The 72,089-nt window shown below is 43.7% G+C and overlaps 2 long non-coding RNA genes across 3 annotated transcripts; both read left to right on the top strand.

Annotated features, from left to right (window-relative positions):
• The first annotated feature begins 25,846 nt into the window (after positions 1 to 25,846).
• Positions 25,847 to 31,660, top strand: LOC132661110 (uncharacterized). Its single transcript, XR_013550065.2, has 3 exons — positions 25,847 to 28,879; positions 29,747 to 29,806; positions 31,508 to 31,660. It is a non-coding gene; the product is annotated as an uncharacterized LOC132661110 (long non-coding RNA).
• Positions 31,661 to 33,372: 1,712 nt separating this feature from the next.
• LOC132662332 (uncharacterized) lies at positions 33,373 to 38,604 on the top strand. Of its 2 annotated transcripts, XR_009602573.2 has the most exons (4): positions 33,373 to 33,445; positions 34,195 to 34,289; positions 35,865 to 36,011; positions 38,330 to 38,604. It is a non-coding gene; the product is annotated as an uncharacterized LOC132662332 (long non-coding RNA). The 2 variants fall into 2 exon arrangements; XR_009602574.2 differs by lacking the exon at positions 35,865 to 36,011.
• The last annotated feature ends 33,485 nt before the right edge of the window (positions 38,605 to 72,089 follow it).

The raw sequence follows: 72,089 nt of genomic DNA, 5'->3' as shown, positions 1-72,089 counted from the left end.
GGCATACCTCTCCTTCCACACACTGGAGTGCCTTTATGAGTCCTGATTATCCAGCAAGTCCAACTTCATCTTCATTCCCTTCCAGAAGCCTTTCTCTGTCTGCTTCAGCTCACTGTGGCCTCTGCGTCTTCTGGTCCCCAAGGACCTACTCTTGGAACTGTCTACTTGGCACTTTGTATGTGGCTCCCAGAGTTGGATATGTATCCATGTGAGTGAAACTTGTTTTCCCAACTACTTGTCTGTGTACTCATGAGTATTGCAGTGTGAGTGATGCTAAGTACTCCAGGAATTCTGTCTAACTAGGACTGATTCACTCCCACGGCCTTGTGCTTGCTGCCTGGTGGTCAGTGGGGATTATGGACTAGGAATGCACTGGTCTATGTGGGACACTGACCACAAGCTTGATATTGGCTCTGCCTTTTTCTCTCACTAGCCCCCCAAAAGCAATCTATTTATGGTAGGATCAGAACGAGCAGAGTCCAGCAGGCTTGTCTGATCCTCACCTTCCTGAATCAAGGAAGAAGAAAGCTCCATGACTAGTCCATGTTATGAGGGAAATATGAACAGTTAATTCAGGCAGGGCTGACAGCCATCCTTGGCTGTACAGGGGTGAGGCACTGCAGAAGCATATGTGTAACCCAGTTTGGATTTAGTCCCTGGGCTTCCAAAGACAATGACAGCCTGATCTGAAGTGTGGGTTATTGAGAGGTGGCCAGTTCTGCTGTGTGCTCTCAGCCCATGCAAGCATGCAGCTTGCTTTCTATGCCATTACGTAATTAAGTTGGTACTACAGAAAAACTTTCATATTAGTAAAAGGCCTCAATTAATTGCTTTCATTTTAGCTGTGTACTACATATCCAAGAGGAAATAAGAAAGAGGTAATGTGGGTTTTGAAGCCAAGAGGAGAGATGCCCTCATAAAAAGTGACAAATGCCATTCTCATCCAGTTGGGTCTACTCAATTACACAAGTACAGGGGGTGGCAGCCACCACTAGTCCCAGACTCTGGCTGTCTACCATGGCTCCTGGTGAGCTAGGGCAGCAGATGTGGGGATCCAGCTTCTTGCTGATGGGTGGCATGTGACTGATGGCCTCTGATGGTCTGACCCAGTTCTGTGACAAGGTGTAGCAATATTGGATTGCCTTATTTTTTTAATTTTACAGATAGAGAACATGCAATGGGGGAGAGGGGCAGAGGGATTGAGAGACAAAGATAAAGAGAGAGGGAGAATCTTAAGCAGGCTCCACACTCAGAGTAGAGCCCCACACAGGGCTTGATGCCACGACCCTGGGATCATGACCTGAACCAAAGTCAAGAATCAGATCCTCAACAAAGTAAGCCATCCAGGCACCCTAAATGGGTTGATTTATGGTACTTCTATTGGAAAAAAATTCTGAGTCATCACACACCTGCCTCCTGGGCCTTGTGGATGAGGCCTGCTATTTACTGCAGGTGGCTGCCAAGGCCAAGGACATGCATGGTGTCTTGTGATGTCACCACATGTATGAGATGATAAGGTGAGGAATGATCTAATGATATTTCATACTTGCCTGAATTAGTGCCTGTCTCACCATGTTTTATTATTTGGTTTTGTATCAACTTCTCCCACTAGATGTCTGTTCTATAAGGGCAGAGACCTTCCTTCATCTCTGTTTCCTGCCTGGAGCACAGAGCCCAGGGCCCCTTCCACCAGATGGGTTGGTCTGTAGATTATGATGTGGACAATACCTATTGGAGCTGTGTGATGTAGTGGCACTGATAGTAGGTGCTTAACAGATTATTTTGAATGAATAATGGAATTCCACAGATGTTTACTGAGTGTCCATTGAATTTGGGGGAAAATCGAATGCACTGGGATTATGGTTAGACCAAAAAAGACAAAACCTCCCTCATGGAGTTTATTAATGAGGGCAGGTGGACTATACACAAGTAAAAAAAGGGAAAAATATCCTGGAAGATGATAAGGGTAAAGAAGAGCAATAAACAGGAAGATAGCAAATGCCAGAGCATTAGCAGGGAGGGGGAGGGAGTGGCAATGTTAGAGTGGTCAGGAAAATTTTCACTGAGAAGGTGATATTGAGGCGAAGACTTGAAAGAGAAGGAACTATGGTATGCATGTGTGAGAGAAGGGTGTTTCAGGCAGAAGCCCTGAGATGAACATAGACCTGGCATGCTTGAGGAATCCCAAGGAGGCTCATGTGGCTGGAACCAAGTGTTCAAAGGAGAGTAATAAATGTTGACATCAAAGAGGTAACTGGGGTGGGGGGGGGGGCAGCACCTGGTGGTTCAATCGGTTAAGGTCTCACTCTTGATTATGGCTCAGGTCATGATCTTGTGGTTGTCAGCACAGAGCTTGCTTGGGATTCCCTCTCTGTCTCAAAATAAATAACTAAACATTAAAAAAAAGAGAGAGAGGTAACTGGGGACCTGAGTGTGCAGTCCTTGTCAGGGCATTAGCTTTTCTTTTTTTTTTTCTTTTTTTAAAAACTTTTCTCTTGTTTTAATTTTATTTTAGAGAGAGAGAGCATGGGAGAGGGAGAGGGGAGAGAGACAGAGGAAGAGAGAGAGAAAGAGAGAGAGAATCTTAAGCAAACTCCATGTTCAGTGTGGAGCCAGATATGGAGCTTGGTCCGACCACCCGAGGATAATGACTTGAGCTGAAATCAGGAGTAGGATGCTCAACCTATTGAGCCAACCGGGTGCCACAGTTTTTCATTAACAGGAGGGCACTGGATAGTTTTGAGCTTCCTGAGCCATGTAATGGGAGGCAATAATGACCCCCAAAGTTGCCCACATTTTTTTTTGTTTATTTATTTGAAAGAGAGAGAGAGAGAGAGAGAAAGAGAGAGAGAGAGAAAGCATGCATGGGGGGTGCAGAAAGAGAGAGAGAGAGGGAGAGAGAGAATCCTAAGCAGGCTCGTCAGCTCAGAGCCTGATGCAGGGCTTGAACTCACGAATTGTGAGATCATTACCTGAACCGAAATCAAGAGTCGGCTGCTTAACTGACTGAGCCACCCACATGTCCCAAAGATGTCCATATTCTGGTTCCTGGGCTCTGAGAATGTGTGCAGATGACCAAACTAAGGATCCTGAGATAGGGAGATAATCTCAGATTACCTGAATGTGCTAGTATAATCATAGGGATTCTTGTAAGCAAGTCAGAGAGAGAGGAAAGATGATGACCAAAGCAGGGTCAGAGAGTCACAGAGAGATTTGAAGATGCTATACTGCTGGCTTTGAAGATGGAGAATGGGGCCACACATCAAGAAATGAAGGTGACTCCAGAAGCTGGAAAAGGCAAGGAAACATATTCTCTGATAGTACCTCCGGAAGGGAACACAGCTCCACTGACCTCCTGAATGTTTATTATAAGGTAATAAATGTGTGTGGCTTTAAGCCACTAAATTTGGGATGATTTGGTATGGCAGCAGCAGGAAGCAAATACAGAGGTCAGGAATGGTGTTCCATAACTTGTGGGCAATCCTTTGAATGATTTATGTGTGTGATACCATTGGAAATAACAGAGCTAGAGGTTGGGAAGTCTGGCCTCCTCACCACTTAGAGGTGAATGATGGAGAGAGTGAGGTCACCAGGTGAACTGCAAATGATAAAAGACATCGAGTTCAGGTGAGCAAACCAGGGCCAGGAGTCTCCTGGGAGAGGACAGGTAAACAAAGTAGACCTGACTGGAATATCTGGTGGGAATCACCTCTCACCTCTGTGAAAGCAGAAGTATCTGTGGAATAGTGGATAATCCCACACCAGGAACAGCACCTTCATAAGGATTTTGCCCAGACCAATCATTTGAGGTCTTTGCACTTCCTGGACCAGCACTGGTCACAATACAGAAGGCAATCCAAGAGCTGGGCAGGTATTAACTGCTGGAGGCAAGACACAGGATGGACAAACCTCTAATGGGGCATTCATTCTGTGCTGACTTTAGAGGATGGAGGGCTTTTCCCCTGGGGAAAGTGGAAGGAGGGAGGCAGTTCCTCAGGCTTTCTCTAGCCTTTGGGCATTACCATTCTTATCAGGGCTCAGAGGAGGGCCAACAGCTGGAAAGTAGTGGCCACTGCTCAAATTCAAAGACTGGACTGATCAACTTGAAGAACTGGTTCTCCTCATCACCTCCTCCACCCATGCACAAGACCTGGACTTCAACTCTATCTCCAATGACTTCTTTAATGCAGGCGGTATGTTCTTTCCCACCATCCAGCAGAGTTTCATCCTCCTAAAAGGGTTTTAAATCTTCCCTCCTTATAGAAACTTTCCAAAAATGGTAAAGTGAGCATCAATAGCTTCCCTGGCCCCATGGTCTGGGAATTCTGATGGGTATGTATTCATAGCTCTCCCCTTTCAGTACATTTTTCTAATGTGGTTTTAATATGAAATGTGCCACTATAAAGTTACTTTGGTTCATGGTGGGCTGACTCCCTATGCCCTACTAAATTTTTTTCAAATAAGTTAAATTTATAGGTGTCTTAAACAGAGAGTGTGGCATGAACATATTCTTAGAAAGCATACCCATCCATCCATCTATCTATCCATCCAGCCATCCAGCCATCCAGTCATCCAGCCAGCCAGCCAGCCAATACTTACTGAGTCCCTACATATGCCTAGATCTGTTCTCAGCACCAGGAATACATCCATGAACAATGCAAGTATAGCTCCTGTCAGAGGGGTTGCATCCCAGTGATTCTGACCTAGTGTTATGAATCAACATTTAATTAAATCTTTCGGATATAGATTACTTCAGAAATGGAAAATGTCAAGGCTGGAAGGGACCTTAAAGATCATCTAGTTGGGATGCCTGGATGGCTCAGTTGAGTGTTCCAACTCTTGATTTCCGCTCAGGTCATGATCCCAGGGTTGTGGGATCGAGCCCTGAATTGGGCTTCATGCTGAGTATGGAGCCTGATTAAAATTCTCTCTTTCTCTCTCTGCTCTCTCTACTTGCTCTCTCTTTTTAAAATATAAAAATAAATAAATAAATAAATAAATAAATAGCATCTAGTAAAACCCTATCATTTTACAAATGAGGAATCTGAGGCCAGAAAGAGAATGTAGGTGGCCAGAGGTCCCTAAGCTGGTCAGTGGCCCAAACATACCTGAACCCAAGTCTCTGGCCAGTATTTCCCACTACATGGTGCAGTAAAACCCACCCTACGATTTTCCAGGCTTAGACTTGTTGTCTGTGAGTGGATGATTTATAAGGCCAACGTGGCACATTGTAGTCACAGTTGGAATAGGGAATACAGTGACATTTCAGGTGATTGAAATAAGAAGGAGCACTTTAAAAATGGAAAGGCTTCACGTCTGTGTGATGCATGGTAATGTCTCAGGGAGGGATGCTTCTAGGACATCCCTAGAAAGATTTGGCCCTGCAGATGCTCACCTGGATTGGATTTGGACCCCAAATTTAGGCTCCCAGGTTGGGTGAACAACCCCCTACTCCCTGCATTTCACCCTGCCAGGGGGGACTCATACTTCCTGGAATTGCACCTTGTCCCTTACAGCCTCCTTCTGGGTCCTCCGTGCTGTTCCCTCCTGGGGTCTCTTCCTCAGACACGACCTTTGCTCATGCTGGCCTGGACCACTGCATATAGATATATACATATCTATATATCTATATATCTATATATCTATATATCTATATATCTATATATCTATATATCTATATATCTATATATCTACATAATCTATATCTATATCATCTATATCTATATCTATATGCCATCTTCTATTCATTTCTTCTTGATTTGTTTCCACAATGCTTCCTGACCTTTCTTCTTTTTCATGTCATGGTATACACAGGAAATAATATTTGAATGGTGCACTGGAGCAACCTGGAGGGCATTTGGTGGTGTCTATATGGCACATGGTGAAAATATCCATTACATTCTTTTTTTATGTTAAAGCTGATGAGAAATGATAAAATATACAATTCTAAGGAAGATATTTAATAATTTTTATAAGAGTTCTAGAAATTCATAACAAAATTTAAATGAAAACTTGAACTGGTTTCCATGAACATAACTTTTTTTATATATCAGTTTTGATGCTTAAAATAGCTACAAGGCAATTTATGTCTCAGACTTAGTGATAATTTGTTCAGATTCTTGATAGGCACCATTGACTGGAAACTTTGTTCACACAAGTAGGCAATAAAAGTTTTAAAACCATTTTTTTACAACCACTCAAAAATTTACAACATCTAAAATTATATTTAAAGGCTCAAACAGTTCTTCCTTTTCTTTCACTGACAAAAGTAATGTTGGAATTTATTATAATAATTTAAATGGATTTCTTATTGGCCTTTTTCATATCAAGTATTTCAAAATAATGAATGTGCATACACTTTTAGAGCAGCCAGTTTGGACACCACTGAAGGACATATCGGCCACAAATGTTATGTGGACATATACATATGGGCCCTTTGCCTACAGATGCACTGGCCAGAAACCATCACCACAATTGGCTACACCTTGGCTGCAGATGGTGTCCTTGGGTGACAGGAGCACAGATTCTCCTGTGGGCCCTTTTGTCAACCAGAAGCAGGGGCTGCTGGAGTAGATGTGCTTGTGACCTAGAACCTCTTCAGCCACACTCAGAGCATCACACTGAATGGCATGTGCCCCATGTCCTATGAGTTCTGGAACCACGCTTTTGAGAATCTCCTCTGGGCTTCCTGGGACTGCAAGGGCCAACCTGGCACTCTGCCCTCATGGCTGGTGCTCACAGACTCATGGCACATAGATCTGCCTTGGTCCCCCTGGTTGGGAAGCTCTGTTCAGCATATTGCTTTCAGAGGCATTTCTACATCCTCTCCGCATTACTTAACCTTCTAGTGCTTTCTCCATCTGTCTCATTTTTTTTAAATTTTTTTAATGTTTATTTATTTCTGAGACAGAGAGAGACAGAGCATGAGTGAGGGAGGGGCAGAGAGAGAGGGAGACACAGAGCCAGAAGCAGGCTCCAGGCTCTGAGCTGTCAGCACAGACCCCGACGCAGGGCTCGAACTCACAAACCATGAGATCATGACCTGAGCTGAAGTCGATCTCTCAACCAACTGAGCCACCCAGGCGCCCCTCCATCTGTCTCATTTTGAGCAGATGACATTTTCCTTTTCTACTGAGAAAGTTGAGATTACTCCATGGAAACTCCCATTTCCCTTCTTTTGTATTTCAAATTCTCCATTCCTCATTTCCCTTTCTTGCCTCCTATTTTAATTTGCAAATATTTGCACACTACCCACTTTATGCTGGACACACTGTTAGGTGATGGGGATGCATAGTGTGGATGAAGAAGAACAAGACACATCTCTTCCACTTGGAGACTGCTGGGTCTGGCAGGAGGTGAGCAAGGACTTGGCTGACCCTCCCCAGATAGACCCTCTCTCTCCTGCATCTTCCACATCTTTCTCCTCCTTGCTGAATGGCTTTTTAAAAATTTCTTCTTCTTCTTCTTCTTCTTCTTCTTCTTCTTCTTCTTCTTCTTCTTTTCTTCTTCTTTTTCTTCTTCTTCTTCTTCTTCTTCTTCTTCTTCTTCTTCTCTTCTTTTTCTTCTTCTTCTTCTTCTTCTTCTTCTTCTTCTTCTTCTTCCTTCTTCTTCTTCTTCTTCTTCTTCTTCTTCTTCTTCTTCTTCTCTTCTTTTTCTTCTTCTTCTTCTTCTTCTTCTTCTTCTTCTTCTTCTCCTTCTCCTTCTTTTCTTCTTCTTCTTCTTCTTCTTCTTCTTCTTCTTCTCTTCTTCTTCTTCTTTTTCTTCTTCTTCTTCTTCTTCTTCTTCTTCTTCTTCTCTCCTTCTCCTTCTTCTTTTCTTCTTCTCCTTCTCCTTCTTCTTCTTTTCTTCTTCTTCTTCTTTTCTTCTTCTTCCTCTTCTTCTCATCATCATTGTTATCATTTTTTTTTTAAATTTACATCCAAGGTAGTTAGCATATAGTGCAACAATGATTTCAGGAGTAGATTCCTTAATGCCCCTTACCTGTTTAGCCCATCCCCCATCACATAACCCCTCCAGTAACCCTCTTTTTGTTCTCCATATGTAAGAGTCTCTTATGTTTTGTCCCCCTCCCTATTTTTATATTATTTTTGCCTCCCTTCCCTTGGGTTTATCTGTTTGGTGTCATAAAGTCCTCATATGAGTGAAATCATATGATATTTCTCTTTCTCTGACTAATTTCGCTTAGCATAATACCCTCTAGTTCCATCCACATAGTTGCAAATGGCAAGATTTCATTCTTTTTGATTGCTGAGTAATACTCCATTGTGTGTGTGTGTGTGTGTGTGTGTGTGTGTATATATATATATATATATATATATATATATATATATATATACCACATCTTCTTTATCCATCCATCGATAGACATTTGGACTCTTTCCATACTTTGGTTATTGTGATAGTGCTGCTATAAACATTGGGGTGCATGTGCCCCTTTGAAACAGCATACCTGTGTCCCTTGGATAAATACCTAATAGTTCAATTGCTGGGTCATAGGGTAGTTCTATTTTTAATTTTTTGGGGAACCTCGATGCTGTTTTCCAGAGTGGCTGCACCGGTTTGCATTCCCACCAACAGTGCAAAAGAGATCCTGTTTCTCCACATCCCCACCAACAACTGTTGTTGCCTGAGTTGTTAATGTTAGCCATTCTGACCGGTGTAAGGTGGTATCTCATTGTGGTTTTGATTTGTATTTCCCTGATGATGAGTGATACTGAGCATTTTTTCATGTGTCGGGTGGCCATCTGGATGTCTTCTTTGGAGAAGTGTGTTTGTGTCTTTTGCCCATTTCTTCAGTGGATTATTTGTTTTTTTGGGTGTTGAGTTTGGTAAGTTCTTTATAGATTTTGGATACTCACCATTTGATATGCAGTTTGCAAATATCTTCTCCCATCCCATCAGTGCCTTTTGGTTTTGCTGATTGATTCCTTCACTGTGCAGAAGCTTTTTATTTTGATAAGGTCCCAATGGTTCATTTTTTGCTTTTGTTTCCCTTGCCTCTGGAGACATGCTGAGTAAGAAGTTTCTGTGGCCAAGGTCAAAGAGGTTTTTGCCTGCTTTCTCCTCGAGGATTTTGATGACTTCCTGTATTACATTTAGGTCTTTCATCCATTTTGAGTTTATTTTTGTGTATGGTGTAGGAAAGTGATCTGGGTTCATTTTATACATGTCACTGTCCAGTTTTCTCAGCATCGCTTGCTGAAGAGATTGTCTTTATTCCATTGGATATTCTTTCTTGCTCTGTCAAAGATTAGTTGGCCATATGTTTGTGGGTCCATTTCTGGGTTCTCTATTCTGTTCCATTGATCTGAGTGTATGTTCTTGTGCCAGTACCATACTGTCTTGATGATTACAGCTTTGGAATACAGCTTGAAGTCTGGGATTGTGATGCCTCCTGCTTTGGTTTTCTTTTTCAATATTGCTTTGGCTATTTGGGGGTCTTTTATAGTTCCATACAAATTTTAGGATTGTTTGTTCTAGCTCTGTGAAGAATGCTGGTGTTATTTTGATAGAGATTGCATTGAATATGTAGATTGCTTTGGGTAGCATTGACATTTTAACAATAATTGTTCTTCCTATGCAGGAGCATGGAATATGTTTCCTTTTTTGTGTGTCTTCTTCAATTTCTTTCATAAGCTTTCTATAATTTTCAGTGTATAGATTTTTCACCTCTTTGGTTAGATTTATCCCTAGGTATTTTATGTTTTTTGGTGAAATTGAAAATGGGATCGATTCCTTGATTTCTCTTTCTGTCGCTTCATTGTTGGTGTATAGGAATGCAACCAATTTCTGTGCATTGATTTTATATCCTGCAACTTTGCTGAATTCATGGATGAGTTCTAGAAGTTTTTTGGTGGAATCGTTTGTGTTTCCCATATAGAGTATCATGTCACCTGCAAAGAGTGAAAGTTTGACCTCCTCTTGGCTGATTTGGATGCCTTTTATTTCTTTGTGTTGTCTGATTGCTGAGGCTAAGACTTCCAATACTATGTTGAATAACGATGGCTAGAGTGGACATCCTTGTCTCGTTCTGCACCTTGGAGGGGAAGCTCTCTGTTTTTCCTGTTGAGGATGAGATTAGCATTGGGTCTTTCACACATGGATTTTATGATTTCGAGGTAAGATCCTTCTATCTATACTTTCTTGAGGGTTTTTATCAAGAAATGATGATGTATTTTGTGAAATGCTTTCTCTGCATCTATTGAGAGGATCATGTGGTTATTTTCCTTTCTTTTATTGAAGTGATGAATCACATTGATTGTTTTGTGGGTATTGAACAAGTCCTGCATCCCAGGTATAAATCCCACTTCATTGTGGTGAGTAATTTTTTTCATGTATTGTTGGATCCAGTTGGCTAATATCTTGTTGAGGATTTTTGCATCCATGTTCATCAGGGATATTGTTCTATAGTCCTCCTTTTTAGTGGGATTTCTGTCTGGTTTTGGAATCAAGGTAATGCTGGCTTCATAGAAGCAGTGTGGAAGTTTTTCCTTCCATTTCTATTTTTTTTGGAAAATAAAGAAGCTGTTTTTTTGGAACAGCTTCTGCTGAAGCTTCAGCAGAATAGGTGTTAACTCTTCCTTAAATGCTTGGTTGAATTCCCCTGGAATGCCATCTGGCCCTGGACTCTTGTTTTTTTGGCAGATATTTGATTACTAATTCAATTTCTTTACTGGTTATGATCTGTTCACATTTGCTATTTCTTCCTGTTTCAGTTTTGGTAGTTTATGTTTCTAAGAATTTGTCCATTTCTTCCAGATTGCCCATTTTATTGGTGTATTGGCTCGTGATATTCTCTTATTATTGTTTTTATTTCTTCTGTGTTGGTTGTGATCTCTCCTCTTTCATTCTTGATTTTATTTATTTGGGTCCTTTCTTTTTTCTTTTTGATCAAACTGGCTAGTGGTTTATCAATTTTGTTAATTATTTCAAAGAACCAGCTTCTGGTTTCATTGATCATTCTACTTTTTTTTTTTTTTTTTTTTTTTTTTGCTTTTGATAGCATTGATTTCTGCTCTAATCTTTTTTTCTAAGAATAAGAAAAATATATAACTATATTTAAAACACTTAAATTAACAAGAAAGTACTTTTCTGTCCTAACAAAATATGATATATTCAGTTTAAACAAGAGTTAGTATCCACACTCCCAGGCCCCTCTTCTCTACAAAATCTCTGCTACACACCCTTACACCTGGTTGCTATTCCCTCTCACTCACTTCCCAGTTTATCTGATTTTGGTGCTCTCTCTGGCCCTCCCATCTCTCCAGTCTTCAACTTTGCACCCTCTGGTGTCTGTTTTTTTAAAGGTCACCAAAGACTGAAATGCTGATCAGTGGCATTTCCTCTACCTTCTCCTCCTTCAGCCTCTCTGCATGGTCAGACAATGATGGTTGCCTTTTATTCTGGCAGCCCTTCTCCCTGTCTCTGTGATATCACATCTTTCTGTCACCTTCCACTTCCCAGGGGTTCCTTTTCACCACTACCGGAGAGACCTGTCTGGAGAATGAAAAGTGGTAGGAGTATGGGATTGAGGCATGAGTAGAAACGCCAGAGAACCAAGTCTTCTATGTATTTAGATTCAAAGACTTCTATTTCATTACTGTTAAATCTTTGGATTTTCCCTTTTGGTTATTATCTCTTGATATTATGGGTAAGGAACATCCTTAGTAGAAGAAAGTGCTTTGTATTTTTTAAAGAAACACTAGGGAACTAGTTAGTGACCAGACCTTGTTTTCCAGATCAGTTATTTGAATGAAATGCAAAATTCCAGAGGAGCCAGACTGCCTGGGCTGTCCCTCTAGCCTCCTAGACAGAGAAGCCACACCAATCTGTCAGGCACCCAAAAGCCCCAGCATCTCTCTTGTAAGGTCTATTTACTACATTGTCAGGACCAGCACAATCCTTTCCTCTCCTGCCCTATATATGAAGATTTCCCCCAAAAGTCTATTCAGAGTCTGTCTCCTGATCTCTCTTTTGTATCTGACGACTCACCTATTCTAATGGCTTGAGCCTTCTCTTTTCTGCTGGAGTCCAAATTCATAACACTCTAGTCATTGTCTTGTCTAAGTTTTCCCCCAAATCAAGGCCTGAGAAAAGGGTCTAAATGCAGACCGTTTGTTGAGACAGCAATAGTAAGATACCAGAGTTAGAGGCTGCAGTAGGTGAAACAGGCTAGGAGGAGAGCTTTTCCAAAGACTCATTGCTGAGCTGGCCATCACTTCTGTGTCAGCAGCTGGACCAGCATCATTGTCACGCTGAGTTGTTCTAGATCTCTTGATGGAAAGTGGAGACTGGAGTTCTGTTATTCTGAGGTTCAGATTTTTCCAGCACACCTGAATTATATGATGATTAATCTCATCAGAAAGAGTAGCTCCTGTACAACCACAGGACCAAATACTAATCTCCTCAAGGATAGAAGTTCTTCACTTGATCTCTGCCTAGCTTTGTCCAAAATACCTGGGAACCTAATACATGCTGTTGAATGAGGCTGACAATGATAGTAAAATTTCCCAAGCCCTGATCCATAGGTCAAGGTCCTCGAAGGCCTTATCTCAGTCATCAGATATGACTTCCACAGGAAAAAAATTATGGTAATTCACATCTTTCAATGACAATACCCATGGTGATGGTAATTAATGTCTTTACAATAGTTGTTAATATAGACAATGTTCTTTAGTTCTCCAAATCATCATGGGGATAAGGCAGAGGGTACATGTAATTATCCTGATTTTAAAGATGAGGAAGTTGAAGCTCTGAGAAACTAATGCGACCTGCCCCAGGTCTTATTTCCAGTAGTAAATCCATATCTAGATTTGACTTCTTCTCTCTCTTACTCTGGATCATCTAGGAGTAAGCAGGAGGAGGAAAGGTGGGAGGGGGAGGTCGCTCTCGCTAAGGGCCAGTAGGAAACCCAAGTGGGATGAGACCACGGGCACAAATTTAGGGTGTTCATTATGGAAAGACAGAAGCTGTGACATTTACAGAGAAGACGCCTTTGATAACCAGCTGGTCAAACTGTGGCACTAACAGGTAAGCTTTGGGTATGTGCATTGGTAGAAACAGAGGAAAGGAGAGGCTGTGCCAGCACAGTGCAGACTGTGCAGAGTATCCTGCCCAACACAGGGCCATATGGGAGCTTCTGATAAATATAATAAGTATTTTACTTAGAGGGAAGGCTGATGGCCAACACCAAACCCACAGTGTGTCTTGCTAGCTGCTGCATGTGACCTTGTAGAATCAACTCATGTATTTCTTATTATGGGGTGATGGGCTTGAGCATTCTCAACAGATGTTTTTGCTGTCTTCCTTAGGTCCTGAGTAAATAAGCCCTCTAGAAATTATTTTTACATAGATAGACTTTATCGGATAATGTGTTATGGCCGGGGGAAAAACATAATCAGGATTAAAGTAAGGCTTTGTCTTTGTCAGAACTGCATTTGAAGACGGGGAAAGGAGTATGCTCAGCAACCTGATGCTGGGGACCATCACACACACATGGCCATTACAGGCTTTTGTTCATATAAAAGTTTAATCTGAAACCTCTCTAAGAATTCCCCTGGGGTCATTCAGATTGGAGAGCGATGACCTTGTGATATCCAGCAGGTGAGAGGAAGATAAACTGTATCATCAGTGAACAAAGTTCTAAGAGGCCATTTTTTGAAAGGTACATTTGTCCAGTAACATATTTAAGATCAATAAGGATTTCATACTGTTTATCCAGGGGAATAAAACATTAATGATCCTTTTGTTCTTTGAACATTGATTTCCTTTCTCTACTACTGACCTGAAGTACTCTCTTATTGGAGGTGGGGGCTGATCTCCTCATCAAAAACTCCTAGCTCAGAGAGGGAAAATCAGAGAAGCAGTCCCCAGAGCTTTATGAATGTGATATTAACTTCGCTTGTTTTCAGGCCAGGTGTGGCAGATGGTATTCTTTCCCATGTGCCTCATTTCACCCTGTAATAACTCTGGGGGAGCAATAATGTGCAAGCCTGGCCCAAATCACACAAGTGGAAATACCAGTGTAGTGTTGGGGGTGTTTGTATCCTCAGACTCGGCCCTTCCCTTGTAAGATCCCACTCTTCTTGAGTTCTGTTTCCTCCATCAATTCAGTGGGATCATCAGAAGTCTCTACAAGGAGGGCCCTCAAAGTGCTGGCAGAACACTACCATCTCTTCCAAGAGGCTTTGTGAGAGCAAGTGCTGTTCCTTTTGTTAGACAGACCTGAGCTATTGCTTGCTTTCTTCACCAATGCACTGTAAACTGGGGCAAATTGCTTAATTTCCCTGATCCTTGGTTATGTCATAAGACAGGGATGGTGGCAATGCCAACTTGATACAGTTGTTGTGTGGACTAGATACAGCAAGGTGTGGGCTTATGGGCCAGTGACTCTGCCACACTGCAAGAGCACTGTAATTACTTGATGCGAATGTGTTCATTGATTTTAAAGGCACATTTGCCCCCAGTTTTCAACACCTCTGCCATAGGAATACATCACAACTTCTCATGGTGGCTTCAGCTAGGTGAATTATGACACCGTGTTTGTTGCCTGCATATGTACAAAGGTCTGAAGCTCCAGCCTCCAAACCTGCAGACTGCTGTCACTGGCCTAGAAAACCACCCAGGGGACAATATAGGTGGACTTTTCTAATGCACAGGGACAAAATTGTTGTGGGGCATAGTGAATCAGGAATGTTTAGCAATCTTCCTAAAATAAGAGTCAAAGTTGGTTAGTCTACATAATTTCAAAACCTGCTTAAGAGCTCCCAAAGCTTTTTTAGTTCTTATATAGTTTCCTTTAAAAATGTTGCATCAGCTAAGCTTGTGATGGCACAGATGGTATCATGTGGAAAAACCTGAACATTACCAGCTTTGAATCAAAACTGATTCAGAAGAGTTAGATTCTGAATGGGAAACAGTTTTAAGAATATTTTACTCAATATATTTGCTGTTTTTCTTTCTACAAATGTAAAAGAGCAATACATAATAAAAGACACAGCCAAAATAAGCCCAAACAACTCTTTGAACAAATATAAAGTAAAAATTATGTTGTAAGAATGCATTGTGTCCAGATTTAATTGGTAGTCCCTTCTTTCTTAATAAATAGTACATAAAGCACACCTACATGGCTCAGTCAGTTAAGCATCTGACTTCAGTTTGGGTCATGACCTCATGGCTTGTGAGTTTGAGCCCTGTGTCGGGCTCTGTGCTGACAGCTCAGAGCCTGGAGCCTACTTCAGATTGTGTGTCTCCCTCTCTCTCTCTGCCCCTCCCCTGCCCACGCTCTGTCTCTCTCTGCCTCTCAAAAATAAATAAACATTAAAAATTAGAAAAATAAATAGTACATAAAAATACAATTGTTAATGTGTTACATTTAGTGAAATATAGCAGTATGTAAATCACAAATATTTGTGGTTCCTTTAAGTAATTCTCATATGGCATGGTGATGTAATTGTGTTTCCTTTCCTTTGGATGAGTTGGTTTGATTTGACAATGATTCTTTGTTATGGTTAATTTTTTGTGTCTACTTGGTTAGGATGTGGTGTCCAGTTGTTTAAATGTTAGTATAGATGTTGCTGTGGAAGTATTTTGTAGACAATAGTTTACCATAATAAAGTAAAATAGATTATCTTCCATAATGTGGGAGTTGGGGAGGCCTGATGAAATCAGTTGAAGGCCTAAAGACCAAAAACTGAGTTTTCCTGAGGAAGAAGTAATTTTGCTTCCAGACTGTCATATCAATCTCACCTGAATTTCCAACCTGCTGGCCTGCCCTATTGATTTTGGACTTGCTGTGCCCTAAATTCATATGAGCCAATTCCTTAAAAGAAAAACTTACTCTCCCCTATTGGTTCTCTTTCTATGGAGAATCCAGACTAATATAATCTTTGAACGTATTTTAGGTGGAGTTGAACAGTATGACCAATGTGAAACAGAGGAGGCAGGCAGCCTTTTGGAGTTATACATAGAGAGAAACTTTCTTAATGCAGACTATTTTTGCATCTGCTTACTGGGTGGCAGATTGACTCTACTTAGTGACTTTCATTGTAAACCCCACACCTTCTCACCACCATGTACAGACCCTTATATCTATCCCACATAATTTCCATTTCACTGCCTGTCCCATTGCTTCAGGCCATAGGCATCCTTTATGACTCAGTGGGCCATCATGTGATGCTACCCTTACATCTGCTGTGATTGTAGGACCTAAAAGGACTGGAGGCTGTGACTTCTGTCAGTGCAGCTGTGGTGGTGCTAATGACCTTCTCACCATTAGGCATGGAGTGGCCATCTCATTTCAGCTCAGTGTCTCCAAAGTCAGTTGCTCTGGGCTCAGGATGCACATGGGCAGAAGTGAATGAGCTGTATTAATACTTTCCCCAGCATAATCCATCATCCCCTCAACAATGCATTCCTGACAGTTAATTAGAATCCACACAGTGGAATAATGAACATCGTGTTTAGAATTACAATCTATTGCTAAACAACAGATCAGACAGCCTGTTGTCTCCTGTCACCCTGGATGTCTTAAGTGTTCAGTTTCCTATGCCTGCTTAGCATGCTTTAGCCAATAATTCTGGTGAATGGTTTCAGATGGCTTAATCGCATCTAGGGGGTGGGACCTGTACCTGTCCATGGGCAGGAGTCCAAGGAGGGAGAGAAGGAAAGCTGCCAGTGCCTAAGGCAGCAAAGGATTCATTCTCTTGGGCCTTGTCTCCTGAGCCTGATGATAGGGGTACAGGAAGTAGGAGGAATCTGAGCAACAAAGTGTGAGTTAGAAGGGGACTCAGGGACATCCAGTTCAATCCTTTCCTTATTCAGAGGCTTCCAAGGGATGCAGATATGGCCTTCTAACTCCAACCTGCTATGCTTTCTTTTGCTCCCTGACCCAGATCAGAGAGGTTGCTGCTTTGGGGACTCAGGCAGCTCTCAACAATTTCTTGGCTGGCTAAGGGGGGATGCTTGTATCCTCATTAGTGCAGCCAGCTGTTTGGCAAATTGAGTCTTCCAGTCCAGTTGCCCAGTCTCTGGCCCCACAAAGAGGCAGCTACCCCTTGAGAAGTGTACCTAGCTCAGCCTGATGACATTTGACCTTTGTTCTGTTGTCACCTTGTGGGTGACTCCTCCCACCCCAGAGACCAAGAGGAGTCTGTTTGTGGGGCAGCAGCCCTGAGGGCCCAGCCCTGGGAGAGTCATTGTCATTCAATAACATGGTGTCAGTGGCCTCTAAAAGAAGTGTTCTGCCATAATCTTTTTTGGGGGTACCCTGAGGCCCTCACAGTGATTCCCAGGGAGCTCCTGAGGTTAGAACCCCACAGTGTTGGATGATTCTGGCTCTAGGTATGGAACTAGGACTGTACACTTAGAGCTCTCTGAGATTCAGCTTCCTCGCCTATACAATGAGCAAAAAACAAGTATTTATTTCTTAAATTCTAAAAAAGCTGAACAATGTAATAAGGTAAAGTACTCAATAAATATGTGGTATGTGTGTGTGTGTGTGTGTGTGAGAGAGAGAGAGAGAGAGAGAGAGAGAGAGAGAGAGAGAGAGAGAGAAAGTTCACTTTTGTGATCACTCACATTTATTCTTGGTCCCCCCAACATGGGCAGGAAGCCACATCCTTAGGAGAGGTGGCATGTTTCCTTCATGTCTTGGGGGGCAGGTGGACATATTTTTAGATCACTTCTGACTTAACAGAGTACTTTGCTGGCCTAAAGGCATGAAGTGTTAGAATCAGTTTAAGAATAGGTTAGAGACAACCAGAATTCACTTTATTCTAGCCATTCAGACTTGGGGGTATGATAGTGTGCTGGTAAGTGTTTATCACCTCAAGAAAAAAAAAAAAAAGCTTTGGAGCCTAGTGTGTGCTGGTTTCAGTGGAGTAAATACTCCTGCCATGACTGATTTTGAGCTTGCAGTGAAGTCACTTGTCTTGGAATTGGAAGAGATGAGCACAATTGGTCTGGGTGGGCTCCAGCACTGCTAAGGAATATAATATACATTATAAGTGGGGGTTAGGCTCCTTGGTGGCTGAGTCCCCTCTTATTAGCCAACTGTCATCCCACTGCAAGCTGTGCAGCTATGCGAAGGTGAGGATACTTGTTCTCTCAGCTATTTCCTAAGTACCTTGCTCCAGGGCTGGAACCGGCAGTGGCACTGGTTGGTTCACTGGGCCCATGGCACAGCCCCAGGATCTCTGAGATTCTGCTCATCTTAGCTTTCCTGGTATGCCCTGTTGGGTGGCATTTACCACCTTTGTAAGTGCATTCCCCACCCTCCCACCCTTTTCTGGTCTATAGCCAGGAGGGCTGTAGGCGTTTTATGAATGCCTATTCAATGACAGGCGTTTTCAATCACGAGTCACACGTGGGCACAGGCGAGGAAATTTAAAGAACTTTGAAGCTTCCTTTCGCCCAAGCCCTGGAAAAGCCTGTATGGGCCTTTGTCTTTCCTGTCAGCACTGTGGGCTCTCTCTCAGGGGCTTGCTTGTTCCTCTTCTTTATTTAGCAGTGATGGACAACCCAGTCCCTCTGTCCTCATGGAAAGCTGGGTATGAAGTGATTCTACCCCACCTCATCCTCCACTGCTAGGGGGTGGATTCAGGGCTCCTTCCAAATCTTCTAGACCAAGGCTTGACCCAGAGAATTCTGTCCACTAGGCCTGTCTCCTGACTCAGAGGCAGGAGGGAGACACACATGAATGACTCACAGTTGCCATGCCTTGCTATGGCTTTATGAATAAATTGGGTGCCTTGCAGTAAGATCACTGTATCTCCGATGCAAAACCCCACAAGATGATAAATATAGATTCCTTTGTTATAATCATAGCAACATCTTGATCTTCCTCTGGTAATTAAAATGTAACCAAACTGCCATTTAATTTCATTCTAGGCCATTTCTAAATTGTGTTGTGTAAAGACATCTTGATATAGGAAATACTCCCTGAAGCCCAGATCCCATTGTGAGGGACTCTGTTCTGAAAACTAAGGCTCCTGCTGGAGAACGAGCTCAGATTTGGCCATGTAGGGTGCCTGTGCGCATTGGCACCCCTGCCTCCTCGTCTTTGCCTCTCTCTGCAGAGACAGTTCTTGTTCTACACTTCGGAACCTTCTTCAATCATCCCATCTACTGATGAAGAAGCTCAGATTGCATCTTAGAGAGGAGGAGCCCCTTGCCAGATCCCCTTAATTAATGCTTGGAAAAGAACTATTTCAGAAAAGTTCCACACACCTTTGAGGGGCAATGTGCTTTGCCCTTGATGGCTGCTCTTATGAAGATGGCTTTCACTGGAGGGGCAGCTGTCCTGTCTGCAGAGCTCCCCTAAGCACCACAGACCTTACCTAGGCCAGAGGGAGAAAGGCAGGAAGCCTTGTGTTAGCAGCAGTGTTGTGGGGCATGATGTGGGAGAGACAAAGAAGGCAAGGCATGGGAAGAGGGCAAAAGAGAGACCAAGGGGGAACCAGGGATCTAGTCCAGCCAAATTCGTGGGGCTGGCCCCTGTGAGCTTGCTGTAGCTCCTGTGGCAGCCAAGCAGCATGAGTCATCTGGTTTTCCTGTAGCAGTTTGTCCAAAGGCTTCAAAGCCCATCTGCAGGGTGGCTCTCTGGCCAGCACTGTGCCTGCAATGGAATTGGGAAGGGGCCCTATTACCAGGTATATAAGGCTGAGCCAACATAATCAGTGGAGAACACCCAGGAACACCTCTCCATCATTTTGGCCCTGGGAGGAGAAAGAAACATGGACATGATCTATAGATTGGGGAAAATACATTGGCTTGGGAGACAAAGGGGATTGGGGCAGAGATAGGGGTGGGCTTCTTATCAGTTTCTGTTGTTCACTTTCAGATGAAAGAGTTTGATTTAGGTTATACAAGGTCCTTACAAATCTGTGATCCTTGGAGATTCCAAAATAGGGAGCAAGGAAAGAGGGTGCTGAGTAAACAGGAAATACATCAATCGAAGTTGTCCTCAGTTTCAGAGGAAAAGCTGTATCCTCGCTGTGGTGTGTGTGTGTACGTGTGTGTGTGTGTGTGTGTGGGTGTATGCACGTGGGTGTGTGTGTGCATGCACACACATGCACACACATATATGGTGTAAGCTTTCTAATTGTTGGGATGAACAGAGCAGGGGAGGAGAGTCTGGTTGCCAGGACTAGGAAATCTGGAGGTCCCCATTCTAGAATTGCTACCTACAGTCCAGGACTGAAGGGAGGGTCTTGGGAAAAATGCTGAGCATATTAATTATGAAGCAGCAGAAGCTTCCTTTCTTTCAAACTGCCTACTCTCAGGACCCACTAACAAGACATGGAAGCTCATAGCAAGAGCAAGCCAGAATGAAGAAGTGCGAGGGAATGACCTCAGAGAGATGGATACACAGCAGAGATGGCCAGTTGAGGTCAGCTTGGCAGGAGAAAGTTGAGTCCCTGGACTGTGCTTTCTGCAAGCCTGAGGACTCTGTGAGGAACTATATCTTCCCTTCATGTGACAAGCACATAGCACCCCCCACCCCCGCTAGGTGTTGCTCAGTACAAGCTGGCTGAGTGCATAGAGATCAAGCCACAGGTCAGACAAGTTTGAAACCCAAACTGTCCCCCCATACATGTTCCTCTTTATCTTCGTGCAAGGCCCTTCTTGATCCCCATTCCTCAAGGGCTCATTATACCACTGTGCCCCCATACCCTATCAAGCTCCAGTGCTGATGGATTTTACCTCCTCAATGTTCCTGTGAGCCCACACTGTTTTCTCCAGCCCTGGTGTCACCACACTGGTTCCACCATCAGTTCCCATTTGTTGCAGTAGCCTCCTCACTGACACCTTGAGCCCTTGTTAAATTTGTGAATCTATGCCCATCATCCCTCTGCTGTAATACTTCAGTGGCTTCCCACTCACTGCCTGCAGGATAAAGTCCCACACAACCTTCTAGGCCTTCATGATCTGAACTCCACTTACTGCTCTAATGTCATTCCCCGGACTCCTGCTGCCCAGGCCTCCAGACAAATGAAACTCCTGGTACTTCCCCTAAAGCACTGCACTCTCTCTTCCTTAGACATTTCCATCTCCTGTTCCCTCTGTCTGTAATCCTCTTATCTCCTCGCTTGGGCCAACTCCTTGCCTCCAAGCTTGGCTTAGACATGAGCTTCCACAGATACCACCAGTGTCCCAGCAGGGTGCTCCCGAAGACCATCTAAGTATCTGCATTCAAGCCCCTGCTACACAGTTCTCAGATGGCCTGTTAATGCACCTATCTCTTCAGAGGCCTGGGAGCCTCTTGAGGTCAGAACCATGGTTGGTCCTGGTGTCTTACACAGAGCCTGGCCCAGAGTCGATCCTCAAATACTATACTGTATTTTCTTGAATCTAAGGAAATTCTTTAATGTAAGACATGCCATCTGATTGCATGGTAGGAGGACATGGAGGTACCACATTAAACATATGCCCAATTATTTTTGACTAATGAAATAATATGCATTTATCGAAGCCACATTTCTTCTTCAGGAAGGACTGGGATTTATGTTGGTGTCTGCCTTCATTACATTCGAAATGGGAATATTCTTCACCACAGGAACTGCATTGACAGTTCTTCAGAGCCTAATGATGGCCACTGTGTTACTCTGGGTGTGCTTGATGCAGACCTCTGGAGCACTTTAGGATTGCCAATGTAATTTCAAGAATATTGAAAAATACCATGATTTCTTCTGCATTTGCTATTTGATTGAACTCAGTTTTTCTTTTCTTTTTTTTTTTCTTCTATATTGACTTATGTATTGCTGGAAGTGAGACAGCCTGTCTCAAAAATGAGTCTAACACTTTTGATAGATGCTGTTCTGCTGCTGAGTGATAGTCCCTCAAGACGTGTTCTGTGGTCCCATCCCCTCCCAGATTTGAGAATCTGCAGTCTATGCTGGATGCTAGGCACTTCAGGTGCCTATCATTGCATTGCAGGTAAATGAATGGATATCTCCAGGATGCACAATTATTTTTCCCTCCAATGCTTTGTCATGAAGGTTGTCTTTCTGAAGACATTTTTGGTGAAAATTAATGATTCACATAAAAGAGAAAACTCTCCTTATGTGATACTACCAAAGGAAATAACCAATTGCAACTTCTATTGGGTGGATGGATACTTTGTATTCTTCTTACACTTCCCACACACAGGCAAAACCTCCTTTGTTCAGACTTACTTCTCTGCTTATCCTCTGGCAAGTTTCTCTGGATCTTGGTTATAAGAAGACACATTTGATTTCATAAGTTTATTACTGAAACTCAATCTGATATAACCTGAGAGGGGAGGGTCATGGTAAATGAAGCTGAGATGACCCTGCCTCTTTTTACTAAAGTTTGGCAGTGTCTACAAGACACGTGGTTATTTAATTGTTTCTAGGAGTGTTGTGCTTCCTCTCATGTCCACATCCCCGAATAAACAGGGGACTCCCCAGGGTTGGGGTGGTGACTTCTCCCTACACTCTAGCTCTTAGCTGTGTTCACAGAGGTTTCTGAGAAGAGCAGGTATCCTCACCCCAGACTCAGAGGATGAATACCTAAGGAAAGGCTTCTGCTGTCTTTATTATGAAGAAAGGCACTGCAGGTTCTGGGTTTCCTAGCCTGATGCTGCATCAGTTTCCATAGGTAAAGAAATAGCTCCAAGCCTTCAGCTTAATCCTTTTGCCTCATACCAGGAATTTTCTTTATGTCTTTGATGAGTTAAAGCTCTACTCATCCTGTCTATCCCATTTATTTATATGTTCCCTCATTTTTTCGGTAGCCATGTATACAGGCTAGCGGGGATTTAGAAGATAACACTAGCAGAAAGGAAGGGTGGGGGATCCAGGACCCTTATGGCAGTATGCTTGGGGGAAGGGTAGTCTTCCTTGAGACTGTGAAGCTCCTGAATCATCTCCTATAAACCTCTTATCCCCCAGCAGGGTCATGGGTGGTTTTAGTAATTCCTCCTCTTGTTTCTCTTCTTTAGGTTTCTAGCCTATTTTCCAGGTGTCCCTGGACATGGAGGAGGCCTCAGTGAACGGTAAGATCCAGGAAAAGACTGTGACTTCAGGGAATAACAGTCAACAATTTTTCAGGCCTGAGAAACCAAAACCAAAACTGCTGCTTCGGTAAGACTGTAAACCTGGGTTTTCTATGGCTGTTTTCCCCTTAAGACCTCTGTAGCTGTGCCTTCATACCATCCTCGCTGCCAGAAAACACAGAGAGGGAGGTAAAGTATAATGACTTCAGTGATTATCCACTTTGAATAATTATTTCCATTATTAGTCAGTAGATCACAATTGCTGCTCACATTAACACTCTGACATTCACTGTAATCCCCTTTTCACAGACATGGGCAAAGTAGGTAAATTCATTCATTCATCTATTTATGTATTTATTCATCCATTCAAGAAGCAGTCAGAGGCATTCAAGAAGCTCAGAGATATGTATGCTCAGAGATATCTCTGAGCTACATTGTATAAGCAATGACCTCTGAGAGTACCTAATGCAATGGGTAAAGTATAATATAGTAATATAAAAACATAAAATATGTAACTGTGAAATGTAAAAATAACATAAGAAGGATAGAGGTAAAATTGCTGTGGGATCACATGTGAGAATGACAATATAATCTGACAGGAACTGCAAGTATTATTTACCAGGAACAGCAAGTGGTTGGCTGTGATTGGTACACAGGAGGCATAGAGGGATGGATGGGGCAATGAGGCTAAATGTTCTTTTGGAAACGGAGAGAGGGAAAAGGTTTTGAAATGCCAGGCTAGGGAAATTATACTTTGATAGCAATGGGGATCGTTCGAAGACATTTGAGTCATGACCCTCTGTGTCTGGAATGGGAGAAACAGGGAATTGATAGTAGGGCCCATGTGTGAGGTGAGTATTGTGTGACCCCCCTCAGGGGTCAGCAGGTGATGCAGTCCACATTGAAACCCAAATCCTTGGTTCTTCACTGACAATGAGCTGCCTTCTTCTTGAAAATATCCCATATTATGAGTGGAGAATGGAAGCATGGAGAAGGAGGGGACTCCATGCCAGTCACCTTGGGGTCAACACCAGTGAGGGGTGGCCAGCCTACTGTTGGGCAAACAACTTGTTCACTATTTTGTTCTGAGTGCCCAGCCCAGTGCTTACAAGCAGCAAAATATGCAGAAGAGAGGAGCAGGGGTCTTCCCCGGGGCCTCCTTCCTCAGGAGGCTGTGTTGCTAGGGATGTGACAGTTCAGCCAAGTGTTCTCCCCCTCTCCCCCTTAGAACACACTTTCATGGAGAGTCTGGAGCATGGAAGCTAAAGCAAAGGACTTTTCTTCTTCTCCTGGCCCCTCCTCACAGCCTGGTCCAGGACACTAAGCACCCAAAGTCCAACAGGGTCAGCCCAGGTCCCTTGAGCAGGGAGAAAGCAGATAGTAGTCTGTGGAGTGAGGGGTCCTCAGTAGGTGCTTAGCTGTGGAGCAGTTGCCCTGCAGGGAGCTGCTTTTGTCATCTCTGTCAAATCTGAATTCTAAGAGGTGACAGCTTTGACTTCAGATCTCCTTCTTTAATTTAGTCTTTGTCACTCCATTGATGGTAATTTACACATTCAATAACTATTGCTAGTGTGGATTGAGGCATGGGTGATGGGATGGGAGCGGAGGCTGTAGATGCCAAAATCTTGCAGGAGAGCCATCTCCCTACAGCTGGGGCCTTAAGCTGGGGTTCTGGATGCCCTGCTGTCTGAGGCTCAGGGTGGAGAGCCCCAGGGTTCCTTTTTCATTTACCAAACATTTGAGCTCCAAGTCAGATAAGGAGGTTGAGGATATAACAACGCATAATAAACGGCCCTTGTTTTCTAAGAGCTTCTAGTCTAATGAGAAAAATAACTAGACTTTGAGATCTCACATGAGGTCGTGTAGAGTGCCTCTGTGATTTGGGATCAGGGATCCAAATAACGATCTTTGATTCATCTATATCCAATTTAATTCAAGCCCTGGTGCTGAGTACCTGTTTCTGAGAAAAACACCGTTGGAGTGGTGGGCTGGATGTGGGAAAGCAGAGACTGCAAGGACTATGATGCTATATATCAACAGGACTAGCTGCTCTTTCATCTTCTCTCCCTCTCTCCTTCTCCTTCTCTCTCCCTCTCTGTCTCTTTCTCTCTCCTTCCCTCCCTGCCTCCACTTCCTTCTCTCTCCCTTTCTTCCTCTCTATCCCTTTCTCCCTCCTTGCCTGCCTCCTTCCCCTTCCCTCCCTCCGTCTCCCTCTCTCCTTCCCTTTCCCTCTTTCCCCCCTCCCTCCACCCCTTTCCCTCTCCCTCTCCCTCTCCTCCCTGTCTCTCCTTCTCCCTCTTTCCCTCTTTTGGCTCTCTTTTTTTCTCTCTTCTGCTTTCGCCTCTCATCCTTTTTCATTCACTCATACAGTAAATATTGGTGGTGCTCTCACTACACTCCAGACTCCCTGATTCAGATCCGGGGAAGAATGCTGAGCTCAAACAGATTCTGTCCTTGTCCTCATGGAATTCACCCAAGTGTGTGGGAGACACAACCATTAATCAAATAAGCACCCAAGTGTGTAATTAGGAACTGTGCTGAGAGGGGTGCAGGGAGCTGTAAGAATGACTCGTGGGCTGATCTCATTGATGGACCCCAGGGTGCTGTGCACATGTCCCAGAAACTGTTGTGCACTCAAGACCTTTTATTCTTTATTGTTGGTATACTAATGTTACACTGCATATACATATATGTTATAACACTATATATATATAATGTAATATACATTATATCATATATATGTATATTTTAAATTGCAATCCATAGAGTATGATTTCTGGCCATAAGAATGAGTTTGTTTTGAAAGCTGAACACTGACAGAATGTAAATTCACTATCAAAGATTTTACATGTTAAAAGAGACTAGGAAAATACTAGAAGAAAACATAAATGAATGTGTAATCTTTGGGTGGATAAGGCTTTCAAAGATATGAAGAAAGATTGACAATTCTGGTCACACAAAATTTTAGAGCTTTAGGAAACCACGGACCAACATAAATGACAAGCATAAAACCATACGGCTCCAGCCTCACAGGTGGTGGGCTGCTGGTGAAGCTCTGCTGTCATGGGAAGTGCAACTGGACTATAGGCAGAGTAATGCATGTAGGGTATAGCACATAGAGTACCACACATAGAGTACTGCACGTAGAGTGCTGCACACAGAGTACCACATGTCATGTGTCACACACGGAGTAACACACATAGAGTACCGCACACAGAATACCGCAGGCAGAGTACAACACAGAGTACTGCATGCAAAGTATTGCATGTAGAGTACAGCACATAGAGTACCGCACACAGAGTACCACATGTAGAGTATCACACACAGAATACTGCACATAGAGTAGGCAGGTAGAGTACTGCATGCAGAGTAAGGCATACAGAGTATGGCATGCAGAGTATCGCAGGTAGAGTACTACACCCAGAGTCCTATATGTGGAGTACTGTACAAAGAATACTGCACACAGAGTACAGCACACAGAGTACTGAATGCAGGGTACCGCACGTACAGTGCCTCACACAGACTACCACATGTAGAGTACTGCATGCAGAGTACCACTTGCAGAGTACTGCACACAGAGTACTGCACAGCTTCCACATCAGTTGGTAAAAAGCTGCTTCCCTGAATCTCTGAGTGGCATGTGCCCTGTCCCCACCTCCCTTTGGATCAGCCCCCCCTCCAACATTCAGGAATTTGCAGATGAATGCCTCTAGGATCCTGCTCCAAAGTTCCAGCTGATTTTCATCCTAATTTTTTGATGCCCATGCTACACAATTGTCAAAATATTTTGAATTTTACCCCATTCTTAACATAATATTACTGAATGATTATTATGTGATAGGCACTGTCTTATCTATGTTAGGCTCTGTAACTCATATAATCCTCACAACAGCTTTGGAAAGGGTATGTTATTGCTATGCCAGTTTGCAGATACACAGAGATGTTGAAAGGGCAACTCCTGGCTAGGTGCCTAGGGTTACAAAGATTGAAAAAGGTGTAGTGAGGTAGAACCTGGGAAGTCTGGCTTTGGAGCTGATACTTCTTTTTTTAATAAGCCTGAATGATCTAAGACACTAAGTCAATAAGGCAAAAATAAAGAACAGCTTAAATTACAGAATTATTTCATGAATACAATGAAAGTACAGAGACATTGTCCCTATTTTTTTTGTTTTTAATATTACATGTTTATTATTGAAGTACAGTTGACAAGTGTTATGTTAGTTTCAGTTACACAACATAGTGAATTTACAGCTCTACACATTATGCAGTGTGGAGCCAAGACTCTTAGCCTTGGAGCATCACTGCCATTTTCCAAACCAGCAAGAACAAGGAGGACAAACCCATAGAAGAATGGGTGAAGGATTTGAACAGATAATTTGCACACACAGACACAAAAGAGATGTACGTGTACAATAAACCTATGGCAAGATTTTCACCTTCATTAAAAATTAGATAAATGTAGGGGTGTCTGGGTGGCTCAGTCGGTTAAGCAGCCAACTTCATCTCAGGTCATGATCTAAGGTTTCATGGGTTCGAGCCACACATCAGGCTCTGTGCTGACATCTCAGACCCTGGAGTCTGCTTCAGATTCTGTCTCCCTCTCTCTCTGCCCCTCCCCTGCTCACTCTCTGTCTCTATCAAAAACTGAATAAATGTTAAAAAAATTAAAAAAAAATAGATAAATGCAAATAGTAATAATAATGATATATTCTTCTACTGTAATATTGGAAAAAAATAAAGTTGGACAAAACCCAGTGTTAGAGATGTTGTGAGGACATGGACAACTTTGTTAGTAGGGGTTGTGATATTTGGGGGACAGTTTGGTAATACGCATCCAATATGAAATGTGTTTCCCCTTTGAAACAAGTCTACATTCAGGTTACCACAGCACAGAAAGATATGTAGTCAAGGACATCCATAAATGTATTGTCTATTATCACAAAACAATGAAAACAACCAGAATGCCCGCCACGCGTGAGTTAGTAGAACAAATAATGGCAAATTCTTATAGTAGAACGTTCTCAGTCTTGGAAATGGTGATTAAGCTGAAAATGCCTGAATGACATTTTGCATTAAATACAATCACAAAACAGTGTGCATAATATGAGACCACTTGTAGAAAATTATATGCATATGAGTATATGTATATGCATGGGGATAATCTGGAAGACATGGCACTAAAGATTAAATGGTAGGTATCTCCAGGTGTGGGAAATCTTTTTCTCTCCTTCTTTGGGGAGCAAATTTCACATTGTTTGAATTTTTGATTAAAACAGTAAATATATTTAGTTAAAAGGACTATCAGTGATGGGGTGCCTGGGTAACTCAGTCAGCTGAGTCCGACTCTTGGTTTCGGCTCAGGTCATGGTCTCACAACTGGTGGATTTGGCCTCTGCACTGGCAGTGTGGATTCTCTCTCTCTCCCTCTCTCCCTGAACTTCCCTCCTCTCTCAAAACAAATAAAGAAAACATTAAAAAAAACACAAAGAGCTATCAGTAAGATATTGGCTATAGCTTCTAGCTGAGACTTCTGGAAGGCATTGTGCTTCTTTTAGAAAAGTGTTTTTCAAACTGCAGGTTAAAATCCATTACTGGTTCTAAAATCAGTGTATAGGTTATAGACAGCATTTAAAAACAAAAAAACAAACATACAAAGTTGAGTGTTATTTTGTGAACTAATAAAAATTTACTGTTGTGCTTGCTTTGTGAGGTAAAATGTTATCTGTAGGGTCAAACACAGTTCTTTGATGGTATGCTGACAATGTGCTGCTGGTCTGCCAGACTCCTGGGATTCAGACACTGAGGAGATTCCCCCAACCCTCCAACTTTTTGGAGCAAAGAAAATAAAGGGCCCAAAAACAAGTGAGCTGACTTTTCCTGATCTGTGGTACCCAAAGCTGTCTTTCTCCTTCCTTTTACCTACTGCACCAAATGTACCATGGGTTTGTTGAAAGTGTTTCTTACTAGCAGCATCAGGTAATTTGGAGACATAGTTTTTCCAAATAGAACCAATACGTCACTGAGAGCAGGGCTGCTTACACAGCAGAACCTCAAGCTTTTACTTCAGTCTTGCACACGTGAGAATTCCTAGGTGGGAAGGTGCAGGGCCACCTTGTAAGGTTTGTATAGAGTATAATTTAGGGTTTCTTCTTGACCAAATAAAGCATTATATTGATAATGAGCCCAAAAGAAGGCTATAGGTAGAAAGGCTGTGCATAGTAATGCTAATATTAATACTACTCATAAAATATTTTATAATCCAAATGCAAATATAACCCAATGACATTAAGCCTTGCAAAAGGTTCTATTAACCATTTTTTTTAAATTTTCTGTATTTTAGGATGCTTTGAAATCTTGGGGTCTTGTGACTAGGGCTCAAGGGAGGGATGGCCCCTCCCAGGGACAACTAATTCCTAGAGATAGCAAACAACTGGCCTGAGTGCATGCCTTTGGTATTCAAACCAACAAATCCAGAGCACATACTGGGATCTGCCTCCTATTATCAGGTTCTGCAGTCTTAGATACTATCCCCCTGCCCTCAGTCACCCCAGGCCAGGTACTAGACAACTAGAAACCACCTCTATAATTCAGAGCCTGCCAAAATTCTCAAACTATCTAATCCCCAGCCTGCTCAGCTGCATATCCTGCTTCACCCATGACTTCCCCCAACAACCACAATAAAGGCTTTGTTCATGTTGTTTTCCTCTTGTCCCTTCTGACTCCTGACAGATCCTGGTGCTTCCCTGTGTGGACTTAGGTGGTATGGCAAGTGCCTTTCTCTTGGAAATTGTAAGTAACAAACTATCTTTTCCGTGGCAACAATTTCCTGATCTGTTGGTCTTACCAGCCTGATTGTATCAAATCCTGGGTACATTTTCAAATAAGTGTCAATCAACACCAAGTAATGTAGGCACTCAAAATTTCCAGATAATTCAGAATTATTAATAGTAGGCTCAAGCCATTTGAAGATTTATACCCCCACTTTGCTAATAGATTTGATACCTCAGAGAATTTATTCTAAGAGCAGAGGAGCCACTTGGGGGAAAGAATGGCATTTAAACTCCTTTGGAATGAAATCCAGAGGTTGCCATAGCCATGATCCTAATGATTCTTATGAGAGTTAACTCAAGAGGTCTAGATTCAGATGATTTTCAGTACAGAACATATGCAAGAGCATTCATTGGTAGCCCTGACAGCAAGGTGGGAATTAACTCTGTGATGTGTCAACAATGGGAACAATGCTTTTCAAACCTTTTCTCAAAGTTCTTTTGCTGAAAGCATTAGGCTACCTTGCCTTTCTTGATTAAAGTGACTTTATGCCTGGAGGAAGGCTGTGAATGAGCAGAGGCTCTCTCTGTTTCACAGAAAAGCTTCTCATCATACTTGGAAAAGGATGGTGTAAAAGTTTTCAGGTCAGTTCACACCAGGGCGATTCTATGTTGGAAGTACTTGTGCTTCTAAAACAACTTGACAACAGGAAATTGTCAAACATTTTCTTTTTTTTTTTTAAATCGTAACTTTTTTTAATTTTTATTTATTTTTTTCAATATATGAAATTTATTGTCAAATTGGTTTCCATACAACACCCAGTGCTCATCCCAAAAGGTGCCCTCCTCAATACCCATCACCCACCCTCCCCTCCCTCCCACCCCCCATCAACCCTCAGTTTGTTCTCAGTTTTTAACAGTCTCTTATGCTTTTTCAAACATTTTCTTAAGCTCCTGGAAGCTTACTAGGGGAGTCAGGGATTGTTCCTTCTAGATTTGAGCACTGTACCAGTTTACTTAGGAAAGAAAAATGTTCTAAGAGAAGAGTGAAGCACCTAAACATCAAATTGAACAAGGCTGGCTCAAAACTTTTCCACATGTCTGGGCGTGGCCCTAGCAGCTCCTGGCAGGGGACACTGGTGGAAACCAGAAGTGCCCTATGAGGCTCTTCTGTTTCACAACCTTGCTGTCAGTTAGGCTGGACATGCTTGGGCAAGGAGGAGAGGTTAGAGTGGATGGTGAGATAAATTGCAGAATACACTGTATATGCATGTCTAGCAGAATTTTCACAGACCCTGATTTCCTGGATTTGGGGAGGAGACATATCTCTATGATGTCTTGATGATAGGTCAGATAAGGAGCTTATTGTGGAAGAATGCATGTCCTCAGAATAGTAGGACTTCATTCTCTGTGTTCTGTCACTGCTCACACATGCTCAGGGCTTATCAGTATCAATTTCCTCACATTCATTACCTCTTTAATGCTCACAATAGCGGTATGATATTATTGTTACATCTATGGTCATGGAGCCTGAGGCTCAAGGATTAAGGGTCTTGTCTGAAGCAACAGACAGTGAGGGTCAGGGTATGGATTTTAGCCATGCTTTTAACCCAATCCACACTGTGGCAGACTAAAATTTACCATGTGTCTGTTCCACAAGGTAAGAGGCAGGTCAGCTTTTCTGAAGCAATTCAACTTCACTCATGTTTTTCTTACCCCAAAGGCACTATTACTGGCTATTCCATGTGCTGAAGAAGCTTGCTGTGGCTTGCAGTCACCCAGAGAGGTGTTTTCAGGCAAGTCAAGCAGCTGTTGTCTTCTGAGTCTGTGACTTTCTCCCTTCCTTCCTTCCTTCCTTCTTTCCTTCCTTCCTTCCTCTCTTTCTTTCTTTCTTTTCTTCTTTCTTTCTTTCTTTCTTTCTTTCCTTCCTTCTTTCTTTCTTCTTTCTTTCTTTCTTTCTTTCTTTCTTCTTTCTTTCTTTCCTAAACATTTATTTATTTAAATTCAAGTTAGTTAACATACAGTGTAGTATTAGTTTCAGGAGTGGAATTCAGTGATTCATCCCCTACATATAACACCCAGTGCTCATCCCAACAGGTGTCCTCCTTAATGACCATCACCCATTTAGTCCATCCCCCCACCCAAACTCCCCTCCAACAACCCTGTTTGTTCTCTGTATTTAAGAGTCTCTTATGGTTTGTCTCCCTCTCTGTTTTTATCTTATTTTTCCTTCCCTTTTTCTATGCTCATCTGTTTTGTTTCTTAAATTCCACATATTAGTTTGTTAACCAGATGCTTCATTCTACAGTGCAGGCTGGCAAGGTGGAGGGGGTGGAGTTTGTACTTGGCCACAGGTGGCTTTGGATTTGAGGCCCCAAGAGCTCTTGCTGACCCCTCAGAGGGATCAGGATACATTTGTGTGGAAGGTAAGAAGTTCCTACTATGAATCTGTGCTTGATCCTGGTTGAGGAACCTTTGCTTCTCTTTGATTATAGTAGTCTGCCCTATGTTGCTGTGCCTTTCCACACTGCATTCTTATTCCCAGGTAGGGCCTGGATGCTGGACTGTAGTCAGAACAGAGGGATTTGGGGAGGGGGGGGGAGCAGAGGCCCAGCATGGGGTGGACTGGAGTCACATGCTTTCCAACTTTATTTACCTTCCCTGAGACTCAGCTTCTTCATTCCAATCTCAAAGGATCATTGTAAAACTTAAAATGAGATTAAATAGGCAAAACTTTAATGTGCTTCACTCATATTAGGCTCTCAATAAATGCTTATTACCACATTCCATTCTCTACCCCTCCCTGGCTACCCCTTCCTTCCTTCCTTCCTTCCTTCCTTCCTTCCTTCCTTCTTTCCTCCCTGTATCCATTTCTTATTTTCCTTCCCCCTACTCCACTTTCCAAGGCTCAGTTTCTAGAACCAGATGCTGTCTGGTGGGTTAGGGCAAGATAAGGAAATGCTGACCCCCCTTGGGATGCTCAAATATTACAGAAGCCCTGACCACAGCTCCCTGATCACTGGAGGCAGGGCCAAGGCACAATTCTTGCATTATAATGATATATGTGAGGGGGAAGAATGGAGGTGGAGGAGCAAGACAAAAAGATGGCTATTTGATTGTTCTCTCTTTCCTCCTCTAGATAAAAGTGAAATTCCTGGACTGGAGAACAAAATACTGCCTCACAAAAAAAGAAGACCATTAAAATTTACTTCTGCTGCAATGTAATAAAGGGGACGATAACCCTCAACATCAGGAAATGACTCCATGCTTTCCCTTTCATATTTGAAACCAGAGGTCCTTACAGCTGCTGCCTTCCTCATCTCAAGCATTAATTTTCTATTACAAATAAAATTAATGAGTTTAGCCAATTTCTGGTGCTCATAAAGTTGTGTTTTTCATTACCAAGGTTAACAGCCTGCTGGATACACCTCCTTTTGGTGGGACGCCCACAGAGCTGTCCTCCACTTATTAGACCTTCAGCTTAAAACTTACCTTTCCCAGGATCCCTCCCTGATTGACTCTGAGCATTATGACCACACTATAATGTAATATTCTTTTAACACCTACACAAGGTTGGTGACAGATTCAAGTCTGATGGGGGAGACAGCCAGTCTGATGGGACCATGCTGGGGAACAACTGGCCAAATTCTTCTCACCCAGGGTAGGGTCGGGAAGCTTTTCAAAAATATGTGATATTTAAGTGTCTAGCAGTACACATGGCTATAGAGCTAGGGACCCTTCTGCCTTGTGTCTTTTCTCACAGTGCAGCTCTGTAGACCAGGGGTTGGCCCATTGTAGCCCATGGGCCAAATCTAGCCATTGCCTGTTTTTGTAAATAAAGTTTTATTGGAACACAGCTATGCTTATTAATTTGCATACTGCCCATGGCTGCTCCTGTGCTATGACTGCCACACTGAGCAGCTGTGGCAGAAATGGTCAGCCCACATAAAATATTTACTGTCTGGCTCTTTATGGAATAAGTTCGATGACCCAGCTGAAGCTTGTTCTGCTGTTTGCAGTAAACCTTTCTGATGCTTGATTTCAACCAAAATATTCCTGACCTCTGTTCTGGTGCATTGAGTCTCTTTATAGCTAATGTTAAAATGTTAAGAATTAATACAGTTATAAAATACAAACACAAGGGCTTGATTGTCAGAGTACCTGTATTTGGATCCCTGGTCAAACTAGTCACTAATGACTATATAATAATAATAGTAAATGCAGTAACAGTTTTTATTTGCTCAGCAATTATTATGTGACAGGTATTGGGTTGGGCTTTTGAAATACATTATTTCATTTAAATTCTCGCAAAAAAATCTCAAATATAGGTATTTTTTATCCCCATTTTATAGCTGCTGAAACTAAGGCTCACAATAAGTGGTGAACTTAAGAATTATATTCACTTTCTAGGCAAAGAAGAGGATATATAAAACCAACAGCTTAAACAAAATTGAATGTTTCCCCATGCTCTTCCCATAATAGAAATCTGCTGATGAGCAAACATGGTAGGTGATGTAGAAGTTTCACTTATAGTTATGTTCTGCATTCTTATCACATTATTTTCCAGTTTTCATTTCTTCTCATGGACCAAAACAGTGGCTGGAGCACCATTCATCATGTGCATTTTCTAGTTAGGAATGATGAAGAAAAGAGAAAAAAGCAAAAAAAGGCCTTTCATACAAAGATCACACAGAATCTTCTGTTTACAGCTCATTGGTCAGAATGAGTCACTTGGCCCTAACAACCCGCAAGGGACCTGTAGGTTTTTGGCTGGCACATTGCTGCCCTGAGTAAAACAGGGATATGGTCTATCAGAGGAACAGAATGAATGTTGGAATGGCCACTAGAAATATCTACTCCGTCTGCCACTTTGGCTTCCTAACTCCTGTGGACATAGTTCTTCCTACACAGGGAACACATGCTTCTATTCCTAAATTACCCCCACCCCAATCTTTTCCAGTAACTGTACCCAGCTTAAACATCTACAGCCTTTCAATGTTGTGCTATGGGCAGCCTTCTCTATCAGTGCCAGATGTGGCTTCTTATAGCCTGGTGACCCATAAGCTAAATATCAGGCTACTTGTTCCTAGTGTACCCAACACATCATTGTGGAGAAAGATAAAACAACCACAATTAAAAAAAAAAATCCTTCCATTCAGGAAATGGGGGAAGAGATACAGAGATTTTTGGTCTTCAGGGGTAGTTATATTCTGCTGGGCAGGGATGGTGGGGCTTGCTGCTTGGACAGTGGAATGAGTGGCTTCTGGTTGGCACATGTGGCTGCTTCTCTCCAGCTCACGGGAGCAGCTCCTTGGACAGTGTGGTCTTGTGGTCTCTGGCTCTGTTTCAGGGAGGATTCTCCCCGCTGATCATCTTCCTGCCGCCTTGGAATTGAGCATGGGAGAGACGGTCCTTCCTGGGAATGCATCGTTTTAACACCCTGCAGTGTGGGGTGTAGGACCATGGAAGAGAACTGTTTTAGGGCTTTTGCAGCCTCAGGTTGCTGCAGGCTGGGCTTGAGGTTACTCTAGAAATGCAGTTCTCTCAAAACCCAGATTGATTTCTGGTCTATTTGCCTCTGAGCGCTGTAATGTGCAAATAACTGCAGTCACATTTCTTCATGTCTCGATACCATGTTTTTAAATCAGAATATTCATGTACTTTACTGCCTGGCCTCTGTAGCTTGGTCGATCCCCTTAGTTTGTAAATTCATGATGACCATGATAACACCCTTAATCTGGCATAGACTCCCATTGTTTTTGTGGAGAAATCTTAATGAAAGGTCTTGATAAAGGCTTAGGGTCATAGTTTTATCTTCTATTAGAGTTCCTACTTCAAAGTCTGCCTTTATAACCATTTCCTTATGGGGTACAGCAACATTCCACTATTTTTTAGCTTTGTGAAAACTCTTACACAGCTTATATAGGGCACAAGATGGACAATGTAACATCCCCTTCCCACTCTGCTCACACACCAGCTAGCTCTAGGTGAAGTCCATCTCTCTTCCTGCAGGACTTTGTTGAAAGTAACAGGAATGAGGAGTCACACCAGCATCCATTTTCTTTCTCCCACTTCCCCAGGGATCTAACTTCAGAAGGCATGTGGTCTAACTCCCTATGGAACAGCAAGCAGTCTTGACCAATTGCTTTCCCATTGCATATACAGGTTGCCAACTTTCCAGAGTCTTCACCCTCCATGTGGGCTCGATTCCCTTCACAGAACTCAGGGTATGTGCTACATTCAGTTCCATTACAGGAAGCACCTCTTGTACGATAGGAAACTCTCTATCAGTGAGAAGTTGCATCAGGCTCTTCATAGAGACATAACCTTGTGGCTTAAAAACCTAAAGGTTTAACTGGTACATAGTGGTTACGCTCATTCAAAGATGAAGTAGTAGAGTCAGTGTTAAAGACCAGGATGCTCTGCAACATAGCGCAGTTCTGCAATTCATTGCCAAACTGAACTTGACTGAACTTTAGTTTCTCTCTCTGTAAAAGAGGTATAATCATTTTCCTGCTTCACAAGGCTGTTTTGAGAATGAAATGAGATATGGTATAAAGTGTTACAAATATTTGACATTATCCTTAATATGTTTTCCCTTCTGGGAAACTGATTTGCATTTTAAGTAGAACTTTCAATGTCCAGACGCAAAGGAATAATGTTAATGGGGAAACTTTCAGGCACCACACAGGCCAGTATTAGAAATGTTATAGGACACAAACTGCAACCTCCAGTCCCTTTCCCATCATCCTTTATAATTCCCTCCTTCTTATTCTGCCCCCCAAATCCTTTCTTCAACCTCTGCCCCTTTTCCTCACCATGACGCTGAGCAGGTAGCTAGCCTGGTATGTTTGGAGGTCTCTATATGAAGCACCATTTTGATACAAGCCAGAAGGTCAAGCAGGAATCTACACCCCCTGAGTCTTTGGCGTTAGGAGGCTTTTTTCATGGGAACTGGCACAAAGAACGTGGATACCCCCTTACCTCCGAGAGGAGCACTGTGGCTGACCAGGTCTGCCTCCGCAGTCCACAGATCAGACAGTGCAGGGGTGTCTGAGCACACACATTCTCTCTGCCTAAGCTCTGGCTAGCTTGACAGGCTTCAGGGAGGACTCAAACATGCCATATGGGGGGGGGCATTGTGAGAATTTCATTAGCAGGGTTGAAAGGCTAGGATTCTGGTTGTGAGGAAGAAGGAAGCTAGGAGTCCCGAAGGTTGTGGGTGAGCTATAGATGCAGCTAAGTGGGAGGAACCCCCCCCCCCCCCCCCATCTCCCTGGACATCTCCTATCTAGTTGGGATCTGTTCTCAGGGGGGATGGTGTAGGAAGCTTTTATTATGGCAAGGAACCTAATGCCTAGACCTGAGAAAGCATTTTTTTTTGGGTACAGGAATTAAAACCAACCTATAATGAGCACTATTTAGGAAGAACATGGTGCCATTTTCTATATAAATTAGTTCTTTTTCCAAGCAATTATAAAATAGAATGCCAAAAGGTATGAAGAAGAAAATAAAATTCACTGAACCCCATCACCGAGAGATAACCACTGTCGTCATTGGTGTCTGTGGTCTTTCTCTGTGACATTTCTCCATGGATACATACACAGAGGGAGAGGTAAATCATTTCATAAGTATGGAGTCATCCTCTTCATAGTCCATACCTGCTTTCTTCCCTTCTTAGCTTTTGTTGGGGATGTCTTTGTCAGCTAATAGACCCATGTAGATCTTTAGATCTAGGATCTTCTACTTTTGTAAACAGAGTTAGTTTGCAGGGGAAGTAGAGTTGTTAAGCTGTGTGGGAAAGCCTGAGCTTTGCCTGATTGAACAAGGCTCCCCGCAACATCCTTTGTATAACTGTGAGTCATCCTGAAGTCTCCTGGCCCCATAGCTGGGGGGGCGGGGGTCCTGTCTGTGAAACCAGGTGGCCTGTTGTGTGGGTGAGTGAGCACAGGCCCTGTTCCATCTGGGAGGGTTGGTGGGGAGGTTGCAGGGGCAGAGCTAATGCTGTTCCCCCATTCAAGAACATCCCTGTTGATGAGAGAGGAAATGTTTGTGAAGTAGCACTGTAGGAGCTCTGGAACAATGTCCTAAGCAGGTATCAGCATTGGCTCTGTCTGAGTAATCCCAGGGGATGAGGGGGCTTGCTCCCCCTTCATCTGGCAGGCAGCTACCCACAGCCATCCACATTTCATGGGCCAAAGCCTGTGGACATCAAGTGGAAGCCAGAACTCCAATTCTTTTTCCCTCTGGCATTCACTGACCCAGGACATCCCAGTGTCTTGGCCTGCATACCTAATCAATCAACAATTCACCCTCTTATTGCCAAAGTAATTTAGCTAAAATGCAGACTGAACTTGGTCACTTCCTTGTTTAAAAGCCTTCAATAGTTCCTAAAGACCAAAGTGGTTTTTCTGAAAGGAGGTTTGTGGGGTTTATGAGGCTCTATGACCTCCTGCCACCCATAGCATCCAGGGAACCATCTGCTGCCAAGAAGAACCTCCCCAAATGGTACTGCTTCTCACTTATATGCCTTTATTCTGCTTAGGATGTTCCATCGACCTCTTCTGGTCAATTCCCAGCCATCCTTGAAGACTTGAAGACTTGGCTTACGCACTCTTTTCCAGGGAGACTTCCCAGCCCATTTCTTTCCCATCCTTCCTTGCCATGAATCCCTGTGTTCATGTCTCTGCAGAATGCCTGCACTCACCCTGGCACTGCATGCAGCTGATGTTCCCCATGAGGCCTGGGGCTCTTGACTTTGTGTTTCTGGACTTGGCAGTGTAATGTGTATGGAGTTGACATCCAGTGAATTTCTGTTGAACGAGGGATCACTGGGATCATTGTTTTCTTTAACCTTTGGCTTGGAGGTTGAGTCAATGTGCTCATGGAGGAAAGTTGGGAGAATGGGGACAAGTCCAATGACTGAGGGGTCCTGGGTCTGGGTGTACTTGTCTGCCACTTGCCAGATGGTAGCTTCTTCCAGGTAAGCAGCTTTAGATCCCTGGGAGGTCAAGACAGGTGTTAAGCCTGGCTGTACTGTAGTGGTTGGTGCACTGCCCAGAGTTCTAACACATACATAGTCCACAGATCCAAGCTCCAGCTTTAGCTTCATGTACAGCTGGTGTATATGACCTTGGGTGAATCACTTTGTTTTTCTGGGCATTAGGTTTCCCATATCTAAAATTAGCAGGGAAGTGATTGGACCTTAGTAATAGCACAAAAACATCCTTGCTATCTAAGGGTCATACCCGACATTGATTGCACCACCTTGTTTAGGAGTTTTTGCACCAACCCCCCCTCCCTCTCTAAAGAGCAAATGCCTCAATGTGTTCAAACAATAGAACATGTCCTACATCATCCAGGAAAAACCATGTTCTTTTGACATTCTCCCAGCTCTCATGTTCTATGGCTCTGAGCTCACTCTTCTTGGAGAATTGCCTAAGAAGTAGAGGCTCAGGGAAAAGGAGAGAAGACAGAAATAAGGAAGGTAGTTCCTCTGCTCCACTAAACTTTGGAGGAACCGGGGTCTATGAGTCATAAGCAAGGGCCTCCCTCAAGAGCTCATAAGGAAAGCCAAAATGACAATTTCACAAGCCAAGCCAAGACTCTTTTGCTTTCTCTGTAACAGGTCCTTATCTGGGGAAATGTAACTAGGAAGTCAGGCTCCATACCTGAGACCCTTGTTCCCCACCTTCCCCCTGCCTCCTCCACTGCCAAGTATACTGGGTTAAGGGATGAAGCTCCTTGGTCAGCCTACACCCAGGGGGTTTCCAGACCTCTTCAGGACTTTTATAGCCATGAGAATTCTGGAATATCTTGTCAATATTTCAAAAAAGTCTAATAAAAATTGGGCTTAGATCTGTTAAGTCTCCAAAGGTTAACTGAGATGCCAAAGACTTTAATTTTGACTTGAATTGTCGTAACTTGGTGTGCTTATTTCATATCTAATGGCAACCCTAATGGGCACTTATAGCATCCATTGAGTTGTTTAAAAGTTTTTTTTAACGTTTATTTATTTTTGAGACAGAGAGTGACAGAGCATGAACGGGAGAGGGTCAGAGAGAGGGAGACACAGAATCCGAAACAGGCTCTAGGCTCTGAGCTGTCAGCACAGAGCCCGACGCGGGGCTCGAACTCACAGACCGTGAGATCATGACCCGAGCCGAAGTCGGCCGCTTAACCGACTGAGCCACCCAGGTGCCCCCATTGAGTTGTTTAAAACATGGGAGACAAAGCAATAAAGATAATAAAATAAACAATTCTTTGCAACATAAGGCAGACATAATAAAAGATCAAAGGTCTGGAATAATTGGGAGGAAAGACCTGGAAACCACATGCTCATCCCTCATCTGAAAAGTGAGGAACCTGCACATAGGATGGGTCACCCCAGGCCAGCTGGGGTGGGTCGACTCCCACCTTTATGGTTTTTCCTTGACTGTGTAGGACATGTTCTATCTCTTGAATACATTGAGGTATTTGTTTTTTTGGAGGAGGGCAAAAACTCTTAAATTAAGTGGTGCAATCAGTGTTAGGTCAGACTTTTGGGCAGCAAGGATATTTTTATGTCATCACCAAGGTCCAATCACTTCCCAGGTTGATGAAAAAGCCCCAGTGCCTTTTTGGGGAGTGTGTTCTGATGAGAAAATCATTATGTAAGGGTGTTCCATTCTGCTAATGCAGAACTCTGAAAAGGTTCGAGTGTGGTTTTGGCAAGCTGGGTGTGAGGGCAGGACTGGTAGCCTTAGCCTTGCTTATTGAACACCTCCTGTATGATGGGCTCTGTGCTGAGTGGTGAGGGTGTAGAGATGGACAAGGATGCCAGGTGTCATTGGGCACTGCAGAGATATGTCAACAACTAAAATCATAACAGGCACACACACAAAAATCATAACACATAGTAAAGATTCAGAAAACATTTTTGGATAAGTAAAGAAGGAAAGACAAGGAGTGCTATATCTGCCACATAGACAGCAACATTAGCATGTTCAGCAAGGTGCTATCATTGCTTATTTGGGAATCAGAGAAGAGTGCATAACTTGTGAATTAAAAATCTCAGTGTTAGTGAACCTGAAAAGGCACTGCAGGCTGAGGGCACAGCCTAATCAGAGACACAGATATGAGAGGGTGTGGGATATGTGGTCTGCTTTATAAGGCACCAGAGTTCATGTGTGTGAGATAGCTGGGGCCAGATATTAATGAGGAATGAAGGCAGGGGCTTCACTGTAAAGGCCCTGACTGCCAGGGAAGTATGTTGCATTCCCTAGTGTGAGGTACCTGGAGTCCCCAGAGAGTCCCACTCAGATCTCTGCTCTAACTCTGTTTAATCTTAAGTTTGAGGAGAGAGGGGACCAGATTGTCCAGGCCCCACATTCTCTGGCCTTTGAGTCCCTCCCATGCTTGCCCATGCAAAATCTTAGAGAATCAGTGAGAAAATGTGACTTGTGTCCTGGCTGGGAGCCCCATCCTCAGCCTCAGAGGGGGAGGAATCTCTGGGTATGAAGATATAGAAGTACCAACAACCTATCCTCAGTTTGGTTCTGTTAGCTTGGGTCAGGGAAGTCAGATGGAAGGTGCTTCTCAGGGGCCAGTTTATAGTAAGCTGCAGACGCATGGAGCCTGTGCTTGCCAGATGGTAAATACCCAGAGGACAGAAGCATCTTCAGCTGATGGAAGGAGGGGACCAGTGTTTGTTGAGGACCTACTTGCAGCCAGGGACTAGAATGAGCAGTTTGAAGTAGGCTACCTTATTTTAATGCTTATAACAACCTATGTGGTTTGCCCCTGTTTTACAGATGTGGCAACTGAGGCTCAGAGAGGTTAAGCTTCTTGTCCTGAATCATGCTGTTAATAAGTAAGGGTGCAGGGATTTGAACCTAGTTACCTACTTCTGGTTTCAGTGCACTTCTTTCTCTGTTCCCTTTCCCTCTTTACTGACCATATTGGCCAAAGATCTCAGTGGAGTCCCACTTTGTACCATATGTAACTTTAGGAGGTTTTCCCAGGGTGTGATGAGAGCTATTCCATTTCTCTCCTGACCCCACTTCTGCAACTGGATCACTTTAAGAAGATGGTTACTTCCCAGATCGTCTACAAATTGAGGCCACTGCTATTACTCCTTTCTCTCCCCTCCACTACATTGACTTAGGGAAATACCCCCTTGGCCTGTTTGAAGTTGGCTTGTACTTTGCTCAGCCCTGGTAAGTGACTATTGGTGAGATTCAAGTGCACAGAGTCAAGACTAAGGAGGCAGAGAGGAAAGAATCACAAGCCTGCGGTTGGGATTTGGTGACTCTATCTCATTTGTGGATTCAGCTTTGGATCTAGATCTCGCTGTTCTCTGGACTCCCTGATGAGCTGTTCTTCCTGCTGAGGTAGAATTCTTCCCTCCAATGCCTAAGACGGGTTCTGTGCAGAGGCTCTTGGGGACCAGAACAGCAGCTGGAATGGTGCCATAGAGTGATTATCCAAATGGTGACTCCAGGCTGGGTGAGGAGGCAAGGCCGTAGGTGTCTCCACCATGCTGGTGGCTTCTTGCTGAGATAAGCAGCTCCTCAGCTGCCCATGGAGGCAGGTTAATGCATCCCATGATTGCAGAGGGCTTCCTTGCCAAAGAGATATTATTCCCCATGAGCCTGAGGTCTCTCAGTGCCTTAGTGCTCAGGGAATTATAGCCAGGAATCTCCATCTCAGTTCACTGGAGAAGAAAGCAGTGGGCACCTCAGTACCATTAACTGTGCTGTGATTAAGTGGATCCCAGTGAAACTCTTCCCTGCAGGATAGCTGCCAAGGGCTGTAATCGCATAATTATTTATTCCTGGGGTTAAGTATCTGCCCTTATTAGACCCCAAGCTTGCTGAGAAAGGGCCACTAGGAACTGTTCGCTCTCAGTAATATAGTTAATGAAGATGAAGATATTTCATGCTTATTAAGTGACCATGAGCTGGGAGGGAAACGTGTAGAGGACAGGGAAAAACTGAGGCAGGGAATCCCACAGGTTCAATGCATCCCCACACAAGAATGCAGCAAGAGAGAGCTTCCTGGAGGAAGAGACTGGTATGTGTCGGCATCAGTGCCAACTAACCAACAGCTGTGGCATCTTAGGTGAGTCTTTTAGCCACTTTGAACCTCAGCTTCCTCATCTATAAATAGTGGATTTTGGGGGCACCTGGGTGGCTCAGTCAGTTAAGCGGCTGACTTCGGCTCAGGTCATGATCTCGCGGTCCGTGAGTTCGAGCCCCGCGTCAGGCTCTGTGCTGACAGCTCAGAGCCTGGAGCCTGTTTCGGATTCTGTGTCTCCCTCTCTCTCTGACCCTCCCACATTCATGCTCTGTCTCTCTCTGTCTCAAAAATAAATAAACATTAAAAAAAATTAAAAAAAATAGTGGATTTTGAATATCTACAGATTTTTATCAGTTCTGACATTATGGTTCCTGGGAGCCTTTAGGGAAAAGACTTCTCTCCACTATTTTATCATATTTGATCCTTGATCTTCTTTGGTTAGGAAAGACTATAGTTAAAGAAGAACCCCCTCAGTGAGAAAGCTGAAAGGCTAGTGGAAAAACATGTTAAATTGATCCTCTGTGATTCCAGGGCCCCCAGGAAACTTCTATTTCAATGTTCTGATTGTATACGTCTCCTCTCAGAGTAGAGATGTACAATGACTGTGCACTTCTTTCTTTTTTAACCCTTAATTTATTTATTGTTTTTTAAAATTTACATCCAGACTAGTTAGCATATAGTGCAACAATGATTTCAGGAGTAGTTTCCTTAATTCCCATTAGCCCCTCCCCGCTCCCACAACCCCTCCAGTATTCCTCTGTTTTTTCTCCACATTTATGAGTCTCTTATGTTTGTCCCCCTCCTTGTTTTTATATTATTTTTGCTTCCCTTGCCTTATGTTCAACTGTTTTGTATCTTAAAGTCCTCATATGAGTGAAGTCATGTGATATTTCTCTTTCTCTGGCTAATTTTGCCTAGCATAATACACTCTAGTTCCATCCATGTAGTTGCAAATAGCAAAATTTCATTTGCTTTGCTGAGTAATACTCCATTGTATATATATATATATATATATATATATATATATATATACCACATCTTCTTTATCCATTCATCCATCGATGGATATTTGGGCTCTTTCCATACTTTGGTTATTGTTGATAGTGCTGCTGTAAACATGGGGGTGCATGTGTCCCTTCGAAACAGCATACCTGTATCTCTTGGATAAATACCTAGTAGTGCAATTGCTGGGTCGTAGGGCAGTTTTATTTTTAATTTTTTGAGGAACCTCCATACTGTTTTCCAGAGTGACTGCACCAGTTTGCATTCCCACCAGCAGTGCAAAGGAGATCCTCTTTCTCTGCATCCTCGCCAACATCTGTTGTTGCCCAGGGTGTTAATGTTAGCTATTCTGACAGGTGTGAGATGATATCTCATTGTGGTTTTGATTTGTATTTCCCTGATGATGAGTGATGTTGAGCATTTTTTCATGTGTTGGGTGATCATCTGGATGTCTTCTTTGGAGAAATGTCTATTCATGTCTTTTGCCCATTTCTTCACTGGATTATTTGCTTTTTGGGTGTTGAGTTTGATAAGTTCTTTATAGATTTTGGATACTAACCCTTTATCTGATATGTAGTTTGCAAATATCTTGTCCCATTCCATCAGTTGGCTTTTAGTTTTGCTGATTTTTCCTTTGCTGTGCAGATGTGGTTTTTTTTGGTTTTTTTTTTTTTGTTTTTTTTTGTTTTTTTTTTTGTTTTTTTTTTTTATGAGGTCCAAATAGTTCATTTTTGCTTTTGTTTCCCTTGCCTCTGGAGACATGTTGAGTAAGAAGTTGTTGTGGCCAAGATCAAAGAGGCTTTTGCCTGCTTTCTCCTCGAGGATATTGATGGCTTCCTGTCTTACATTTATGTCTTTCATCCATTTTGAGTTTATTTTTGTGTATGGTATAAGAAAGTGGTCCAGGTTCATTCTTCTGCATGAATGACTGTACACTTCTTTTATTTTTTTATTATTTTTTTATTTTTTCAATATATGAAGTTTATTGTCAAATTGGTTTCCATACAACACCCAGTGCTTATCCCAAAAGTGCCCTCCTCAATACCCATCACCCACCCTTCCCTCCCTCCTACCCCCCATCAACCCTCAGTTTGTTCTCAGTTTTTAAGAGTCTCTTATGCTTTGGCTCTCTCCCACTCTAGCCTCTTTTTTTTTTTTCCTTCCCCTCCCCCATGGGTTTCTGTTAAGTTTCTCAGGATCCACATAAGAGTGAAAACATATGGTATCTGTCTTTCTCTGTATGGCTTATTTCACTTAGCATAACACTCTCCAGTTCCATCCATGTTGCTACAAAGGGCCATGTTTCATTCTTTCTCATTGCCACGTAGTATTCCATTGTGTATATAAACCACAATTTCTTTATCCATTCATCAGTTGATGGACATTTAGGCTTTTTCCATAATTTGGCTATTGTTGAGAGTGCTGCTATAAGACCGTGCACTTCTAAGATTACGCCCAATGACAAAATTGGCAAGAGGGATAGGGAACTGTCCAGGAGAGAAAGCTTCTGAAACCCATGAGGGACAATTCCATTTCAGAGGATTTGGTTCTTACATTGTGCTTCACAATGTATCAGATGCCAAGGGAGGGGGACCAGAGACCACTGATCTCATCCTTAAGGAGCTTACACTCAGGGGATGAGGTTAAACACAAACACTGGAACATTTAATATTTAGCTATCAAAAAAAGAAAATCAGTGGTGGAGGGGTTCAGAGGACATGGAGGGGTTCTCAGTGACCTGAGAGGGGCTCAGGTTTGCAGTGGGTTTAGTCATGAGTGGATACAATTTAGTGGCATATTGGGGGAATTTAAAGCACAAGGGATGGTGTGAGCAAAAGGAGATTTGCAGTCTTTGCAAAGAGGAGGGAGAGGAAGTGATGAAGAGGAAGGACAGTGAGGAGGAAAAGGAGGAGAATATTGGAAAGAAGTAGGGGGTAAGGGAGAAAAAGAAATCTGTATGGAAGGAGACTCTGAGGACAAGCCAGCATGCAGGCACATGTGCTTCTCTGGCACCACTCTAAACTGTGGGCTTGGAATTTAGTCTGTGAGGAGAGCTGAATATTGGGGAGGGAGGGGCAGAGAGGAGAAAAGATGAAGGCATTTCACACTGGGAAGTGGGGAAAGCCCTAATGAAGCAAATGCTCCCAAGAGGGCCCTGACCCTTCCTGCTCTCAGGAGAAAGTACCCCCACAAACAGTGAGTGACAAGTCCAAAATTCAGGAGCCTGAGCCATTAGGGGCAGCTGAAAATGTGCTAAGCCTGCTTTTCCCTTTTCCCTGATGAATCCAGCCTCCTGGATTGCCTTCCTCATTTGTTGGATCACTTTTCCCTTGGTGTAATCTTCATGATCATGACTTGAAGATTGGAAGTTGGACATGGGTGTGTTTGCCCTGTTATTGGGGTGTCAGCTGCCTCCAGAAGAATGTCTACTCTTCAGAGGGATATAACAGCACCTGTACTGGTGTATCTCCTCTCCAGCATACAAGGAAATGGGGCTGGCTTCCTGACTCTCTCCCTCTCCTCTATGGGGAAACTCCTTAGAGCTCACATCTTCCAGGATTCTTATTGTCTAAGTTCCCATGCCAGCAGCATCTTTACTCAAAGTTTAACTATTTAATTTTTCACTCAATTGTTTAGAATGCTTGCTTTCTTACTCTTAACTCCTTTAAATGGGCATGCATCTATACCTGCCTTCTTTCATCCTTAAGCTGTCCTGAGAGGAGGGCTTTGTGCTAGAATGAGATTTTGTTTAATATCCCCAGCAGCAAAATACATTAGGTTATTTCTATGTCCAAGTTTCCCTTCCCCACAATGATCTCCTTATTCCCTTCCCACCTAGAAATTGAGGGAAGCAATGGGGTGGGAGATAGAACTTTTAGAAAGATACTTTTTAGGTAAGACAAAGGCCTTTTATAGTGGCAATGGCTATTGGAATTGTTTCCTTTTGTTATTTATTGCTGGGGCTTTCACATAGGAGTTCATCTGACTCTGTCAAGGCTTTAGTATCAAGTAACAGTTGGGACCAACTCCTTCCTGCTGTAATGAAAGAAAAACAGTCTTTCATAGTGAAACAGATTTAGGTTATTTTCTGTAAGAAATTCCAAAGTGTCAAAAACTGAATTCCTTCAGTACATTTTATTGGGGAGGAGGCTTCCCAAAGGCCCCAAGTGGAGAAAGATGGTTGATCTGTCTAGAATAGATTAAAAAAGTACAGGTTTAAGGTACTGGTGGCCTGGACCAAATGACCCCTAAATCTCTGATTTTGTGACATTTCCGATCTCTGCCTGAATACAAGTCACCACCCCTCCCTCCATGCTGCCCTGGAGACCTGGACTATTTTCTCCTCTCTGAAAGAGAAGGGAAACATCCATTATGAAAGCCAATTGGTACAATTTGAACCTGCATTCAATTAAAAACTAAATTAAGCAGGTTCATAAAATATAACCTCCTGGTTTAACAAGCTTGATTTTGGAAGTGGCTACTCAGACCTTGGCTGAGGGCGATGGTAGAGGGTAGGGCAGGGGGAGATGCACAGCTGTCAGGAGAGAAAGTCTTGTCATTCTCTTACATCCAAATTAGTTGTGGCCACCTGACCCAGGGCTTTTGAGTCCCCTGCAGTGTCAGTGTGGGAGGAGTCATTGCAGGTCATACAGGTCACTCTGGGCTCACTTGATGGATGCCCATCTCTGAAGTCTATATCTGTTTGGGAGAGGTGCTGGGCCACACCTACAGCAGACCTAACCTTCAGACACCTAACGGCCAAGTCCTGGCTCTCCTGCCCCACTTCCCATCCTTCATCACTGCCCACTGTTGACCAGGTACCATAGCAAGAGAGGATGGCACACATATTGCAATTATCAGCTGTGATCTTCTGCCTTTTGCATGTATGTTGGGGAAAAACAATTCAAAAATGGAGAAACCCCACATTGATTTTACAGGGAGTTGAATGGAGTTGAGGGACAGGAAACACCAGAATGTATATATTTTCAGTTATATATACTTACATCATTTCAAAAAAGATTTGAGAAGGCTGGCAGAATGGAGCTTGGAGAAGACAGTCCTCACCTGTGAGGATAGTTATCATTTTTGTGTTTATGACCAAGCAAATCCAAAGTGATGGAAGAAGAGACAGAGACTGGCAACACTGCCTCTTTAATTAGGGTAAAAGGAAAGCAGCCCTGAGGAAGCTGATGAAAACCTGGCTGAGTTAGGAGACGGGCACTGCAGCATGGGCAAGCCAAAGGAAATGTAGGCCAATAAAGATTCAAGACAAATTATAAAGGAGGGCTCTTGAATTCCTGTAAGTAGACATTTGGTTTATTACCACAAAGGGCAAAAGTTGAAAATTGGTATGATTCTTATCTAAATGTACTTATATGTTTATGTTCTTTTAAATTATTCTTTAAACTATATATCTGATATTAGTTTAGTCTTCTTTTTTTTTTTTTTTTTTTTTCAACGTTTTTTATTTATTTTTGGGACAGAGAGAGACAGAGCATGAACGGGGGAGGGGCAGAGAGAGAGGGAGACACAGAATCGGAAACAGGCTCCAGGCTCCGAGCCATCAGCCCAGAGCCTGACGCAGGGCTCGAACTCACAGACCGCGAGATCGTGACCTGGCTGAAGTCGGACGCTTAACCGACTGCGCCACCCAGGCGCCCCAGTTTAGTCTTCTTTAATTGTGTTTAATTAAGTAACTGCCTCAATTTAATTTTAGAAATAAAAAACATACATCTGAAATAGTATTATTTAATATTTTGCTTGGTTGTAAGGAAATTTGCTTTTATATGGCAACTGTATTCCACTAGAAGAGCATGCTGGGTATTGGGACACTTGAACCAGATCATCTTGTTTCCTGGAAGCCTGGCAGTTCATATTGTGAAGTTATAGTTCAGACATTAACATTAAACAGCTAACATTGAATGTGCACTCATTAAATGCCTGGCACTGAGCTCAGTGCTTCACCTGCTATATGTAGCCCATGGCTGGCTCTCTACCTAATCCCATTATCCTTTCTTTCTGTTTTGGAACTATGCAGTCCTGTGTTTTAGGGGAGCTGACCTTACCCATGGGGCAAGTCAATCATGGTTACATTTTCCTAGTAAGTCCCTGGCTTACAAAAGGGTAAGTAAGAGCATGGGACACAAGCTTGGCCAATGAGGTAAAAGGGGAGGTAAGATGATAAGCACATGAGAAAGATTTCCTAAAAAGAGACATAAGGCAGAGCACCTCTCTTTTTCCTCTGATGTGTCATGACCAGTTGTGATGCTAGGACAGTGGCAGCTGTGACCATGGGTGGACCTTGAATGAAGATGGATCCAACATAATGAGGGTAGCAGAATGAAATGATTGGAATAACCTAGGTTCTTGAAGACATTGTTGAGTCATTCAATTGAAAAATCCTGGGATGTTTCTACATTGTAACTATTTGTTTTATGGGCTAATAAACTGCCTTATTTGGGTGAGCTTGTTAGTCAGAATATTTTGTACCCATAAATAGCCATGCATCTATTTATTAAACCAACAATCTTATAAAGTAAATATTAATATTATATTCATTTTGTTGGTTAGTAAATTGATGCTCAATTGATGCTCAGAGTGGCCAAGTGGCCTGTCCAGGGCCATACAGCCAGGAAGCACCAAAAGTGAACTCAGGTCACTCCAGAGCCATTGCTCCAGACCATTACATTATCTAATAAACCTGCTGTGGCCACTTATCTGAGGGGGCCTCTGGAATGATAGACAAATTGGAATAAAATCACATAAAGCATTGCCCTCTCGTCCTCCTTCTCTGGCCAGAGAGTAACTGCAGCAGCAACAGCATTTTTTATTGCAAAGGGTGACAATTTGTATCCTTCATTTTATCACACCGTCTCTCAGTGGACAATCAGGCTCAAAAAATCAATCCTCCACTGACTCAGTCCCCCCAAAGGTGCATCTGACAACAGGAACTATTTCCAAACTGCAGGCTGAACAAGTGCAGTGACTTTCCAGAGAGTTGTGGGTGTTTATTCAGTTATTTGTTTTGAAATTCAGACAAATTTCTCTCTGCCCCCAGGCTGACAAATCCCTGTCCCTTTGCCTTGGTGGTATGAGCTGATGACACAGTCCTGTTTGTTCCCCTGGCCTCCAGGCGGCCTCAGATCCCCAAAGCAAACCACATGATTACTCTGATTGTTTGATCCCATCTGGACCCAGCAGTGATCAGGACACAGCTGGTTTATGGGTCACTTTGTCAAAATGTTCCAACCTCCAGTGTCTCCTTCCCTGAAGCTAGGAGAACATTGTTATGAAAAGTGCCAGGGGCATCCAGCGGGCATTGGCAGCTTCCAGGATTTGGGAATAGAACCAAGGGGAGGAGTCACAGCAAATATGGGAACAGAAGGCAGAGAGAACAGACAGGTGGAGGGGAGTGCTTGAGAAGGACAATCAGGGAATGAATAAGACTGGCTCAGTAAGAATGATAATGATAATAATAATAATGACAATAAAGTTCATATCTGTATTTTCAACGTTTTCAGAGCACTAACTGGAACCTCACAGTACCCTATGATATGAGCTGTGTCAATATAACAATGAACACTTGACAGCAATGACAATAGCTATTCTATTTTTGATTCATTATTTTGTGTCATGACTTTACTAATTACATACATCACATTTGATCCTTATAACAACTCTGTGAAGTGAATACTATTATTGTTCCCCTTTCACGATGAGGAAGCTGAGATCCAGTGGGGTTAAGTGAGTTTTCCAAGGTCACATAGCTAGTAGGCATGAAAACCTGGGAGAGAACACAGGTCTTCTGGCTCTGAAATTAATGAGCTCCCAGCTAGCCCAGAGATATGGCCCAGGACCTGAGCCCTTGGCTGGGCATCAGGATAAATTTGCCTCTTGTACCCAGAAGCTGGCAGAAATTCCAGGGAGTTGCATCTTTCATTAGGAGACAAAGAGATGAGTCCTCTACCAGGATTGGCTTGTGGAGTGGTTTATTAACTCGGCATTTTGCTGACAGTGCAATTTGTAGAGCAGTTAATAGTAATGAAACACTGGTGAGTGTCAAGACACACAGGAAGATGCAAAGTGAGAGGAGGCTGCCAGCCATTCCAGCTGCCCTTTGCTAGGATTAATGAAGCCTGTGTGCTCTCCTGATGTTGACAGTGCCCAGAAATGTCAGGTACCACCCAGGCTGTCTTGTGAGCTGTCAAACTCCCTTCCAATCTCCTCCCTTCCTGCCAACACCAGTCATGGGGGGAGACATTGGCATAACCTGAAGCCTCCCCTTTTCTTCCACACTTGAGTTTGGGGCTTTGATGGCCATTCAGGCACATGTTTTGTAATTTTGGAACCAACTTTGAATTCAGTTCCCAGACCTTTCATAGCATGTTACCATGGCCCATGTTACTTTGTATAGTAAATGTGGAGAACAGCTCAACTCCATAATGAGGATAAAATTTATTCTAGTAACTGAATCTCAGTTAAAGTCACCACAAGCTATTTATTGATGTTTTTAAAAGAGAAACGTGAAAGAATATGCACCAACAGAGACAGCTTGAGCTGAATTGCCCAGCCTCACACATCCTGGCTTTTATGGGTGTGGGTTTTGAACACAGATTGAGCTGGGGCCCCTGGGGCCCTGTCTCTCCTTGGCACAGGAAGGTGAAGTCAGCAGAGGAGCTGAAGGAGGAGAGCAGGAGCTAATGGAAGCTATCTCCCCTCTCAGCTCCTGAAGGGCAGGTCCGGTGTGTTCATTCTGCTGTCTTTGAGCACTTTTCATGGCTCTGCTGCTCTTCTCAGTTTGGAGAAAGAAAGAGCATTTGGGATGCAGGACCTGGTACCCAAGAGCTCCTTCTGGTGGCAGAGGTGGACACGTAAATAAGTTTATTTCAGGAGAAAAAGGCTGTGACAGAGCCGTAAAGGGAACATCGTGCCAGGAAAGAGAGGAGTGTCTGCTAAAGTCTTCCCAGAGGGTGCCAGTTGGGTGGACAGGCTCGGGAGGGGCATTCTCCCCAGTGGAGAGATGAGGAAGGGGCAGCATGGTGTGGTGGGAAGCAGGCAGTTTAAATCTGGTTCTGATAGTTCCTTACTATGAGACCTTGGGCATGTTAACTAATTGGTCTAAGCCTCAATCTTCTTATCTGTGAAGTAAGAATAATGATGCCCATTTTACATAATTGTGGTCAGGATGTAATATGAATGAGAAATTAATCTACCTGAGGTTATTTCTGTGAATGTTGGTTTCTCCATTAAATTCTCAAGGCTTGGAATTTTCCGAGAAGAGTGGTCCCTGTTTGGAAAAGGCCACAGAATGTTTCTGTCTGGAAAGGGTGTGTGCTAAGAAGGGTCAAAGGCTGTTGGTTTGGGGATAGTTATTCCCTGCTGGATCTGCTTCTCACCTATGCACTTGCACAGGGTATTAGATTCTGTGCTTGACTAGTACGCATGGAGGGCCTTAAAACTGAAATAATAGCAGAAACATTAAGATTATGCAGATATGGCAAAGTGAAGAACCTAAAAATACTCCAGGAAGGCAAATGTTCAAAGTTTATCATACAGCACAGTAGCAGGCTCTGGGGGCCCTGGATCTCTGACCCATGGCTTAAAGTGCTTTGTGAATCAGCCAGAAGCCAGACATCAGGTGACTCTTGGACCCTATTCCAAGAGTAGGTAAGCAAGTCTGTGTGGGACCCAGCAATCTGCATTCACAATGGAAGTGCCTGGGTGGTTCTGTTGCAGACAGTCCCTGTGCCAGGGTAAGTACACATCTGGAATATACTGCCCACCATGATCAAGCCACCTCTCTCAGTCAAGTCCTTGGCTGTAGCAAGGCCTAGAAACAAAATGGAGAAATAAAGTGTCAGGAAAAGCCTTGATCCTAAGGCTATTTGGTCAACAGGAAATATGCCGGTGCCCTGGCCTTGGAGACTCTGGAGTGTCTAGCTGGTAGAATATCGTTGGGGCTGGTTTGGAGGCTGCTGCCTTAAGGGCAACCACCCATAGCAAATGTCTAAGCAGCAAGGCACACTTCCTTCAAAGGCCAACTCTTAAGTGAGGGTACCCACACAAGGCAGGATTCAAGGGGCCCTGGAAGCTCTTATTTCGGAAAGTCTCCCTCTCTGGCCTTCAGTTCTCTCTAACTTACATGGGTAAAAATTTCAAAAGTCCTGCTAATATGCAGACATGTTACCCAAAGGTGGAGCCCACAGACCTGTTAGCACAGAGTGAGTTTCTCTGAAGAGAAGTGAGTTAGTTGTTGAAACCATAGACCAGGACATTGAAGGAATGACAAATTGATTCAACCTGAATCAAGAAAAAATTGTCCAGATGGGCATGGGAGTTAAATTAACTTAATGAATTCAACCCACTATTTTTTTTTAAATTTAACGTTTATTCATTTTTTTTTTTTGAGAGGCAGAGACAGAACATGAGTTGGGGAGGGGCAGAGAGAGAAAGAGACACAGAATCTGAAGTAGACTCCAGGCTCTGAGCTGTCAGCACAGCCCAAATTGAGGCTTGAACCCACGAACTGTGAGATCATGACCTGAGCTGAAGTTAGACACTTAACCAACCAAGCCACCCAGGTACCCCAAATTCAACCCACTATTCAGGTCTGAAATTGGTTCTGTAGAAAGACAGTCCCCATTCCTACTTGCAGCACCCAACTAATGGTATTACTGAGAGAATGAAATACAGAATAGGGATGTTCTGCGGAGGATAGTTATAGATGAGGATGGGGCATGTGAGTAAGGTCTTGAAGGAAGAGCAGGACTTTCACCAGTAGAGGTGAGGTGTGTGTGTGTGCATGTTTGCATGTGTGTGTGTGTGTGTGTGTGTGTGTGTGTGTGTGTGTGTGGTATATTTCTAGAAGTGGTAACCTAAGCAATTTCAATTTGACTGAAGAATTCATATAGGAGGGGGATAGGGTCAGAGTCTTACTCAAGAGTCTGCACTACTGGGAGTCCATCGAGGGTTTATGAACAGGAGACAGGATATACTTTGAAAAACCAATCTGGTGGTGTAAGATTGCAGCGGGTTGATGAGGGTGCATAGAAAACAGTCCTGGGGCTCTTACTGCTGTGCAACCACAATGAAGGCTTACACCCATAGGTGGCCTTTGGAATAGAAATACTCTCATATAACACTTGTTGAGTCCCCACTCCATGCAGGAATTTTACATTAGTAACTAATTTTAGCAATTGCAGTAAGGTGAAGATGATTCTTTCATTTTTTTCAGCCAATATGCATCCAGGGCTTCTATGACACACTTGCTATGGGAGAGACACGATCTCCATTTTGCAGACAGGATACCTTCAAATATATTTTTTATTGCTCATTTTACAGAGAAGAAAGCTGAGATGCAGAGAAACCCAGCAACTTGCCCAAAGCTCACTAGCTAGCAAATGGTAAAATGTGGATTCGAACCTAAGTCTTGCTGGCTACATATGACATAGCAACATCTGTGGACATTTCCTAATTACTAATGAGAGACTTTATATGGGTTATCATTTAGGATACATTATTTATCTTCATAAAAGCCCATATGAGGGAGCTATTAATTATGGGTCCATTTTTGGAAGAAGAAAGTGAGAAAACAGAGAGACAAAGTTGTCCAAGTTATTCAGTGAGAGGAAGAGCCAAAACTGGGTGTTTGTATCCAGGTAATCTGATCTAAGGGCCTTACTATTTATTTTTTTTAAGTTATTTTATTTATTTATTAATTTATTTGTTTGTTTGTTTGTTTGTTTATTTATTTATCTAGAGAGTGTGTGAGCAAGGGTGGGGCAAAAAGAGGAGGAAAGAGAGAATCCCAAGTAGGCTCTGCACTGTTAGCACAAAGTCCTGTGTGGGATTCAATCTCACAAAGTGTGAGATATGACCTGAGCCGAAATCAAGTAGGTTGCTTAATCTTGAGCAACCCAAGGTACCTTTTAAGGGCTTTACTTTTGAGCATTACACCATCCAAAGCTTGATCACTTCTCCCCCCACCACACCTCTTCTTTCCTAGTTCTTCTTCCAAAAAGAATTCTGTGTGGTTTTTATCCACTCTTTGCAGTGTGTGTAGGTGGCTGGTGCAGATTTGCACTAGAAGTGTCAAGGTGCTGTGTCAGCTACATATTTCTTGCCTCCTGGATCTGTGTGGCACCTTGTCCCCATGGACCCATCCACTCCTATCCTCACTGGCCTCCTTGTTAAGGGTGGAGTCTACCTCATGCACTGAATACCCTGAGTCCATCCTGTCATTCTGAAAAGTTTGCTCCAAAACTGAGCTCCTGGTTTGTGACCACAGGTCTGTCCCTCTCATAGTTTTCCATATCCAGGAAGCAGTCATTCCATCCTTCCAGTGACCCACACAAAAACCATAGCAGCCATCCTTGATTCCTTTTCCTCTCAAGCCACATCAAAGAATCGTGTCATCTGTATTACCTTTAAAACACTTCCAGGGGCACCTGGGTAACTCAGTTGGTTAACTGTCCAACCTCAGCTCAAGTCATGATCTCACTATTTGTGGGTTTGAGGCCCTAGTTGGCTCTGTGCTGACAGTTCAGAGCCTGGAGCTTGCTTCAGATTCTGTGTCTCCCTCTCTCACTGCTCCTCCCTCACTAGGACTCTGTTTCTCTCTGTCTCTCAAAAATAAATAAATAAATAAATAAATAAATAAATAAAGGTTTAAAAAACTAAAAAAGAAAGTACTTTCAGAATCCAAGTTTCACCCCCTCTCCTCTGCTGCAGGAAGCCCAGTCTCAACCTCTGTGGCTTCTCTCTAAATGTTTTCTGGCTGCTACCTTTGCCCCTCACCATCTCTCCTGCAGTCAGAGGGATCTTTAAAAAATACATCAGATGTCATGTCTCTGTTCAAAATACTCCAGTGGCTTCCCTGTGACTGGGAGTTAAGATCCTGCAGTGGCCCTTAGGGCCCCAATGGTCTCAGAGCTTGTCTCTTGCTCTCTGTCCCTTGCGCACTCTATTCCAGCTATATTGCCTTTTTATGTTCCTTGAACATGCTGAGCATGCTTCCGCCCCAGGTCCTTTGCACTTGGTGTCCTTTTTGCCTGGAATACTCATCCCTTGTTTCTGCATGGCTGATCCTTCACTTTCTTTAGGTCTATACCAGTCAGCATGGGCTGACATATGCTACAGTATCAAATACCCCCATTTAAGGTAATGAGGTTATTTCTCCATTACAAAACATGTCCCTTTCAGGCCAGCTAGAGTCTCTTCCCTGTGAAATCTTGTCTTGACAGCCAGGCTGACTGGGCTACACTCTGGGACACTGCAGAGAACAGGAGGGAGCCATGCAGTAACAGCTGAGTGGCCATGTCATTGGCCAGTATATGATACACAGCCACCCCTTATGTCACCTGGGTGGGGGAGAGTCCCCTGCCCTCTGCCAAGTTGGAGAAAGAGCAGGGAGATTTGTGAACAGTCTCTGTTGTATGCCATCCCTCCTTGTCCCTAGGAATTTTCTTTCTTCTTTTTTTCTTTTGTGGTATTTTCTGGAGCACTCACCATTTTCCAATATTCAATATTTAGTTGACTGCCTCTCCCTGATCAGAATGCAATTTCTATGAAGGTAGGATCTTTGTCTGTTTTGTTTACTATCATGTCTTGGTGCCTAGAACCATGAGCACCATATAGCAGATGCCGAATATATATTTATTGAGTAGATGCTATAGAATGAGTTGTACCCCCTCAAAATGAATTGTACCCCCTGCTCATGTGATTACATTTGGAGATAGGACCTTTAGAGAGGGAATTAAAGTTAAATGAGGTCATAAGGGTGGAGCTCTGATCTATCAGAAGAAGAGACACCAGCTATCTCTTATTCTCCACAAGCACAATAAGGAAAAGTCATCTGAGGATATAACAAAAGGACATCCAGCTGTGAGCCAGGAAGACAGTGCTCACCAAGAAGACAGTGCTCACCAAGAAATGACCCTGACAGCACCTCCATCTTGAACTTCCAGCGTCCAGAACTGTGAGAAATAATTTTTGTTGTTTAAGTCACCCAGTTTGTGGTATTTTGTTATGGCATCTCTAGCTGACTAAGATAGAAGACAGACAAAAGAATGAAAGCAGGAAAATACAGCCAAGTGGTCTCATGTGCTCACAAGGGCATCCTGGGGAGGTTTTGGAGAGAGCTATGCAAGCTGGGCCCTGCCTGCCAAGGAGCTAGCTTGGGAATGTTAAGGAAGGGGCAGCTGGTGCAGAGACCCAGGTGAAAGTGAGCTTGGACAATGGACAAGGAACAGAAAGAAGACCGTATGGCCTTTGTGTGGTGTGGTGGTCAAGGGAACACTGGTGAGTAGGTACCAGGCCTCCCACCAGGAGAAGGAGTTAGGGTGTTAGTGGGAAGTTGCTGGAAGGCTTTAAAAGGAAATACATCCCACAGATTTAGTTTTAAAAAGTTTCTTTAGTAAATGTGTGGAGAATGGGTTTAAGGGGACGAATCTGTCAGGTCCTAGAGTGCAGGGGTAGGATGACAGAGGCATTTCAACTGCCAGACCTTTGCATGGGCGTGGCACTGAGTGGACATGTGTGTGTGTGTGCGTGTGTGTGCGTGTGTGTGTGTGTGTGTGTGTGTGTGTGTGTGTGTAATGAATTAACTGAAATGAACTGGGGGCTAGGTAGTGTCAACCTTTGCTCTCCATACTTCTGATGGCAGTGACCTTACCCCTGCTGGCGCTTTATGCTTTACCAGCAGAAGGTGAGTTTATTCCATTCTCTGCGTTTAGCTGGGAGGGACCTAAGTTATTTGGGAAGGGATCACAATCCTAGGCAGAATGGGAGCTCACAGTGTCAGCACCTAGGGCAGGAACAATGGCTATAGGTGCCTGAGCACTCACATACATGGGACACAGACTTGAACTGGGTCCTCGGTGCACATGGATGAGAATTCCAATGAAGCTGTGTCCTGGCTGAAGCTAGTGTTGGGCTGGCTTCGGTGTCAGGGCCCTGACTAAAGACCACAATTACTGGGTTTCTGGTCAAGTTGGGGCTTGGACCCCTAGCTGTTCTGCCTCCTGGCTTATCTTCCAGCAGCCAGGTGCCTGCCAATGGTGGAAGAGGGGAGAAGCAGATGTGATGCTCTGCTCTGTCTCTGCTTCCTGGGTTAGACTCTGGGCTTGGCTGTTTAAAGCCATCATGAACTCCATTCCAGAAGCAGTTGTGTTCAGGTCTGCCTCAAGAGGAGGCATGGGGGCCTCTGGAGAGTTCCATACCCCTGGGGGATGGCGCAGGCCAGCTGAGGCCAAGCCAACAGCTGGACTCAATTCTGTTATTGCTGTCCCCTATTGCCATCTGAGACCTGGCTGTCACTTCACAGCTGGCCTTCAGCCCCCCGCAGATAATTGCTATAGCTCACCCTAGGCAGCAGATATGGAAAAATAACAGGCCCACTGGGTCATGCTTTCAGAGCAACCCAAGGCTGCCTGGGGGCTCTGCAAGAGCTTCACCTCATTCCCTGATCTGGGAGCCCAGCTGGGACATGAAAACCCGTGGATGCCTCTGTTGTTTTCCTTTCTGTGCAGTGTGGGTGTGTCTGTATTTGTGACAGTGTGCACGACTGTGTGTGCATTCATATGTCTGCTTGCACACATATGTATCTACTCATTCAGTAAGTGCTTATTGAAGACCTACTATGTGCCAGACACTGCTGGGCACTGGGGACAGACCAGATGCTTCCTTTGCTAAAGTCCTTTCAGTCTAGGAGGGGAGACAAATATGCACTGAATACAAAGTTATGTGCAAATGTATAAATGTCAGGCATGGACTCTCATGTATTGTGAATGTGCACTTACTGTGTACCTGGGAGAGAATTCACACTGGCTTGTGTTCCTGTGTGTACCTGTGCATGTGATGATAACACTGGTGGGCACCTTGTCTTCATGAGAGGGCTACAAAAGAGAAAAGCCAGACATGCACATATGAGGAAGCAGGAAGAGAGAGGGACAGAGTCTTGTCTAAGGATGTCCCAGAAACTATTGACAGGCCATAAGGGACAGACACATCTGCTGTCTAAACAGCCAAAGATAAAGTGTGTGGCTTGGTGGGATAGCATGGGACCTGGGAGTCACCTGCAATTTGTCCCTGAGCAGGCCATTCATGTCCTCCTTATGGACAAGGTTTTCTCATTTGTAAAACAAAGATCACAGACTAAATGGTACCTAAAGTCCCATTCAACCTTAGCATTCCATGAGTCTAGATGTAACCCTTGTTCTTAGGGAGGATATAGTATAGATAAGGGTTAGAGAGATACCTAAATACACAGCCCCTCCCCACATGCATGTGCACACACATGCATGTATACACACATGCACATGTGGTGGGCATGGCCATGTCAAAGGTTGGGTCAAGAGACTCCCAGACCCATTAAGGCAGTCAAGAGGCCTCTTGTAGGACTTAAATAAATAATTAGGGAGATTGGTTGTGGTGAGGAAGGGAGGTGTGGTAGCCAAGGTGAAGAAAGAGGGAGCTGATGGTGAGGAGAGGTGCAGTGGAAAGCAGGCTGAGAGCTGGGCTGGGGGCTTGCACAGGGCTGGAACTTCACTCCTCTGTACCAATTGCAGACTAGAGGTGTACTCATCAGCTCCAGGTATTGTAGAAAAGTACCACAGGGTGCCACAGAAAGGGACACAGAAGTACCACAGAAACTTATTCTGTCCCAGTTCTGGAGGCTAGAAGTCCGAGATCATGGTGCCGGCAGGTTTGGTTTCTCCTGAGGCCTCTCTCCTTAACTTGCAGGTCCTCTTGATGTTTTCTTTCATGATGTTTTCTCTGTGTGTGTCTATGTCCAATCTCCTATTCCTATGACATCAGCATTATGGGATTATAGGGCCCACCCTAATGACCTCATTTACCTTAATTACTTCTTGAAGAGCCTATCTCCAAATACAGTCACATTCTGAGGCACCGAGTACTGGGACTTCAACATGTGAATTTTGGGAGACACCAATTTAGCCCATAACAGGAGGAGGGGTGGCAGAAACTTCTCTCAGCAAGATGAGACACAATAAGAACAGCCAGATATGGACATCAACTGTGTTTCTTCTCAACTAGGGATGTGGAGTAGTATGGGGAAAGACACAGGTGAGCTGCACTTGCTTAGGGCCCCAGCAGAAGACCCTGGTCAAAGACAAGTCACTGAATCTCCTGGAGTCTCTATAAAATGAGGCTGAACTAATAAAGTTTAGAGTGCTATGTAAAAGATAAAAATAGTAACGGGAATAACAGGAGTGATTTACTCAGTGCTGAACATGTGCCAGGCTGTGTGAAGGGTTTTGTATGTGTTGAAGGATGGATTTGTGTTTTCCTCATTCTTATGTGTAGCTTGGCAACATGAGGCTAACATAGTGGAAGCGGGGATGCAACTCCAGGCCAAGAAGGAGCCCAATACTCTTAACGTACTGATATGTACCCCATAAGGAAAGCTCAGAGAACCAAAGCTGTTCACCTGAAGTCACCCAGCTAGTGTGTTCCTCTGGATTCTGTGTGGGGTGCACTGGCATTTATGTTAGCAATTTTTATGGGATGATTTTTATCTCTAGTTTTAGTTCATTTTGCTTTCCAAACAGATAGAAGATAGTGCAGAGAGGACCCTGATATGTGCAAGGCCAGGAGCTGGGAGAGAATGTAGCAATTAAGATTTCCTTTGCCTCTGATGCATGTCTTCAGTGGGATAGTTGATGGGGTAGACATTTTATGCAGGTTGAGAGGACAGTTTTCTGGGGCCCTGGGAATATACCACCCAGGGACTCACCTTTCCACAATGCAATGCAAACTGGACATGACAAGGTCCCTAACCTGAGTCCTGCATTACTGTCCTGCCCTGGAGCCTAAGGCTGTGAGCCCACACCCTACCAGGAGAGAACATGCATGTTGTGTGACCTGCAAGTGCATTGCTCACCTCTGTCATCTCTTATTGCCCCCAGACCAGGAAGCCTTGAACTAACCTCATCTAGCAAGTAGGGCTGTTTCTTTCCTGCCTATGAATATGAAAAGCTGATTTTTCCAGTAGAGTAAGGCTTTAATGTAGAGCTGTTTTAAGCTCCCCACACAGCATGTTTTAACAGCTTGTTGCATGAAATCACTCACTTGAGTGGCTTTCAATCCAGGCCAAGTCTGTGCTGCCTAAACCAATCCCTCTTCCCATGCCTCTCAGCCATCTGCCTCCCCACCTCAAATCCAGAGGCTAATGGGAGTGGGCCAGGCCCTGGGGCAGACTCCACAGTAGAGGACAGAGGGAGCTGTGCAGGGCGGGGCAGGTGGCAGGAGTGTCCCAGAATAGATGGGAATATTATTGCCTGATGAAACCCAAACCCTAGAAGCAAATCACAGACATGTAGCTGGGCAGATTTTTTGCAGGTCATCTTCTCAGTATTGCACAGTGGTTAAGAGAGTAGAGTTTAAACCCAAGCACACCTGTGTTCTAATGTTGGCTGCGTTGCTAATTAAATGTATAACCCTATGCAAATTGCTTCACCTGTCTGTGGCCTCATTTTTGTTTCATATCTGTAAAATGGGGATAATATTAGTACCTACCTTAGGGGGTTTTCATGAGGATTAAATGAGACAACACATGCACAGGGTCCAAAGAATGGTGTCTGACACACAGTACATGCAGGGATGTGGTAGCTCTTGTTTTGCATCTGCTTGTTAGTGTGTGCGGTTCAAAGACAGTATCAGATCTCCGGAGCTCAGTGGGGCTCATTTCACATTGGTGTGTTGGCTGTTTCTGCCAATTAGATCACCCAACCATTTCTGTGTAGCGGCCCCATTGCTCTTCTTATCCTCTGGCTCCAGTTGGTGCTGGTGTGCTTTGGATCCTATTACAACCTGCTCTGAATGCTGACCCCACAGCCTCCCTGAGTTCATCCTGAAACACTAAAACCAGATCCCAGTACTCTTTTCAGAATGAAAGACATCCCCTCCCCTGCTGCCCACCCCCCAGGTCTCTCCTCAAAGGAAACAACTTTAGGGAAAAATGAAGCTGTTTTAAATATAAATGGCTGGGGCACAAGAGGACCTTATTAAAATACAGAGAGATTAACAAGGTCTCATTCCCCTCAATTATTAACAATGTACTTGTTCTTCAGAAAAGTACCCATGAAAATTTAAAACAGATGAAAATGGTTGCTCACTTAAAACTGCTCAGTTAATCTGTGAGTAATGTTTTATTCAGTGCATTAAATGAACATGCGAGGTTGGACACCTGCTGGTCCCTCACCCCAGGGCACCAATAGGCCCTGGAGAGACACAGAAAGGCAAGGGACAGTAAGAACTGAGGGCCAAGTGGGTGGAATCTTCTGCCCAATGTATTGTCCAGCCTCAAATTAATGGGTATCCAGGGGTTGCAGGCCAGGGTTCTGATGGTCAGTGCAGTGCCAAGGAAGCAGTCTGCCTGGCTGGGTAGCAGAGGGGCACCAGTGTGGGGAGGAGAGGCTTAGTCTCTGCTATTCATGTGACCGCTGGTACCCTCCTCACACAACAGCACCACCCTTGTTTTCACCATCACTTGCTCTTGATAGCCTCACTACTGTGAGAGAGAGTAAGAACTGTTCATTCCAGGCTTGAGCAGTGCAGAGGAAGGGGAAAGTGGCCAGCTGCTTTGGACTTTATGAAGGGCAGAGGAAAGGGCCCACCCTGTAGTGGGATTGTAGTCAGACATAAGAAAGTTTGAGCTGCATGGCATGATGGCCCCTGTGTCCTGAGAAGAAACACTGGCTGGGGATGTAGAGGGTGGCTATGCTTTTTAGTGCTTGATGCTTGATTGTTTTCTTTCCCTCACCTGGCCTGAACCTGAATGTCATGGGTAGTAGACAAATATCTGTTGAATAAACTAATAAATGAGTAAATAAATGAACTATGAAATTAGGGCTTCCCACAGAGCCTCTACCTCCCTGCCTTTGAGGGAATGAGGTGTGACTCTTGGACCTGGCAGTCCTCGAAAACTGAATAGTTACCTCTGCGGAGGTATAGTTACCTCACAGGTTCCCCTCCTTGGAGAAGGAACTGTTCTGGCTGAGTCTTGGGACCTGGCCCCCATGTCTTCACCATCCATTGGCTTCAGTAGTGTCTATTGGACTTGTACCATGGAGGCAGCTTTGAACATGGAACACAGCTCTATTTTCTGCAAGGCAGCATTCTGCTAAGTCTGTGTCATTTCTCTCCAAATTAAATATCCTTGGAAACTGAGCCAAAGGATGAATCTGGGAGGTCAGGTTTGGGAAACCCAGACTGGGCTTGGAGAGATGTTGACAAACTGAGGAGTCTGTGTCCTCTGGGGAACATAGCCTTTATAGCTCAGTGTTGGACTGCATGCACAAGTGTCCCGCTGACTGGGTGTTGGATAGGTGGTAAGGATATCATGGTCAGGGGCCGGGGAAGGAGGCAGGGCATCTCTTTCAGTGGCTATCAGTGAGGCTGTAACTGTGAGAGGGGAAGTGGATGAGGAGAGGAAAGACTCCTTGATGGATGTACTATCCTAAGAAAAGATGTGCAATTAGGGTTCTGCAGATTTTACTCAGAGGCACAGCACTCTACAGTTGGCAGAAACAATAAAGCTTATTGAAGCCTACTTAGTCATTCCTGCATTCAGTAATACTTGCCATAAACAAGCTCACGTACTAGTGGGGAAGAGACACAATTACAGGTTAAACAAAGGATATAATCTTAGTAAGTTGATGAGTTGTAGGTGGAAAAGTTAAAGCAAAGTAGGATTCAAGAGTGGCTGCTGAGACAGCCTTGTGGAGATGACATTTGTATTGAAAGCTGAATAAAGTGAGCATGAAACACATGGGCCACATATGTGCCTGAAGGGAAGAAGGAAGAGCATGTGCATGGGCCCAAGAAGGAGCTGGTAGGGCATTTGAGAAAAGTATGGAGTCTGCTGAGTTTGATGCTTGGAGCTGAAGTCACAAAGCGAGGAAGGCCAGCTGTGGAAGGGCTGGAGGAAGGCTTGCACTTTCTGTTGAGTGTGTGTGACAGCCCACACTGGAAGGTGTTGAGCACCTGATAAAAGTGATCTTATTTATGTTTTGAAAAGGACAAAATGAAACAAAACAAACCATGAAGTTCTGTGAAAAATGGACTGTGCAGACACAGATGCTCTGATGACTTAATGATACAGCCTCAAGCCCAGTCATGAGAAATGGTCAGGTCAGGACAAGCTGGAGCCATGGACTGTGGGCTAGTATAAGGCATCAGAAAAAGAGTAGTCATGGAGGTTTTCAAAGTTTGCTTTTCCTGACAGTAACTCCATGAGTAAAAGTACGCTTTAATGAAGTGACAAAAGACTCTACATTTAGTGCTTTTGTTTTTTCCCAAGAGGAGATGTATCAAGTGTGGAGTTCAGGAAGACAGATGGGCTGGATACATATATTTTAAGTCATGGTTATTAATGTGTATTTTATGTAGTAAAATTCACCCTTTTAGGTGTGCAGGTGTATGAATTTTGCCAGATGTATACAGTCATGTAACCACCACCACCAATCAGGATAGAGAATATTTAGCCCATCAAAATAGAGAATATTTCCATCAATCCAAAATGTTCATTCATGTCGCTTTATAGACATTCTCATTTCTCCACCCTAGCCCCTAGCTCCTGGAACATACTTTCTATGTCCCTATAGTTTTACCTTTTCCAGAATGTCACACAAGTGGAATCAGGTAGATGAAATCATGTGGTATGTTGTCTTTCATTCATCACAATGCATTTCAAATTAAGCTATATCATATGCATCAGTAGCTCAATACTTTTTATTGCTAAGTAGTGTTTCACTATAGGGATGTACCTCAATTTGTTTGTCTTTTCACCTGCAGATGGACATTTGAGAATTTTCCCCACATGTATGGCCATTATAAATAAAGCTGAAATAAACAGTCACACACAGTTTTTATGTGTATAAATGTGTTCATTTCTGTTGAGTAATTAACAGGAGTGGGATTTCTGGGCCACAGTCTAAGTGTGTGTTTCACTTTATGAGAAACTGACAAGCTGTTTCCAAAGTGGTCCCACCACTTTGCATTCTCAGCAGAGTGTAACAGAATTCCAGCTGCTCTGTATCCTCACCAGCACTTGGAAGTGCCAGCTAAGCAATTTTAGCCATTCTAATAGGTGTGCAAGGCTAGCCATCTGCATTTGAGAAGCATCCCCCACATATGCACAGTCATGGGAGTACATATATTCTGTAGGGAGCCAATATGCACAGCAAAGGAAAGAGGTCTGAGCAGAGGAAAGTTGGGGGGGGGGGGGGAAGATGGTTGGATAGAAGGAAATTAAGGAGGATGGTCCATGGCTAAACTACAAAAGTATTTCTAAAAGAGAGAGTGACATAGTGGCCAAATGTTGTTGAATGGCTGCATGAGATAAAAATTGAAAGTTGATCATTGGGTTTGGAAAGATGGTGGTTGTTGCTGACCTTGACAAGAGCAGTTTTATGGTTGTATTGTGGTGAGACCCAGGTGAGGGTGAGTGGGGAGGGAATGGAGGTGAACAAAAGGATAGGCTCCTCATGTTCAAGGACAGGGTGTTAAAGCCTGTGGGTTGCTTTCTCCTTCATTCTTCACTATACAAATTTAATTTAATTGGGATGGCAATATGCATAGCTGCAAAGACTACACTTTTCAGCTCTCTGGAAGAACTACACTTTAGATGTGTTAGTGATGCTTGTTTGGTGTACATCCAAGAAAACTTAAAAGGAGAGGGGGCATAGTTGGCAAGTGTCCATTTCACCTTCACCATTATCCTTTCTGTCTGCAGCTCCAGCTGCCACTTTGCAATCTCTAGCGATTCTGACCTTGAGGTTGGAAGCCGCCACCAAGAAAGGCAGAGAAGAAAGACAGAAGAAGTAATTTAGATCCTGGGTAGTTCTATTGGGCTGCCAGGTTAGCTCAGACTGCCTGCCTCCAGATTGTTTCTCCTCAAACGTTTATGTGTTAAGCCAATGCATTTAAGTCTATTAGCAGGTGAATGTATTTCCTAAATGATATAGATTTTAAGCCTCAAAATGAATACATTAATTCTCCCCAATTAATCTATAAATTTAATTTGATTCCCAAATGAACAGTGAAATAATAATTACGTAAGCTCATGCTAAAATTCACATAGAAAAAGAAAGAAGCAAAAATAGCTCAGAAAGTTCCAAAATAGATGTACATCAGAGGAGATGAGTATTTTAGTTATATTTTAAAACTGTAATAAATAAAACAATGTGGTACTGGTACATAGGTAATTAATTTGATCAATGAAACAGAAGGTAGAGTGCAAAAATAGAAGGATACATAAGGAAATTTAGAGTAATGTAAAGATGCTTCCTCAGATATTCTTTTTTTTTTAATTTTTTTTAACATTTATTTATTTTTGAGACAGAGAGAGACAGAGGATGAACAGGGGAGAAGCAGAGAGAGAGGGAGACACAGAATCCAAAACAGGCTCCAGGCTCTGAGCTGTCAGCACAGAGCCCAACGTGGGGCTCGAACTCACGGACCGTGAGATCATGACCTGAGCCGAAGTCGGACGCTTAACCGACCAAGCCACCCAGGCGCCCCCCTCAGATATTCTTAAATTAGTGAGAAAGAAGGTGGGCCATTCTCAAACTAGACATTGAGAAAATTACTGTTGAATCCATAACTGGGATATTAGTGGGCATCATAAATTAGAGTATATTCAAAATGGATCAAAGATTTAAAGGTGAACGAAAAAAAATTATCTGTATGGTCAGTAGAAAAATTAAAATGTGGGGTAATTATTTATAGTCTGAGTAGGAAAGGCCTTTCTAACTATGATAGGGAACAAAAACACACCAATAAATCATGAAATAAAACTTTGGTAATCTGGACTACATAAAAAAATTTCAAAATTCTACATGGGAAAATGCACCATAAGTAAAACCAGACTACAAACAATAAACTGGGGGGAAATGTTTGCAACTCTGACCTTAGACTAAAGTCAATTTTATATTTCTCTAAAATATAAAAGTCTCCTGTAACATAAGACAAAAAACTCAAAAGAAAAATGGGTGAAGAATATTAAGAAGCAATTTACAGAAAAGGAAATACAGGTAGCTCTTAAATATGAATAGATGCTCATCTTTATTGAATTTAAGAGGAATGCACACTAAAATTTCCCTGAGATGACACTTTCTGCCAGCAGATAGTTGAAGATCAGAGGTTGGAAGGCCTGCTGCTGGTGAGGATTTGTGCACACAGACGGCCTCATCTCTGCTGTGAGGAACTGAACTGGGTGAAAGTGTGTGAGGAGCTTTACCTCACGCCTGAGCATCTCTCTGCAGCGTGCCCACCACATTTGCACAGGTTGATTACTTATTTGATCCCATGTTTGTGCTGAGAGACAGGGACTCCATCTTTTATTTTCCAGATGAAGAGATGAGGGCCCAGAGAACTGGAGGTAGTCATCAGGTGACAAGCCAAAAATGAACTCAGACCTTGTTGTGCACAAAAAAGTGCTCCTTCCCCTCAGCCCATCTTCCTCTCTCCCTCCCTCTCTGCCTTTCTTCCTTCCTTCCTTCTTCCCTTCTGCAAATGAGTACTGAGAGCCAGATCTGTGTATAGGAAAGTATAAATTAACCCACGCCCTCAGGCTGCTAGGTGGTTTCACACCCATATGAAAACCTGGGGGACCAGGCCAGTGAAGACAGTGGGTCCCTGTGACCTGGCTGCGAAGAAGAAAGCAGAGGTGTTTGCTACTGCTCTTTCCTTGGGAATCTGAGACCCAGGCTGCCTCCCCATCTATCTAAGGGGAAAAGCTGTGCAGAGAAATAAACCCATGAATAGATGTGTCCTGAAGGCACTGGAACCCACGGAGTTCAGTTCAGGGAAAAGTTTGATACTGAGACCATGGTCCTAATCCTGGTCTCCTGTTACTGAGATGTTAGAGGCCCACTCCAGTCCCCAGTGTCTAGGGGAAGTCCTTTTCCAAAGAAGAACAAGACTGAATAAATTGTTTGTGAGAAGACAGTAGAGCTTCACAACTAGGGAACCAAGAGCCTCTCACTGGAAGTAGGTCCTGGAGGGTGAAAGGACGAGGAATGGGCAAAAGTGAAACCTTCCAGGCCTGTGTAGAGGCCAGAAATGGACACATCTGTTCTTCTAGGGTGAAAGGAGGTTGGTCAGAGAAGGTGGGAAATGGAGAACTCACTGGGAGGGTGTGTGTGTGGTGTGTGGTGTGGTGTGTGTGGAGTATATGTCTGGGGTGTGTGTGGGGTGTGTGTGTGTTGTGGAGGGGATGAATGTGAGGTGTATGTGGTGTGTGCATGTGTGTGGTATATGTGTGTGTGTGTGGTGTGTGGGTATGTGTGTGCAGGAATGTGTGTGAGGTATATGTGGTGTGTGTGTGGGGGTATGTGTGTGGTGTGTGTGTGGGGATATGTGTGTGTGTGTGTGTGTGTGTGTGTGGTATGTATGTGTGTGGTGTGGGGAGATGGGTGTGGGGTATGTGTGTGGGGGTGGTATGAGTGGTGTGTGTCTGTGAGAGAGAGAGTGTGTGTGTGTGGTATGTGGAGGTATGTGTGTGGGGTGTGTGTGGTATGTATGTGTGTGTGATGTGTATGTAGTGTGTTGGTCGGGGGAGGGTATGTGTGTGGGATGTGTATTTGGTATGAGTGTGATGTGTGTGTGTGGTGTGCATGTGTGTATGTGTGGTTATTAGCGAAGACCTAAGAGGATAATGAAAACAGGCAGCACTTACCCATCACTTTGTAGGTGTTGAGTCCTGTATCAGGCACTTTCCCATTTTCTACTGAGTAAAACCTCAACTTCCTTCAGCTATTCTACTCTCAGAAATATTTATGATCCTAAATCCATGTTTTCCATAATTCAGATTTCGGGTTTCATTTCATCAAGTCAGGCCACTGGCCAGATTTCAAGGGCTCATGCCTCCTACTCTCTCACTCTGAAAATGTTTCTGAAGAAAGTATTATTTATTTATTTATTTATTCATTAGTACATGAACAAGTGTGAAATAAGTGTGTGTGTTGGGGTGTGGGGTATGTATATGTGGTTGTGAATGTATGTGTGTGTGTGGTATGTGTGTGGGGGCTGTGTGAGTTGGTATGTGTATGTGGAGGAGTATGGGTATGTGCAGTGTTAGTGTGGTATATATGTGGGGGTATGTGTGTGTGGGAGGGGGTATGTGTATGTGCGGTGTGAGTGTGGTATATATGTGTGTGTGGGGGAGGCTGTGTGTGTGGGCTGTGTGAGTGTGGTATGTGTGTGTGTGTGTGTGTGTGTGTGTGTAGGGGTATGTGTGTGTGTGTGTGTGTGTGTGTATGTGGTATGGGGGGTATATGTGGGGGGTATGTGTGTATGTGGTGTGAGTGTGGTATATATGTGGGAGGGTATGTGTGGTGTGTGTGTGGTGTATGTGGTGTGTGTGTGTATGTGTGTGTGTGTGTGTGTATGCACATACACACCTATAAGTGGGTTTGGTTGGGGTGATTGTGGAACGGGTAAAAGATGGAATGGGTAAAAGATGGATTTTGATCTTGAGGAATTCACACTTGGTTTGAGAGGTCAGATACTTGCATAGACCATTACCATCCAAGGCAGCAAACAGTAAGCCCCAAAGGCATGTGAGACTGGGGTGGGGGGCAGCGGTGGGCCCTTACATCATTGTCTTAATTCCCCATGAGGGAGGTGCCCAAGCTATATACCTCTCAGGGGCCAAGAAATACACTTGCCCAGAGATGTCCCTGCACCCTACAGCTGGGCTCTTACCTGGAGTTTCCCAAAACTGGAGCTCAGGTGATGCCTGTGCCCCTCAAGCCCGCCAGTTTATAGCCCGTGCTGGCCTTTTCCTTCCCTCACTTCTGGTCTCCTCACCACCCACCATCCCTGGTGCCCCTGGCTGGTATGAGGATGCCACAGATGCCCTAGCATTGCCCCAGTGTTGCATGGCTTGTATCTTTTATTTTTTCCTAAGTGGCTTGTATCTTCCATAGCACATACGCTTGGGAGATTTGCTACTGCCTGCTGATCATCTCCTGTGGGCTTGTCACCTCTCCCTACTTTTCTTATGTACTCTTTGAGTTCAGAGGCTGTCTATCCTCTGCTGGGAACTTGGTGGTTCTCTGTAAATACTTCCCCACTGACCAGCAAGAGGTGAGGTGAGAGGCCCCCAAGGAATAGAGTAAGGGGAGTTCAGTCTCAGAGTGAAAGGGACCTTCTTGCTGGATCAGAGCAAGCTACCCCAGATGCAAACATCCCTTCACATCCTCTGCCCCCTGGCTGGTCAGGCCAAGTCTGTGCTTGAACACTTGAGTGACAGATTTCTCAGTTTCCTGGGGAAGCAGATTCTAATTTCAATGTGAGAATGTGGCTCTTTTCAATGAGTCAATATCTGTATTCCTGAATCTACCAACAGTTATGTCTTGTTCTGTATTCTGGAGTCTCACAGAAAAGTCTACTACTCCCCCTTCCAAGGCATCTAGAGGAGGAACTTCCAAAGTGAAAAAAATATCAGTCCTGAGGGCTCATTCCTGTGTCCTTCCTTGACTGACAGCAGAGCCCATGCCCTGTCTGGTATGATGCCATCTCTGCCCAGGAGCCTTCTCTTATCCCCATAGGTAGAGTCACACTAGCCCCACAACCTAATCTGCTTCTTCCCTTAGGAGTAGCTGGAAGTGGGGACAGGTCACATCTGCAGGTGGCTGAGATTATGGAGGCGTTCTAGAGCTCTCTGAGTCTACACAGGAAGGTTTTAGGCTCACTTTGTCCTCTGACTGATGAAAAGATATGAATATCATTTTGTAGGTTCTCTGAGAAATGAGGATTCTCAGGAAAGCAGCTCATTGACAATGAGGCGAGCCAGGAGCCTGTGCCAAGCATATGGCACCTCCTCCATCCCTTCTGGCATCACACACCTCTGGCAGCTGGAAAGAGATTGGTCCCCAGTCCTGCTGTCTGCAGCTTGCCCACCTCCATCTTCCAAGGAACCCAGCTTCCCACAGGCAGGGGGGAGTGAGCAGGGGCTCAAAGACATAAGGAAGGACAAGGACAGCTCTTCTCTTCTCTTCCCAGGCTGTCTCTCTGCCCATGAGTGTTGGGAAGGAAGGGAGCATGTTGGCCAAGTGCATGGGGATGCTCAGTGGGGAGGGAGCTCCAAGATGGTCAGATGTTACCAGGAATCCTCGTCATCTTCCCACATAAGCCACCCTTCTCTGGGCTTCCAGCCAACCCTCTTCCTATCGCATCCTCATTCTCACCCTCACGTGCAACCCCAACCTCTCCCTAGACCAGAAAAGATGCTGTAGGGCTGGATGCATATTCATATTGGAATGAATGCCATAGCAACTCAAAGGGAACAAAAACAGTTTCATGACAGAGACTCTGGGAAGCACACCATCCTGGGAGTGTATGTGAGCCTCAGGGATGGAGAGCTCACTGAGTCTAAGGCAGGGACCTGGAGAGACATACTTGGCGGGGTGCTCTAACTAGGGTAAAACTGAGAGCATTGGAACTGACAATATTAATGGATTTGGAGTCTTTCACTCCATTTCCTGCTTCTGAATTGTGTGCTTTTGAAAAATGTCTCCCATTCTCTGAGGTCAAAGGCAAGCAGGGTAGTAGCACTTAGATGTATGACAGGTAGTGCTTTGGGGATTCTGGGAGCCTTAGGTGGCCAGCTCCAATGCTGGGTTTGGAGTTTGAGGCAGGCGTCCTTCTTGGTGTTTGCTAGTGAACAGCAGAAAACTGGCTTAGAAGTCTAGAGACACAGGCTTCCAACCTCACTCGCCTCTGAAGTCAGACAGCTTGGGTTTGCGCCTACTGCTGTGATTTCCCATATGGCATCTATTAACCACTCTGGGCCATCAGGGAAATGAGGGATCACCTGTCTTAGGAGGCTGGACAGGGCACAGGGAGAAGGATTTAATCAAGACCCCACCATTTGCTGGTAGTATGACTTTGGGCAACTTCATCGACCAGTTGCGAAGATAACTGGGATAATACAAGTAAATGTCTTAGGACAGTGCCAGGGTCTATTAGAGGTATTCAATCAATGTTCACTGTGAAGACTAACTTGAAGGGTTGTGTGAAGGTTCAGTGCATCTAAGAAGGACTCAGTGATGAATAGTTGTTGTTAGTAGTAGTTCTGGGGTAGCTGTAGAACTTGGGAGAAGCTACTAGGCTTTCAATTTCCCACCCATAACATGAGAACATATCTCTTAACCCTCTTTTTCTTTCAGACACAACTTAAATGTATATCCACCCATAAACATGCACATGCTTGT

Source organism: Panthera onca, chromosome D1 (genome assembly GCF_046562875.1).
Source record: "Panthera onca isolate mPanOnc1 chromosome D1, mPanOnc1 haplotype 2, whole genome shotgun sequence".
Taxonomy (NCBI): Eukaryota; Metazoa; Chordata; class Mammalia; order Carnivora; family Felidae; genus Panthera; species Panthera onca.
The sequence above is the reverse complement of the archived record's forward strand: the minus strand, read 5'-3'. Positions and strand labels throughout refer to the sequence as shown.